Source organism: Papio anubis, chromosome 9 (assembly GCF_008728515.1).
Source record: "Papio anubis isolate 15944 chromosome 9, Panubis1.0, whole genome shotgun sequence".
NCBI classification, from domain to species: domain Eukaryota; kingdom Metazoa; phylum Chordata; class Mammalia; order Primates; family Cercopithecidae; genus Papio; species Papio anubis.
Window position 1 is genome coordinate 125,227,368 of NC_044984.1, and position 71,768 is coordinate 125,299,135.

The following is a 71,768-nucleotide window of genomic DNA, read 5'->3' on the forward strand; positions in this document are numbered from 1 at the left end:
ACTCAAAAACAGGCTCCTCTCTGAAGACACTCCCCACCCTCACACAGGTGCGTCAGCAGAGGCTTGAGGGCATGCAGCTCAACCTCTATCAGCTGATCGCTGACTTATGTAGACAAGGGGACAACCCCTGGGAAGCAGACGTAAAACAGAAACAGGAAATTTAAAAACTGATGAGGGACATCAACACCTACATACCACAGAGACAGGTTTCACAGATTTAGCCTGGGCAAGTTACTAACAAAGAAATGAATTAAAAATGAACAAGCAGAAACGCAGCAACAACAATCATCTGCGGCGGGCATCCAGTTCCAGAATTACTGCATTACTTAAAACGTCCAGTTTTAAACAAATGATATATGCAAAGAAACATGAAAGTGGATCTCATCCATGAAAGCATAAAAAAGCAGTGAATATAAACTCTCTCTCCGTGTCTCCAGGCTAAATCTTTTCTGATTTAGCAAAGACTTCAAAGCAGCTGTTATAAATAGAATCAAAGAACTAAAGAAGACCAGGTGTGGTGGCTCACACTTGTACTCACAATATTTCGGGAGACCGAGGTGGGAAAGTCACTTGAGACCAGGAGTTGGAGACCAGCCTAGGTAACATAACAAGACCCCGTCTCTAGAAAAAAATTTTAAATGGTGGCTCATGGCTGTAATCCCACCACTTTGGGAGGCTGAAGCGGGAGGATCACCTGAGCCCAGGGGTTCGAGACTAGCCTGGGCAACATAGCAAAACTCCGTCTCTACAAAAAGTATTTTAAAAATAGCCATGCATGGTGGCATGCACCTGTGGTCCCAGCTACTTGGGAGGCTAAGGTTGGGGGGTGGGGATCATCTGAGCCAGGGAGGTTGAAGCTGCAGTGAGCAGTGATTGTGCCACTGTACTCCAGCCTGGGTGACAGAGTGAGACCTTGTCTTGAAACCGAAAAGAAAATTTTAAAAAGAACTATTAATGCATAATAGTTTAAGGTAGCAGGTAAAAAAATTAAAATAAAATACGAAGAACTAAAGAAAACTGTATTTAAATAATTAATAATAAATCAGCAGGGATTCTCAACAATGCAGAAATTACTTTTTAAAAGGAGCCAAACTAAAATTCTAGAGTTGAAAAGTAATCACCAAAATGAAAATATTCACTAGAAGAGCTCAACAGTAGACCCAAGATGGTACAGGCGTGAATCTGTCAACTCGAAGTTAGATCAGCACAGGTTATCCATTATTAAGAACAGAAAGAAAAAAAGCTGAAGAAAAACAAACAGAACCTCAGAGACATATAGGCCAGCATCGAGCATCCCAAAATACACACAGTGGGAGTCGCAGGAGGAGAGAAGACAAAGACGCAGAAAAAGCATTTCAGCAAATAGTGGCCCAGAGCTTCCAAAAGGTGATGAAAAACAGAACATGCAGATATCTACACCTAAACTTCTAAACAACAGGACAAAATCTTGAAAGCAGCAAGAGAAAAATGACTGATCACATATAAGAGAGCATCAATATGATTAACAGCCAAATTCATGCTTGAGACACAGGAGGCTGGAGAGTGGTAGTATAAGATCCTCAAGAGCTGAAAGAAGAAGAAAAAAAAAGAACTGTAAACCAAGAATTCAATATCCAGCAAAACGATCCTTCCAAACTGAAAGTGAAATTGAGAGATGCTCCGATGAAAAAAAGACAGAGAATGCATTGCGAACAGACTAGCTTTACAAGAGATGCCAGAGGAAGTCCTTGAGGCTAGAAGAAAACTACTCTAGAGAGTGGTCCCAGCCTGCAGGGAGACATGCAGAGCACCAGAAATGGTCACGAGGTATGTTAACATAAAATGCTCTGCAAATACACTTCTCCTTCATTTCCTTAACTTCGTTAAAAGATGTAAGATTGCATAAGACAGTAACTTTATCCAGAATATATAAAGAACTCTTAAAATTCAAAAATAAGCCAGGTACAGTGGCTTACACCTATAATCCCAACACTTTAGGAGGCTGGGGTAGGAGGATCACTTGAGCCCAGGAGTTCAAGACAGCCTAGGCAACATAGTGAGACCTTATCTCTACAAAAAAATTTAAAAATAGCCAGGCATGGTGCCGTGCACCTGTAGTCCCGGCTACCCAGGAGGCTGAGGCAGGAGGATAGCTTGAGCCCAGAAGGTCGAGGTTGCAGTGAGCCATGATTGTGCCACTACACTCTAGTCTGGGTAACAGAGCAGGACCCTGTCTCAAAAAATATATAAAATTAAAATTAAATAAAACTCAAAAATAAGACAGCCAAATTTAAAATGTGCAAAAGATTTGAGTTAATATCTTACTTTAAAAGATCTGTGAATGGCTAATAAACACAAGAAAAGATATCAACATTGTTCATCAGTAAGAAAATGCAAATGAAAACCAAAGTGAGACGCCACTCGGTGCCCACTAGCACAGACAGGTTCAAAAACAACACAATACCAAGAGCTGGTGAGAACGTGGAGAAACTGGAATCCTTATCCTTTCCTTTTTACTTGGAAGTAAAATGACACAGCATTTGGAAAGTTCAGTTGTTCCTTAAAATGTTAAATATAAATTTACATATGACCCAGTATTTCTATTCCCAGAAAGCTACTAAGGAAAATGAAAACATAGATCCATATAAATATATGTACACAGATGTTCATAGTAGCATTATTCATCATAGTAAAACTGGCGGCTGGGCGCGGTGGCTCACGCCTGTAATGCCAGCACTTTAGGAGGCCGAGGCAGTCGGATCACGAGGTCAGGAGATAGAGACCATCCTGGCCAACACGGTGAAACCCTGTTTCTACCAAAAATACAAAAAATTAGCCGGGCGTGGTGGCGGCGCCTGTAGTCCCAGCTACTCACGAGGCTGAGGCAGGAGAATGGTGTGAACCCTGGAGGTGGAGCTTGCAGTGAGCCGAGATTGCGCCACTGCACTCCAGCCTGGGGAACAGAGCGAGACTTTGTCTCAAAAAAAAAACAAAAACTGGCAACAGTTCAACGCCCATGAGGTGGCGAAGGGACAAAGTGTCCCCTACAATAAAGGAAGCTCAGCAGCAAAAGGGGACCGACTACCCACGCGTGCTTCACAGGGACCGCCTCGGTGACGCTGTTGAGTGAAAGAGGCCAGATGCAGAAGGCTCTCATGCCTGACTCTACTTCCAGGAAACATCCAGAAAGACAAACTGATGGAGAGAAAGCATTGCCAGGGGTGGCCTACCGCGGGGATGGGAGCTGGGACTAACAGCAAATGGGCATAACAGTAGTTTTGGGGTGATGGAAATGTTCCCAAAAGAGAGGGTTGTGATGGTGGCACAACTCTATTAATTACTAAAATCACAGAATTACACAGTTATGATGGATGAATGTATGGTGGATTATACCTCAATAAAGCACTTTCTCAAACACAACGAAGGAATGGCAGACAATACTTCCCTCCAGGCCTGCGGCGGCCTGCCAGCGACAGAGGCCCCCCTCCCCGCACCCGGCCCGCCCCTGCGCCCGGAGCAGCGCTCTACACTTGAGTGTTTCAGCGTCTGGGTCCTAATTCCTAGTGGGAGCACAGAGGACACAGGGAATGCTGGGAGCTACATGGACCATGTCGTGGTCCCATGGGACCTGGCGCTACTTGACCCAAGGCCACACCAGCTTGTAGACACGAACTTTTGGGGAGACTCTGAGTCCTAAGAGATCCAGCTCTCCATGCCACACAGGCGGAAAGGAAGTAGCTGGAGAGTCCACAGCCCACACCACCCCGTGCTCCACAGCCTCACCCCCAGGCCGTCACAGAGCCCCAGTCTCCCGCCACTTCAGTGCAACCCTTGCAGTCTGCCCACTCCTCCAGACATGACGCTTAGGACCTTACCTCGCTCTCCAGCTCAGAGCCCGGCTCCCATGGCGGGGTCAGACCTGCCCTGTCCTCTCCCCTCCGCCTGAGCCACGCCTGGCTTCCTGCTCACCAGGCCTGCGTTAGTATCTGCAGCTGTGCTGCTCTGGCCGCCGCAACACCGGCCTTCCCGCACTGCTCCAAGACACCGAGCCTGGTGCATGCTCAGGAAATTCAACAGTTTCAGAACACTGTCACTTTCCCCGCCTGACGACCAGCGTTATACTCTACTCACAGGGCAACCTGCTTTAGCAAACTCAGCGACGCATTAAAAAGCACAATTTGCAAAGAAAGGCAAAGGAGAGCTATCACCTGGCTGGGTGTCACCTAGAGACTGGGCCCCGGAAGAGCGCTCCTCGGTGAACTTGCGAAGGATGGAATTTACATGAAAAAGGCACAGTCTTTAGTCCTGGAAAGTCACCCTGGGATTCTCCAACTCCATCCGTCTTTTTCACAGGCAGGGAACTGAGGCCCCAGGAGGCCCAGGTCACCCCACCCCAGGAGGCAAGGCCTCCCCTGCGCTCTCTGGAACCTGTCCCTGGCAAGAAGCCAGAGGCCCTGTTTTCTCAGGCTTAGGAATCTGCAGTCTCTTGTTCAAAGGCTGCGGGTCAGAAGAGGAGGGCCACATGCTGCCTGCAATTTCTCTTATTGCTCAAATGGAAAACAATGAAACAGGGCTGGCCACATCACAGCCTGCGGCCTGCCAGTCATTTAAGGCCTGGCGCGCATTTCCATAGCTCCTCTGACGCCAGGAAAATCAGAGCCATCTCCGGAGGGCTCCTGCCTCTGGATGTCTAAATGTTCTTACCTTAAACACAGTGTGACGCTCCACCCCTCCCACACCGCGCACAAACGAATTTTAACAAAATCTTAAAACCAGAACTTAACAAAAGGTTGCGTGCTACCAGGTCCATTCGGTTCCGTGTGAAACCAACTAGGAAAATCTGCATGAGGCTTTTCCTCAGCTGCGCCGAGGGCCTGGTTTCCAGTCATCTGAGAAGCTGTGTGCGCCCCGTATGGTCTGTTCTTTCCTTTAGGGCTCGCCTTTGTCAACAGTGAGTGTTGTGGTGGCAACTAAAATAAGGAGCCGTCCAGCGCGCCTAGGGAGGGAAACCTGGGCAACTCCGCAGGCGCCGGCGCCGGCACCGGCCACAGACCCACGCCTGGGGCACTCGCGTTTATATTCAGCAGAGCACAGGAGTCAGGCAGCGCGGGCGGGGGCGGGAACAGGCGTCTGCGCACTGGCCACGGTGTGGGGGACCCAGCCCTCCCCTTCCCGGGGGCTGAGTGGGACTCTCCACGGGGCCAGCAGGTTTTCCTGGTTTTTCTGCCCCTCTCCGGTGGATATGCAACCTTTCCAGTTTGTTTTCCACCTCGGTTTAATCCACTTTTTAAACTCATGAAAGGATGTGATTGTATTGAAGACATTCATAAAAAGTCATTTAGGCAATAAATACTATAGGAGTACACTGTCTTTAAAAAGTATAAATAAATTATTGACTGTGCACGGCTGATTTGAAAGGAAATTCATTCTGGGAGAAATAGAGAAATAGGAGATTAAAATGAACATCTAGGGCTCTGTCTCCATGAACTAGTTTTCTACACTTCTATCTTCTCTTGTTTTTAAATTGTGGTTTGCAAGTGTCACTTTCCAATATGATCAGAATTTGGTAAGCATTGAGAAAGTAAAGAAATTCTACTTAATAAGAAAAACTCTGAAAGAGGATTAAGTATAGAGGATAAATAACTCAGAACATAGTGAGGGACAGGGAGATCCCCCCCATTAACAAATGGAATGTGTCAAGTTGACAGAAGAATTCCAACAGAGTGACTCTGAGATAGAGCCCAAATTCACTGAATTGGTATTTGTTAGAAACAGCAAGAATTCCGGCAAGTCCCTTACCACATGGTACTGACATCTGAGCCATGAACAACAGAAGCTTGTAATATAACACTAATAATCAAAAAATTACCAAATACTTCCAAAATTACTCACATCATTCCACGTAATAGCCACAAGAGCAATTTTCCTAGTAGAACAATTTATTAATGAATATGCAATAAAATAGCTCCCCAAAATCTTTCCAGAAATGACAAAGCAGGAAGTGAATACTTTTATGCTTCTCTGGAAATTTTTAATGTAAACATGACATATTTGAAGAACTGACTAAAAAGTCACAAGTGAATCTGTAAATACATTTTTAAGTCTGACTTCAAATCGGTACATGAGGCTTAGACATACACGTCATTGGACAAGTGACTTAAATATCTAAATACAAATCAAATAGCATTTTCATAACTTCAACTATAAAAACACAAATGTCAGCAGGTACTGCAAATCTAAGATGAATAACTTGAAAAATACCATAATAAGTGTTGTAAAAGGGGAGGACTCATATGACAGAGCTTGAAGGAAAAGTGGGACATCACGGGAGGCAGGTCCCCCCGTGGACGTGATTCCATGCAGGCGTGGAGCCCTGCTGCCACCAGCGTGATCCTGAAATATTGAAAACCCGCAAGACAAGTGATACCTTCAACGAAGCCACAAATCAGTGAGCACATCCCATGACAGGGTGTTTAAAGACCAAAAGAAAAAAAACAGAGGCAGAATTCCCCTAATAACTCTGCCACACAGTGACCACCATCGAGTGATCCAACGGACGCGTCATGGATGAGGAAGATTCGGAATTGTGTGGGGGACGCGGCTTCTAAGCTATTCGATATTCTCCACACCCACTGTTTGGAATCAGACATCTCTATATTAGTTTCAAACCAAACAGTGTTAAAAGTCACATGCTTATACCATCACATACAGGAGTCACAAGAGTTAATGGTATCTGGGGCATCCTTCATGCACTCCTTTAAAATTCTGACCAGTTACTCTCTTAACAGATGTCCGTTCACCAGTTCATACATTTTACAAGTCTAAAAGTAAGTCATATTCTTCTACTAAAAAAAATGAGCAATAAAAAGGTTTAATTATCATGAATTCCTATACATTTTGGAAATTAACTTTTAAAGTTCAGCAAAACATTAGGTACTTAACAACATGTACGTGATCTGTCCAATAGTTTAAATTGATAAGAATTACTCCATGTCTTAGGAATAATTTCCTCGAGTCCCCAGAGTACTGAACCTCGGTTTCATCACCTTCTTAAATTCAGACTTTATCCATGCAAACTGGGAAGCTCGAATCTCATATGTAGTGAAAAGAGGCCATGGTCTTTACGGTGCAGTAACCGTTCATTATCCCAGGGGAGGGAAGAGGCAGAAATGGAGCTGAGGCCAAGGCGTTTCTGGAGGGCACCAGCACATTTAAACTCACAGAAGGCACTTGAGGGGCTTTGAGGGGCTTTGAGGGGCTTTGCAACCAATGTTTTCTGTGACAAGGGGAAACTTTGTAAACAACTGTAAAAGGTGGCTCCAACACCATGAAGCTTCCTGTTTCACTCAAAAGGCCACACTCAGTATATAAAAATGGGGTAAGATGCTAATATATTAAACAATTTATCAACATTTAAAATTATAGATATCTTACAAAAACCTGTGATAAAAATTATTTCTTCCAACAGGAAATAAACACAACAGTATAAAAGGCCTCTTAATTAGCACATACTAGCTGGGAGAGGGGGAAAGGAAGCCTTAGACCTGAGGTCCAAAAGCTTCAGAACAGCCGGGCGCGGTGGCTCATGCCTGTAATCCCAGCACTTTGGGAGGCTGAGGCAGGTGGATCCGTGGTGGCTCATGCCTGTAATCCCAGCACTTTGGGAGGCTGAGGCAGGTGGATCACGAGGTCAGGAGTTTGAGACCAGCCTGGCCAGCATGGTAAAACCCCGTCTCTACTAAAAAAAATACAAAAAATTAGCTGGGCATGGTGGCACGTGCCTGTAATCCCAGCTACTCTGAGGCTGAGGCAGGAGAATTGCTTGAACCCGGGAGGTGGAGGCTGCAGTGAGCCGAGATCGCACCACTGCACTCCAGCCTAGGTGACAAAGCGAGACTCCATCTCAAAAAATTAAAAAAAGCTTTATAACATAAAGCATTCCTTCCTAATTAAACTTCATGCACATTTGTAACACTGAAATATTTTTAATATTAAAATGTTCAATATTTTCTTAGTTCAAGGCCAGTGAGAGAGAAGGCTCACACTGCTCACATTCTGTAGTGTGTCATTCAGGGTCATGCATCACACCCACTGTGCTTAGGACGCTTTCACTGAACAAGACGTTCGGTTGTGCTTCTTCCATGAATTCATAAATTAAAAGGTCAGTACTCAATGCCGGGTTACAGCGTCTGAGATTCATTCACGAAATGACAGGATGCTGATCTGGTTGCAGATGTGGTCTGAGTCTCCAAGGATAAATGGCTCTTGGGATATGGTTGCTATGACAATGTTGTTGCTAGGATAATTCCAAGGATCACAAGCAAAATAATTACACAAATAATAATGAATATCATTTTCTGCAAGATAAAGAAAAACATTAATTTGCAATGTATCAAAGAAATCAACAATGTCATCTGCTAACTAAATCCTTCTGGGATTTGGGATAGTTTAAAAAATATATCCAGGGGGCCGGGCGTGGTGGCTCAAGCCTGTAATCCCAGCACTTTGGGAGACCGAAACGGGTGGATCACAAGGTCAGGAGATCGAGACCATCCTGGCTAACACGGTGAAACCCCATCTCTACTAAAAAGTACAAAAAACTAGCTGGGCGAGGTGGCGGCGCATGTAGTCCCAGCTACTCGGGAGGCTGAGGCAAGAGAATGGCGTGAACCCAGGAGGCGGAGCTTGCAGTGAGCCGAGATCCGGCCACTGCACTCCAGCCTGGGCGACAGAGCGAGACTCCATCTCAAATAAATAAATAAATAAATAAATAATATCTCCATCATCAAGAAAGGACTCCTCCTTGTCATAGAAAAGAATGTGCTCTCAGCTCACTGTAACCTCCGCCTCCCGGGTTCAAGCGATTCTCCTGCCTCAGCCTCCCGAGTAGCTGGGATTACAGGCACCCGCCACCATACCCAGCTAATTTTTGTATTTTTAGTAGAGACAGGGTTTCAGCATGTTGGCCAGGATAGTCTCCATCTCTTGACCTCATGATCCACCCACCTCAGCCTCCCAAAGTGCTGGGATTACAGGTGTGAGCCACCACGCCCGGCCAACACTTTCTTTTAATCATAATAAAACTCCAGGATTGCTGTTAATTGGATGAATTACAGATCTTTTTAAAACTTTACAGGAATTTCTTGTTGGCTGAAAAATCCTATTTTTTCTTTCTTTCCTGAAAGGAGGTGTCACTCTGTTGCCGAGGCTGAAGGGCAGTGGTGCAGACATGGCTCCCTGCAAACACATCCTCCTGGGCTCAAGCAATCCTCCCACCTCAGTGTCCCAAGGAGCTAGGATGACAGGCATACACCACCATGCCCGGCTAATTAAAAAATACGTTTTTAAGAGATAGGGTTTTGCTATGTTGCTCAGACTAGTCTCGAACTCTTGGGTTCAAGGGATCTTCCTGCCTTGGCCTCCTGAAGTGCTGGGATTACAGGCATGAGCCACTGCACCTGGCCTTATCTATTTTTTACATTTAAATGTGACAAACATGTGTAAGAAATCAACAAGACATTCATTCATTCTTCTACTGCATTGATGGTCTCAAAGCAGGGCGCGACACAGCATTTAACTTTTTTAAAATTAACAAGTATCCTCACACAAGGGAAAGCGAGACCACCTTTGGCTTAATTAATGGAGTCTCCTCCAGGAAGCTTGTCTGAGGGAAGGGAAGGAAGACACGGCAGGAGGCACCGCGCTGTAGGACTTTGAGTTCTCTTTTTGAAAAGCAGAGATCGAGATCCATCATTTTAATGACAGTTTCAAATGTATGAGTGCTTTTACCTAAGAAATCCTGTTTACTAAGCCTGGACAGCTCTAACACTGCGGGCTCAGTCAGTTATGCAGGGTTTGTCAAGAGGCCCATGGCAGGCCCCGGTGAGCCTCCCAGTGACTCCTCACCACCAGGGAGAGCTGCCTGCAGGAGGGCCCCTCCCTGGAATTCTAGTTCCCTGTTAACATCACGCACATTTCCCGCAAAGCCCCAGCCACTCTCTCATCCTCTACATGCGCTCCTATGCCCCTCTCTCGGCACCTTCCTAGAAAAACCTCTTCTTCCTTTCTCTGTGATGCCTTCCCTCCCTCCAGAGGGAGGCACGCCCTCGCACTCAGCAGGTGAGTGTGCTGGGGCCACCTCGAGTCAGCTCCATGCAGCGCTCTCATCTCCTGCCGCTGTTGCGCTGCCTGCCACGCGTCTGGGTGCTCGACGTGTGTGCACTTTCCTGCCACATCTGGCTTTCAGGATGACTGTCAGCTACATGGAGTCTAGGGTGCAGGACCCAGGATTCATTTAATATCCTGGTGACAGCGAGAGTGGAGAGGCACACCCTGGAGAGTCCAGCTCCAGGTCTGGGCCAGGGCCCTCTCACCGACTAAGACTCCGCCTGTCTCCTTAAAGCAGCGCATCCCACCCATGCTCCCACCCATGCTCCGGGGTGACGGGCCTGCACCTGGCACACCCTGCAGGGAGGGGCCGCACCCAGCCCCAGGAAGGCCAATTGCTAAAGGATGAAAGGCTATGTTAATATTTTAAAAGTGAAATTAAGGACCTTAACCACTGCCTTCCTATGCAAAGATAACTGCTGGTATTCATTTTGGTCTGTTTTTTATGAATGAGGATCCTTCTGTGTTCATTCTTATTTACATACACTAGGGTGAAATGGCCAGCCAGGCCCAGGGCACAGGACTTGAAGCCCCACTCCCCAGGGGTCACACTGAGAGAAGCCTTCTTTTAGTCAGCCTCGATGCCAAGTAGTGCCCATGAAAAGTAGCGCATTTCACTGTGTCCAAGCTAAAAATTGTAATTTTATCTTTAGTGTAACCACATTAAACTAACCATATTATAGTATTAGGAAAAAACTCAGAAAGTACATGTTAGAATCATGAAAATATTGAAAAATACCACTATAACAATGAAGAAAAATCACATCTACAATATGTTCAGCAGAGCTCAGAAGAAAAAAAATAGAACATCTTGCCTAATAAACATCCTACACAAACATCCTGCCTAATAAAAATAGAGTGTAAGAGAGTTCTGACTGCCAAATAATGGAATGTTCACACACGCAGCATCCCAGAGCTCCGTATGCAGGAATTCCAGGTGTAATTCTGTGGCTTGTGCATAAATGTCAGAACACTAACTTGAAAACTTATCATCTGGTAACTGCGTATGGTGAACGTAACAGATGCTCACATCAAGATATCAATCTTTTGTTTTGAGACGGTCCCGCTCTGTCACCCAGGCTGGAGTGCCATGGTGCGATCTAGGCTCACTCTAGCCTCGACCTCCCCAGACTCAGGTGATCCTCCTGCCTCGGCCTCTGGAGTAGCTGGGACTATAGGTGTGTGTGCCACCATGCCCAATTAGTTTTTTGAATTTTTTTTTTTTTTTTTTCTGTAGAGACAGGGTGTTGCCATGTTGAAGGAATAAATCTTACAGATTACAAAGCAGTAGTGAGACTTAACTATGCTCGTGATTCCTTTCTGCTGTATGTTAACTTTTTAAAAAGCCTTAGGTGACTATCAAGTCTGCAGTCACTTCCATAACCCAAGAATAAATTCATCAAGGATGACTTGCCACACTCTAGACACCTGGGGACATTTCACAATTGTCTAATACAAGAATTATGCCAAACAAACACTTACAGAGAAATCCCCGCTGTGTCCAACTGTAACACACTGACAGCATTCCCACTTCAGGGCTAGTGCCAGGAGGGCTCCCAATGCGTGAGAGAACCAGGGGGAACCACAAAGCCCGCTGGAGTTTAGGAAAGGTGGCGCTCACACCGTGAGCAAAGGCAATGATTCTTTCAATCGACTGGAATTTTATATTCAGAATTCTTTAAGAATTAACAGGCATGCTAACCAAATATAATACATAAGTTTCCTTTTAATATTAAAGAAAATATTTTTAAATAAAATAGATGCTGCCAAAGAGAAAGGTCAAAGGATTTTCCTTTCGGTCAATGTTTTTCTGAGCATGAATTCATGCCCTCAATTCCACAGTAAAATGATGCGTTAATGGATTTCATAAAGTACCTTTCAGTGTTGCCAATTACTCTAAAAGTTAAAACTCAGGAGACAAAACATTACAAGTTTTGTAACTGAGAATTAATCTTCACTGATATTTCTATGACATTTAATGAAGGACCCACTACCTGTAAAGAGCTAATGGTCTCCTTAGATCAAAAACCAAAGATTCAGGCTGAGTACAATGGCTCATGTCTGTCTATGATCCCAGCACTTTGGGAGGCCAAGGGCCAGGAATTCGAGACCAGCCTGGGCAATACAGAGAGTTCTCATCTCTACTAAAAATAATTTTTTAAAAAATTAGCCAGGTGTGGTGGTGCATGTCTGTAGTCCCAGCTACTTGGGAGGCTGAGGTAGGAGGATAGTTTGAGCCCAGGGAGTCAAGGCTGCAGTGAGCCATGATCATGCCACTGCATTCCAGCCTGGGTGACAGAGCAAGACCCTGTCTCAAAAAAACTTTTAAAAACAGGATAAGAAGGTAGCCTTGGTTTAAAAATGAGTTACCACCCAGCCTATGCTTGTTCTCGGCAAACACAGTGGCTGGGCACTAGAATCAGCACACAGGCAGATGTATCACTGGACAGTTATCTGTACTGCGTGGCGGGCAAGCTTTTATTAGTTTTATGTCTATTACAATTAAGCAAACACTGTTACTGGTTAATTGCAAACGTTAATAAGTAAATTAGTTGATGAGTTACTTACTCCCACCCTGGCGGAGAGGCATGCACACTGACGTTATCCACACCATCATTTGCCAACTGACAAGCCAATAATTAGAGCGATTATGGCAACCAGAACCACTGACACAGCAATAATTATCCACTTTTTCTGTCAAAGAAAAGCAAGCTGATTACATCATGCATGGTTAATTTCATATTGCCACATTAAAAGACATCCTTCATTCAAAATAAAACGACCTGACCGGGTGCAGTGGCTCACGCCTGTAATCCCAGCACTTCAGGAGTCTAAGGCAGGTGGATCACCTGAGGTCAGGGGTTTGAGACCAGCCTGGCCAACATGGCAAAACCCTGTCTCTACTAAAAATACAAAAATCAGCTGGGCATGTGTCTGTAATCTCAGCTACTCAGGAGGCTGCGGCAGAAGAATCACTTGAACCCAGGAGGCAGAGGTTGGAGAGAACGAAGATCATGTCACTGCACTCCAGCCTGGGCGACAGAACAAGACTCCATCTCAAAAAAATAATAACAAAATAAAATAAAGCCAAACACCCATCAGAACTCACTTTAGAAGCTAGGTTACAGGACACTGCTTAATCCTGTTGGGCGATTTCCTGAGAGGGTGACTTAATAAGGTCAGACTACTTGGAGATAAGCTGCTATGTAACTGTTATTTCAGGTTTCATCCATGGGGACAGCACGACCATGTTATTTTGCCACATTTCTGATGACTGAGACATGCAGTTAGTCTTCCGCATGTAGAGTATGGGCCTGCTAGCTCAGTGGCGGAGAGCCCCACTGTCTCTTCAGGAAACCCTACACGCTCAGCACTCGGCCTTTTGCTCCTTCTTTTATGTTCTTGGTGGTTACTTCTTCACTGCTCCTGACATAGCACACAGAAAAAAAAAAAAAAAAAAAAAAAAAAACTCTTCTACAAACGGTGCCTGGCCTCCCTCCGAGGGCCACATGGCTCCCTAGGAATAAATGCAGGACACTAGGAGTGGGGACGACCCACACCTGAGCCAGGGGCAGCAGCAAAGCATCTGAGTGGCAAGGGGACAGGTAGACAAACTAGGAGGGTTCCATTAGCAGGCATCTAATCAAAAAGACAGTGTCATTTCTGAAACAGGCATCACGTCTCTGACCAGTTTACACGCCAGGTACCGTACAGACCCCAAGCACCTCACAGAGCCAGGCTTGCTCATCCACAGGGGAGAATGAAACCGTTTACACACCCCCCACCTTCCTCCTTTGTAAAACCAATGGACTTTCACTATCGTTTTCACAGGACTGATGTGTTCAGGTCATGGAGAAAGGAACGGGGCTGCCTTCTTTTAATGAAGCTGACTTAGGCCTGGAACTAAGTTAAGCACTTTATACAGGTATCTCTTCACCTCAATTTACATTAGGGGCCAATTGTTTTAAAGCAATAAATGAAATAACGTGAGAAACCATGTCTGGCATTTCAGAGATGAGGAGCATACTTAGACATACCCAGGAAAAGCGGAGGGTGTGCCCTGGCAGCTGAGCCTGCAGCCCCAGGGTGTGAGTGAGGGTATGGCCTGGCACCTGAGCCTGCAGCCCAGGGGTGTAAGCAGAGGGTGTGGCCTGGCGGCTGAGCCTGCAACCCAGGGATGTAAGTGGAGGGTGTGCCCTGGCCACTGAGCCTGCAGCCCCGGGGTGCGTCTCAGGGCCATCCACTGGAGGTGCATCCACACACACAGTCTCACTCCATGTGTTCCTAACTCGGTGAAAATCTCTCTTTACAGAACTTCTGCTGACATCGCACTGAGCCGTCAGCCTCTGAGAAAGGCACCGTGCCCCCACAGCGGTCTTCAGGAAGCGTGAGTGGATACCCAAGCCGGGCTGGGTGCTTGGGTATTCATCTTTCTCCACACTGGAGAGAAACGGCCAGGCAGGGACACACAGTGAGATGCACAGGGCCCAAGTCACTTGGTGGAAATGAGCGTTGTGGTTTCCTAAGTTTGCTCAGAAGAGCTTTCATTCACGCATGATACTCTTTAAATTCAAAGATATTAAAACTCATTTAGAAAGCTCACATCATCCTCAGCATCTCTGTGTATTAGCACAAGGAGGTGACAATGTGGAAAACCCATAACCTCTGCAGCGTCAGAGGCACTATGATAAAATGCCTAAGTTAGGAGAATACGTTTTAAATTTTTGCCCCGTAACAAAAAAATCACACAGGGTTCCCTGAACCCTTTTACATGCAAAGTCTGTGCATCTTAAGTGAAAGGGGCTCCCTTCTTTTGAGAATCCCTTTAAGTGGGTGCTACCTAAGATTGCAGGTCCACGGTCTCAAATAATTCTCTTCTTTCCTCCAAACCAAGAATTCACAAATAACCTAAATAAAAAATCAGTGTTCATTGCATCAAATGTGTAGCCAACAATCTGGGGCCAGGCGCCATGGCTCACTCCCAAAGTGCCTGTAATCCCAGCAGTTTGGAAGGCGGAGATGGGCAGATCACTTGAGGTCAGGAGTTCGAGACCAGCCTGGCCAACACGGTGAAACCCTATCTCTACTAAAAATACAAAATTAGCCTGGCATGGTGGCCGGTGCCTGTAATCCCAGCTACACAGGAGGCTGAGGCATGAGAATCACTTGAACCCGGGAGGCGGAGGTTGCAGTGAGCCGAGATCACTCCATTGTACTCTACTAGCCTGGGCAACAAGAGCGAAACTCCAATCCAAAAAAAAGAAAAAGTGCTGGGATTGCAGGCATGAGCCACCACATCCAGTCCTGGGGTTTTAATTACTTAGAACACAAAAGGGTTTATACTACAAATAATTCATCCAATAAACTTTTTAAAATTTTTAGCAAAAAGAATTATTTCCATTTTTAAACAATTATTTTAAATTGAATATTTAAAACAAAACATTTATTTAATTATTTCTTGGAATACTTTTCAGGCAGGCTTACATCAATGTATCACAACTTGAAACCAAATAAAGAGAAAAACGCAGCTTAATTCTTCCAAGCCAAACTCACCCTTCTTGCCTTGCTCTGATATTTGATAGCTTTTTTTGTTTCTTCTTTAGCGTGTTCTACATAGTCTGTGGCATTCATAACGTTTCTTTCTATGTTGTTGATCATTTCACCCTTAAAACAAAAGTTTCAAACTTAGAAGACATTTTCAAATGGCTTAATTATGTATCTTTAAGACAACCATAGAACAAAGGTTTTATGTAAACATGATGTGCATGTAATGGATACTGAGGGTTTTTTTCACATTTACAGAAAGATAAAAGATGAGGCCATTATACATGTGCCGGTGCAAAGCAATCAAAACTCAACTTATATTTTAAAAAGAATGGAAAGGAAAGGGCCGCCATGTTGATAATTAAAGGCATCTCAAGTCAATTCTGAGATACCTTTGGCACGCAGACACTGCGACAGACGGGCAGGGGGAGGAGGCAGCCCGCTTTCGGTTGAACTAGTATCTTACCATTATGCAGACAGACAATGTACAAAGAATGACATCTTTTTCACAAAGTACAAAATTGTAACTACTTCTTTAAATCAGTACACCGAGCACAGCTCACATCTGACACTCAGCTGACTACATCAATGAGCAAAATGTAAACAGAGGTGAATTCAGCAAAGTGTGAGGGAGAAAACGTATTACCTGGTTTTCTGTCCACAGACACAACCTGCAGCAGTGAATCGTAAAGCATTGAAGAATGACGGACAGTTAACTCACTCAGTCACAAACTTCAACTTACTAGTAAGCTCTGACTATGCAAACATTTGCATTAGATGAGTCAATATAATGTAATATCAACAGACTTCTAAAAGGAAACAGTGAAACAAAGCCAGGGATACAGCCATTTTTCTAACCGAGCTTAATGCAATGCATTTGGTATAGAGCAATTACAACTGAAGTCTAAGGTACTACAAAAGCTTTAGTAATTACAGAAATCATCTCTCATTCTTTCTGGCCAGCTGGTTTCCTTTGGAATGCTTCCTGGAAATAAGTAGCCAACGGTAATCAGACTCCCCACACTCCACTTCTCATATCGTGAATAGCAATGGGGCCCCCCAAATCAAAAAGGAGTAAGATCGTTCTATCCCTGCCCTCTGTGTAGCTGTTGGTTTCCTCTAGCAAATGCTTAGAAATACAAACATTAGCCGGGCATGGTGGTGCACACCTGTGGTCCCAGCTGCTCGGGAGGCTGAGGTGAGAGAATTGCTCGAGGCCAGGAGGCAGAGGTTGCAGTGAGCCAAGACTGTACCACTGCACTCCAACTTGGGTAACAGAGCAAGACCCCGTCTCAAAAAAAAAAAAAGGCATGGTGCCTGAGTTTTTCACACACATTCTCATGATAAAGTTCCTCGAAATGAACAGTGTTTCTTAACAAGGTTGGTGAGGCAGGCAGGAACAATTCTGTGTGTGGGTGGATTCCTATCCCACCTTACACAATCCAGGCAGTCCGAGAAAATAAGCCCATCAGATGTGAACCTATTTAGGGGACGACTGCAGCCAAAACAGATCCTGAAACCAGCCTCAGGAGGAGTGAGGAAACCATTTTCTTAGGATGGTTCGATACAAATGCTTCCGCTTCACCTGGTGGTCAGCTGAATCCTAACCAGCAACAGAGTCCTATCTCCATGGTGTTTGAAAAATAGGGAGAGGACCTTATTCAAAGGCAAAGAGCGAGTGTGAACATCCCCATGCACATCACGGAGCATGTGAACTGTGATCCATCCCGTACTTTACACGGAGTTAAATACATACATACATATATACAATTTTTTTTTTTTTTTTTTTGGAGACAGGGTCTCAGTCTGTCACCCAGGCTGGAGTGTAGTGGCGTGACCATAGCTCACCACAGCCTTGAACTCATGGGCATAAACAATCCTCCCACCTCAACCTCCCAAAGGAGTTTTCCATTTTTTAAGAATTGCATTAACTCTTCAGTTCACTCAGAAGGGCCTTTCCACTCCTGCTGTCACTCCCTGTCTGTGTTACTGGGCAGATGGGAAACCCCGTGTAACAGGCACGAGCTTTTACCTGTGTCATAGATTGTATCCCCACTTGGGGTTGATTCTTTCAGACATTTCTCCTAGTTATTACTGTAATATATGCTCCTTGCAGACAATCTGAAAATAAGTACTTTTAGAGAAGATTAAAATTCCCATAGTCTCACTGCCAATACGCTGTTTGATATACGCCTTTCCTTCTGTGAATACTGTTCTATGGAGCTGAGCTCATGCCACATGTTTGCATTTATGTATTCATACATATGCACGGACATACAAAGAAGATCTTTGTATCTCCCTTTTCTCCTAATTCTAGCACACATCTCTGTATATTTCAATGAGAATTCTCCATGAACAAAGTTGAGGTTGCCTGTGGTTGCCTAAAAGGCTGACCTACGAACGCTCCATAATTTAATTCACTGGACCAGTCCCTTCCTGTTAACACTTCGACTGTCAAAGCTGCTTCCAGCATTTCAGCATCACACATAACACTGCAATTAACTTGAATTTGGTGGATTCAAAATAACAGCTTTCCTAGATACATCCACTAGATAGAGTGGGATGCAGTAAGATCTTACACATGACTGGATCTCTCTTGGAGAATGCAAGAGTCTGTAACTACCTGAGTCTCCACAAACATAGCCATGTCCATGAACATCTCATGCAACTCTCTGATGCTGGTCTCCAGCTTCATGATGTCCTTGTGACGTGACTCGATTTCATTGAGAGCTTGTCTAGTAATTTGTGAATCTGATATAATCTTGGAAAAACAAAAATAAAAGAGAATATTAATAAACTGACGATGGGTTCGGGAGTTAAAGGGTTTTTAGAAAGCTCTGTCTACAGAAGAGGATATGGAGCCACAGGGCCGTGCCCCGACTCACGTCGGAAATGAAGATGGACGGCTTCCCGCTCTCCAGCATCTCTTCCAGCTCGTCATCTGTGGTGGTTCTCCCAGCTGAAAGACCCGCAACCACAGCCCCACTCAGAATGCAGCACAATTTAAAAACAAGGCCGTTTGCAACCATAAGTTAGCAACTACAGTCGTAGTTGTTAGCATTTTTCAATAATTTTTTTAAACCTTTTCTTAAGCAGATATTGACAATGAGAAATGAACCTAAGATTGAGACGCAGGAAGAACTAAAAACACTCCAAAAAACTTTATGCTACGAACAACACAATTTCATTTTAATATTAGTGAGAAACAACTGCAGAAAGGAAATCGGTGAACAATGTTCTGGCACACTGGTTCCCCTAAGAGTTTAACTCCGCCTCATGTAAAAGGGGGTTAAGCTGAATGTAGCATGTACTAAATGGGGATCAATAAAGTCTATGTAATGAGAGTCAGAAGCCCGAACACTTTCCGTGTTCTGAGAGGGAGGCTTGCTCTGTAACCCAGGCTGGAGTGCAGTGGCGTGACCTTGGCTCACTGCAACCTCTGCCTCCCAGGTCCCGGTACAAGCAATTATCCTACCTCAGTCTCCTGGGTAGCTGGGATTACAGGCACGCGCCACTATGCCCAGCTAATTTTTGTATTTTTAGTAGAGACAGGGTTTCACCATGTTGGCCAGGATGGTCTTGAACTCCTGACCTCATGATCCGCCCACCTCGGCCTCTCAAAGTGCTGGGATTACAGGCATGAGCCACCGCGCAAATGTGTAATGACTTCTAAGAAACATGTACACAGGTTTTTGGAAACCTAACTGTTAATTACTATTTTTCATAGTTTGTGCCACAGAAAACAAAAGAAAATGAATAAATGTCATAATAATTCAAATGTCATCTAAGAAGCAACATTATTCATAATTGCCAAAAAGTGGAAACAATGCAAACGTCTGTCCCCCGATGCCTGTGGGAGCAAACTGCGGTCTAGCCACACGCTGACGCACAATTCAGCCACAAAAAGAAAGGATGCTTTGGGGTTTTGTTGTTTTGTTTTTTGAGACACGGTCTCACTCTGTCGCCCAGGCTGGAGTGCAGGGGCACAATCACAGCTCACTGCAACCTCTTCCTCCTGGGTTCAAGCAATTCTCATGCCTCAGACTCCTGAGTGGCGGGGACTACATGGGTGCGCCACCATGCCCAGCTAATTTTTGTATTTTTTGGTACAGGTGGGGTTTCACCATTTTGGTCAGGCTGGTCTCGAACTCCTGACCTCAAGTGATCTGCTCACCTCAGCCTCCCAAAGTGCTGGGATTACAGGCGTAAGCCACCGTGCCCAGCCTGGGTCTTACTCTGTCATCCAGACTGGAGTGTAGTGGTGTAATCACAGCTCACTGCTGCCTTGACCTCCTAGGCTCAAGCAATCCTCCTGCCCCAGCCTCCTGAGTGACTGAGATTACAGGCACACACCCCATGCCTAGTTTATTTTTTAATTTTTTTTTTTTTTTTTTTTACAGACGGGGTCTTGCTATGTTGTCAAGCTGGTCTTGAACTCCTGGCCTCAAGTAATCCTCCCACCCTGGATTCCCAACCAACGTGTTGGGATTAGTATAGATGTGAGCCACCGCATCCCACCCACCCCATGGTGAAACCTTGCAAAACCTGTGTTACAGGAAAGAAGCCAGTCACAGAAGAACACACAGCGTATCATTCCGTTTACACGAAACACCCACAGAAGAACACACAGCGTATCATTCCATTTATACGGAACATCCAAAATGGGAAATGTGCAGGGCTAAAAGGTAGAATGCAGTTGCCTTGAGCTAGGAGAAGAGGAAATGCAGAGTGACTGGTGGTGGGTGTGAAATTTCCTTTTGGTGTGATGAAAGTGTTCTAAAATTGATTGTGTGTGGAAATATACCAAAAACCACTGAATTAATTGTATGCCCCAAATATCATTCACATATTCAGAGATTTACTTCTAAATAAAGTGGTTGAGATGTCATTTAATGAAAAAAGTTTAAAGTTAGTAAACTGCAAAATTTGTTTACTTACACTGTTTTTTGGGAGGTAATTCTCAATCATTTAAAAATCTATATAAGGGCAAACATGGTGGTTTACACGTATAATCCCAGTGCTTTGGGAGACCAAGGTGGAAGGATTGCTTGAGGCTAGGAGTTTGAGACTAGCCTGGGCAACATAGCAAGACCCCATCTCTACAAAACATAAAATAAAATAAAATTTTAAAATCTATTCAAAATAGCTCAATAAGGAGATTCTCTCAGTTTTGCTTTGCTTTTTTAAAAACATGAAAAGTGTTTTAAATAATGTAAAATATAATCATCAAAACTAGAAAGTTCAGCTTGGGCAACATAGTGAAAACCTCATCTCTACAAAAACTAAAATTAGCCAGGTATGGTGGTGTGCTTCTGTGGTCCCACTCGAGAGGCTGAGGTGGGAGGATCCCTGGGAGGCCACAATAAATGGTTATTACAACATTGCACTCCAGCCTGGGTGACAGAGTGAGACTCTCAAAAAAAAAAAAAAAAAAAAAAAACCTAAAAGTTACAGTTCATGTCTCACGTTCACAAAGCTCTTCCCACTGGCTAACTGCTAAGTCTGAGAAACAGCCTGGGGTTATGGCATGTGAAATGCAGCGTACGTTCCTAATTCCTTATCCGGAATGCTGAAATCCAAAACATTATGAAACCTGGGTTTTCTCTTAAGCTTCATGTCAATATTCAATGAGCGGCAAAATCTGACCTAAACTGAGTCATGGCTATTTATAATCTTAACTCATCCCACTTACTGTGAATACTCACCTTTCTCTGGAGAGCTCTGTGAATGTGCCTGATTACAGGCTGCCGTCCTAGACTCCACCTGGGGAGTACCTAATACACCTCTTATACATCGTACTGTCTTCCTAAAATCTGAACCGTTCTGAACTCTGAAACACACACAGCCCCAGCCATTCCAGAGAAAGCACTGTGGGCCTGTCTAACGTGCCCTGGTACAAGAAGAAACTCACTTGCCATTTGAAGAAATAAAGCATACAGCACAGGGAAAGATATCCTGTGATACAAGGTAAGAAGCCTGCCTGACGACAGGGCTAACTGAAGGAAGAAAAAAAGGGGAAAAAATGGTTCTAGGTGCAAGGATTTGGAGAAGACCACTGCAGGAGGACATCCCGCTGTGTGGGCAGAGTGACGCCATCCTGAAGGAAAACTGCCATGACGACCGATGTTTGACTCGTGCATGCCAAGCTGTTCTGCAACGAGGTCTGAAGACAATGCCTGTGGCGCAGGCAACCTCTCATCAAGATGCTCACCCAGCCTGACCAGTGGTCGCAAGTCTCGTCAAGCAAGTCTGAAGACAGGGCTGGCTGCACGCGTTCTAACCTGAAAGCCTGCTTTATAAAGAACGCTTTCTGGAGGGCAGGCGGCTGTGGGGATCCACCATCTCTGTCTCTTGGGGGCTTGTGTTTGTACGTCCCTATTCAGTGTTTCCTTCCGAGAAACTGGATTTGTTAGCCTCTTTCTTTGGCCTCTCTGCTCGCTCAGCCTTTGGGGGTGAGTTTGCATAGATCTGCTCACTTTGGAATAGCCACATGGAGGGTTTAGAATTTAACAGACTTAAAAGAATTACTTAAAAAAACTCCCAACATGTATATGATACTTCATTGCTTATAAGACACGTTCACAAACAGTACTGCATTCGACAGAGCACGATTGCAAGAGAAGAAACTCGAAATGAAATTCTGTGGGCTAAGATAGAATAATGTGGGAAAGAGAGAAGAGACAGGTGATCTGATCACGCTACGGGATTCACGGGGAGTGAAGACAGGATGGACCTGCAGGAGAGACGGCGCGGGGCCTTCAACCCCAGGCTGGGGGACACTGTGCTAGGAAGTGCTCACCACAGAGTCCCACAGCACAAATCCTCACAGTGCAACCAGCTGCCTGTAATGATGACTTTCACTTTAAAAAGGACTAACAGATCCCTGAAGTCAAAGCGGTTTGTAAAAACTTTTCACGGAAAAGCAGTCTAGTCGACATCATGATGGAGCATTTCTGCCAGGATGGAGCAACAGGGACCGTCTTTTCCCTGCCACTTGAAATAACAACAACAAACCCACCAAAATCTACAAAACAATGATTTCAAGACCCTGAGCGTCAGGCCACACACAGATTCCCCACAGATGGAAACAAGCCAGGCGAGCCTGCCGCTGCCCCCAGGTGGAATTCTCGTGTAGGCCACAGAGCAGACAGGGCCCAGGGGAGCCCAGGGGAGGTCCTCAGGCAAAGGCACAGAGCTCAGGGGAGACCAAGGCAACCGGATTTGCAAGATGGAGTACGAGAGGTGAGAGAGATGCAGACAGCGAGCTGCACAGACCCCGCATGCTCACTGGAGGGCTGACTGGCATGCCAGAGGGAACACGCTGCCAGGCAGATGAGGGTGCCATGAGGTTCGCAGCCATCAGAGCAGGTACTCAGAAGGGTCTTGCGTCAGGAGTAACGAACAACAGGCCTGCAAATAAAGCTGCTCTGCTTCCTTTAAACACAAGATCCCAAAGGATAAACCATGCTCATGTGATTTAACTACATTCTAAAACAAAGGCCAAGGAGATTTACAAAAACACTCAAAATACAGAAATACCCACCACCCAACAAAGTAACATTCACAATGTCTGGCACACACTCGAAATTTACCAGGCTTGCAAAGAAGCAGGAAAACACAAGCCACAGAAAGGAAGGAAATCAACCAACCAGAGCAGACAGGACACTGGAGTTGGCAGACAAAGAGGTGACAAGTTACTGCAAGTGCGTCCCAGGTGTACAGTGGGGAGCAACACGGGAGCCACGGAAAACACCCAGCAGAACTAGCAGCAGAAACCATGGCGTCTCAGATGAAACGTACACTGGAGGAGGTTAAAGGCACATCACACAAGGAAGAGAAACTGACCAAAACCAAACACACTGGAAAAGAGCATCTAAAACGTGAGGAGCCTCGCTGAGCTGGGGGACAAGGTCAAGCAGCCTGCAGCCTGGCGGGTATATGACAACATTCTCCGAGGGGGACGTGCAGCATTGGGAGCTGGGATGGGCCTGAGGCTTCATCTGACCTGCGAGCTGACAGGCTGGCCTGCCAGGACTCCGTGGAGGCCAGCAGAAGGTCCAAGGCCCCAGGTCAGGGACAAAGGGCTTTCCTATTCACAGCACAGCAGGCAACCTGAGGCTCATGAGCAGCTGTCCACAGCCCCCAGTCTCATGGGGAGAGGGAGAGCAGCCACAGTGGGACATCCTCACAGTGGGTCTGTGTGTCTGAAGGACCTGAGCTTGGGAACCCCAATCTTTCACAATGGGGAGTCTGCAAAACTGACCAACCTTTATCCCCGAAACAGACCCGTCTGTCCCCGAAGAAGGCGCCATGTCCACTGCCATGGCCAATGGTCCCCACAGATACCCTTGAAAAGAGTCTGGGGTAGTAGGGCTGCTGCCTCTGCTCACGGACAAGGAGAGCTGTGGGGAGCCACGAAGATGCCCCCGAACCAGGGCAGGATGGGACTGAGGACACAGAAACACTCGAAGAGGAAATGATTGAACACTCTCCCAATCTCCCTGAAACTCTAAAAGGAATGGCCACGAGCAAGGTAAACCCCACCGCTTAGGACTTCCTGAAGAACAGGTTTGCCCAGCTCACAGCACAGGAAGCTACAAGTGGTCTTTGGGTTTTACAGTATTGGTGAAAATAGACATGGAGTTCCTTTTCTGAAGTTAAAGTCATTTGAAGTGAGACCCTAAGGGAGAAAAACATGATTTTAACAAAGACGGAGTCTCCATTACTCACTTATCTCCAGCTGGCGCTGGATGCGGCCCTTGCTCCGCTCCCGAAACAGAGTCTGTGCCTCATTGTACTCCGCCATGGCTTCCACAAACTTCCGAGACAGCACCGAATGCTAACAACACAGGAAAACTACATTCGTATCTGAGGGCCATGCCTTCCACTGAAAGTGACATGCAAGACATGCATTTTGGAAACTCAAACTACATGTTCTTCTGTTCCTGCAAATGGAAAATGACAGTGGCAAAGTCCCCATGACAGTATCTGTGCTAAGAACTTTGCATCATCATCTTACCTAATTTTCACAAGAGCCCTATTATGCCAGTCACATCCCTCTTAAAGAAAACCATGACTTTGAGGTCATTAGCCCAAGGTCACAGGCTTTTCTGATAAACATGGACCACCGCTGGGATCCAGGCAGGCGGACCCCAGAGTCCACGTGCTTCATCGCCTCGTGCCCGCGAGGCCTCAGGGCTCTGTCTTCCTCTGGGCTGCACCACAAACCACTGAAACGTGGCGGCCTGACCACAAACACTCAAATCATTGGGATAATCCCTGCTCTTCGGAATAGAACTCTGTTGATAGACTGAATAGATTTTTCTTCACAATAAAGAGATGTTCTACAAATACTGTGAAAGGAAAATAAAATCGCAGGACCTCACACTCACTACCCCAAAGGGACAGTTAAGCTTGGGAACTAAGTCATACAAAACACTGCCCTCCCTCCTCTTCCCAAACAGATGGCTGCAGGGACAGAAGGCCGCACACCTCCCCAGCGGCCTCCTGCACAAAGTGTTCACAAGGAAATTCCTCGTGGGTCCCAGACTCTTTCAGAATCCATATCCCCGCAAAAACTAACTCTAAAACAGAGTTCTGCTGAATCTCACCCTGACAATGTCCGTCAGCCGCTTATCTTCACTGGTACAGGACAAAGACAAGACTACAAGTCACCCTCGGCCCACCCTGAGAAATGCATGGATAGCTCCTCCCTCAACTCAGGCTCACACTGGCCCAGGTAGGAGGCATGGGAGGAGTGCAGAATCAACCCCCACTCCTCTTTTCCCACATGTGAAATGTGAACGCAGTGAGCACTGACCAAAGCCTCACAACAGCGTGGCCACCTCGCTGCCTACCCCCGCTTTTTCTCTTTTTTTTCCCCCTTTCCTCCTTCCTCTCCTGCCTGCTCTTTCCCCTTTAAATATCAAAGTCCTCAAAACCCTCTTCGGGAAAGGCACAAACCACAGATCCTACCCTAATTTGTATTTCTTTTTTCCAAGTGTGTCCTCAGCTTTGGCAAAATAAACCTCTGTCTCAAGATACTTTTGTTTTATAATACTGTATTATTTTTGTGCAGAAATACTGTGAGGATAAGCATGACAGTAAAGATGAAATTATTCAGAGTCTGCAAGAAGAAAGTAAAAACACTTATTCTGCGGCATTACTTCAATCTAAATGAGGCTGATACCAAACCTGGGTTCTTCGTATCCGAAGATCCACTGAAGTCCGGTTCCCACTCTCATCCTGATCAAAACTTTGTTCAATAGCTAGGAACAAATAGGAAATAATTACTTTCCAAATTTAAAAATGAAAATGTTTCAAGTCTAACTTCAAATTCCTTTTATTTCTTATCTTTCAAGTACCTTTATAAAACTTAAGCTAATGAACAAGTGACCTTTTAAAGCAATCTACTAAAGAGACAATCCCTCAATAGGAAATTGTTTTTTGAGACAAGGTCTGGCTCTATCACCCGGGCTGCAGTGCAGGGGCACAATCTCGGCTCACTGCAACCTCAGCCTCCCAGGCTCAAGCAATCCTCCCACCTCAGCCTCCTGAGTAGCTAGGATTACAGGCGTGTGCCACCACATCAAGCTAATTTTTGTATTTTTTGTACAGACAGGATTTTGCCATGTTACCCAGGCTGGTCTCAAACTCATGAGCTCAAGTGATCCACCTGCCTTGGCATCCCAAAGTGTTGGCATTACAGGTGTGAGCTACGGCGCCCAACCCCATCAAGAGGAAATTATTACTGCTCTTGAGAAGCATGTATATGTAGATACACACAGCTATATATACACATATATGCACATATATATGCACAGATACACACAGATATATATATACATATATGCACACATATATACACAGATACACACAGATATATATACACATATATGCACACATATAGACACATAGATACACAGATATATATACCCATATATGCACAGATACACACAGATACACATATATGCACACATATATACACAGATACACACAGATATATATGCACGCATATATACAGATACACACAGATATATATACACATGTATGCACACATATATACACAGATACAGATATATACATATATGCACACGTATATACAGATACACACAGATATATATATGCACACATATATACAGATACACACAGATATACACATGTATGCACACATATATACACAGATACAGAAATATATACATATATGCACACATATATACACAGATATATACACATATATGCACACATATACACAGATACACACAGATATACATATATGCACACATATATACACAGATATATACACATATATGCACACATATACACAGATACACACAGATGTATATATACATATATGCACACATATATACAGATACACACATATATACACATATATGCACACATATATACACAGATACACACAGATATATATATACACACATATATACAAATGCATATTTACTCATCCAAAAAAATGGAAACATAATCAACAAATTTTAAAACTGGGTACCACTAAAGGGAAAGGAGAAACAAGGGGGGACAAAGAAAGAAGTTAGACTCTGAATATGTTTTATAAATTTGACTTCAGAATAATATAAATACTTCACAAAACTATAATGCAAAATTAAATTTTAAAAGCATTAATCCCTAAACTTCAAAGGAAAAAATAAAACAAAACTAACAGTAAGTCAAGTTAATGATATAAACACACAGAGGAGCCGGGTGCGGTGGCTCACACCTGTAATCCTAGCACTTTGGGAGGCTAAGGCAGGCAGATCACTTCAGGTCAAGAGTTTGAGACCAGCATGGCCAACATGGTGAAACCCTGTCTGCACTACAAATACAAAAATTAGCCTGGCATGGTGGCAGGTGCCTGTAATCAGAGCTACTAGGGAGGCTGAGGCAGGAGAATTGCTTGAACTCAGGAGGCGGAGGTTGCAGTGAGCCGAGATCGCGCCATTGCACTCCAGCCTAGGGGACAAGAGCGAATCTCCATCTCAAAAAAATAAATAAACACACAGAGGAAAAACCATTCAAAGTAACTTTAAAACCCAGTAATTTGTAGCTGGACACAGTGGCGTGTGCCTGTAGTCACAACTGCTGGGGGGATCACTTGAGCCTAGGAGTTCGAGGCTGTAGTGCACCATGATCACACTGGTGAACAGTCACTGCACTACAGCCTGGCCAGCACAGCAAGACCTCAGGTCAAACAACAACAACAACAACAAAAAGTAATCTGATTATATCGCCCAGTGGGATACACCTATAGACAAAAAGAATGAAAAAAAAAATAAATAAATAAACTTTTAAGTAATCATACTCTTGACAGTAGATGCTGGCATAATTATTTTGGGTCTGTTGTTGTGTGTACTATGAATAGCAAGTAAATAATTATGTAAGTGCCAGTGAGAACCAGAATTTGGGGCATAGTTGAAAGGAGATAAAGATGTAATATCGCCTGTATTAAGTAAAAATGATTTCAAAAAAATTTTTTTAGTCCTTCCTTTATTCTTAATTTGGAGTCTCAGTAACAAATCATGATTCATTTTATCTTTTTAAAAAATCTTAGCCCAATCCACTGCAAAAGCCCAGGAAACAATGGTCAGGTCATCGTCATGTATGGCAATACATTCCCCAGTATGCCGACCTCGGTGTCTAGATAACATTCTTCAGACACAGCAGCGGGGCTCCCTGGGGAAATGGCTGATCCCAGGCCCAGGAAAGGAAAGGGGTGAAATGAGCATGGGTCCTTTTGTCACAGCAAAAAGTGGAAGGGCTGTCACAGACAATGAGGGGCCTACCAAAAGGACTCAAGAGTCCACCTTACTAGCCAAAGGGACCGTCTGAGCATTGAGGAGAACGCAACAATGAAAACATCAGATGTGTTTAAATCCATTGTTCACAACGATGGACGAGAAGCAGCAACAGAGACACCCCCTGTTCATCTCTGGAGGACTCCAGGGAACCGACCTATGAAAATTACACCAGAGAGAGAGAGTCCAACGCCGATCCCCTCTGTCCTCCACGATCTGTGACCCAGAATGCGCTTTGGCTCCCTTGGTCGGAGAAGCCAGGTCATTTGTCCCACAGAACCTGCCCCGCTGCACACTTTGCTGATTTCCCCCTGCTGTTGCAGGGCAACACGTTCAACAGGCTCTGCTGTCCTCTGTATTTACTGTGGGCTGATAGATTCTCCAAACTTTATCCAATTCAGGAGTTGAAGGAGAAAGGTTTCTTTTTAAATAACTATTCCAGCAACTAAACAAAGAAGGAATAATAAAATCAGGATATTCATGCTTGTAATCCCAGCACTTTGGGAGGCTGAGACAGGCGGATCATTTGAGGTCAGGAGTTTGAGACCAGCCTGGCCAGCATGGCGAAACCCTGTCTCTACTAAAAATACAAAAATTAGCCAGGTGTGGTGGAGGGCACCTGTAGTCCCAGCTACTCAGGAGGTTGAAGCAGAAGAGTCACTTGAGCCCAGGAGGTGGAGGTTGCAGTGAGCCAAGATCATGCCATTGCACTCCAACCTGGGTGACAGAGACTCCATCTCAAAAAAAAAAAAAAAAAAAAATCAAGATATTACTGCTTGCAACTGCTAATGAATTATGGATCTTGGAAACAATCATCCATTTTTGACAATATCACAGAATAGAAAAGAATGTTATATCTTATTTAAAATGTTACTGAACTTACTTAGAGCCAAGAAAAAATGTTAATATCACCACTAACATCTTAACATAACCATGAGGACATAAAATCTGTAATCAGATGCTGCATCTTTACATTTTAAAAACCCACAAAAAACACCTGAATCACATAAAGCTTAGAGAATTTAACTACCAACCTCCAGCAAAGTCAGAGGACGGCAGAGCCTATTAAACATGCTGCAGGGGGAAAATCAGCAAAATCTGCAGCGTGGCAGATTCTGTAGGACAAATGACCTGGTTTCACCAACCAAAGGAAAAAGTGCCAGAGAGAAAAATGATGAAGAGAGACTCTCATTTTTAAAAGCCAGAGTTTGGTGCTTACTTGGGACTCAATTCAAGCGAACTGTTTTTTAAAAAAAAAAAATCATAAGACCACTGGGGAAACAGAATCTCTGCCTGGATATTTTGTCCTATCAAGTAATTATAATGAATTTGGGTTTAGATATGATGGTGGTTGTGCTCTGGGGGAAGCTTCTGTTTTTGAAATACACACTGATGAAATCTCAGATGCCTGGGGTGGGCTTCAGAATACTCTGGGAGCGGGTCGGGTGGGAGCTCATGGAGAAGTGTGGAGCTGGGGGGTTGGCTTGTGGTCACCTCCCTCTGCTTCTGCACACATCTGAAACCTGCCGTAATAAAAGTATTTTATCATCTGCGCAGAGATTGTTTTTGATCTTGATGCCATTCTGCAAAAATCAAATACAATGTGTTCTTCTACCAAATCAAGAAAAAGCAACCTCTGTTTAAGTCCCAGGTAAAAGCTATAAGCCTTCCAAAAAACTACTGCTGCTAAAGTGGAATGCCAAACATCATCAAATAAATTCCACTGAGTTTGAAAGAAATGAGCAATTAAAGGGTCCATTCAAGAAGAGCTTGGCCATTCACCCTCCCAAACATCTGCAACTTAGCCTGAAATGTCATAAAAAATGTAACAGTAACAGTTTATAAGCAAACACACAACCTTTTTCAACATGAATTAGTACTCTGAATTACATACAAATAATTTATTTTAAAGCAGTCACAATTTTAATTTTTAAAAATGTAAAATAACAAAAACCAATAAAGAATAAAATAACAAAAACCCACACTCCCAATTAAACATAAAACTTCAAACTTACCCTTTAACTTGGCTCGAATTTTATTTGCAGTTTTCTTGATTTCTTTGTTCAGATCTTCAAGCTCTTCTTTTATTTCTATAAAAATTTAAAATAAAAAAATAAAATACAGCATCTGAGCTATAACATCCAACATAAATGATATCCAATGAATTTAAGTGAAACAGTATCCTTAGTAAATATTCACTTTTTTCCTGTAAGAAAAACTACCACTTATACCAGTGGTTCTCAAGGTGGGTTCCTAGACAGCAGCTTTCATATGTATCAGGTAGGACCTTAGTAGAAACACAAATCCCCGGGCCCCACCCTGGACCTACTCAGAAACTGAGGTGGCGGCAGTGGCCCAGCAAGCTGAGTTAGCAAACCCTCCAGGTGACACAAGTTTGAGACTTGCTGGTCTACACCAATGAATGAAATGGCTGCCTAAATCCACTGCTAACACCTAGACCTGGGAAAGGAAAACGGAGACATAACAATGATCTCAACAAAGTCTCCTGCGTGTGTGCTCTTCTCTAGTGCTATCAGCTGTCTCCCCAAGACGCCCGAAGAATCACAGCCACCACTTCAGTGCTGCTGGGCCGGCTGCCCTGGGCTGGCTTCTCAGACACTCAGGGCTGCAAGCAGAGGGCGACGGAGGCAGGGGCCGGCCTCCTGACATGGAGGGAGGCTGGCAGAGCAGGGGCCAACACTCCAGGGTGGTGCTGAGACCTAAGGCCACCCCAGGGCGTCACGGCAGCCTCTGCTTTCACACCTGGCTGCCCCAGAGCCCAGGAGGGTGGCAGGATGTCTGCTCCATGCCACACACTCACGTCTGCCAGTCCGGTGGCTGAAGTGACCTGAAGGGGGTTTCCCTCTCCTCTGGCCAGAAGTTGCTGAGACAGGAAGGCCCCCACCCTGTCTCTGGAGCCCTGCTGTCGTTTCACAGAGTCCTGCACTTGCCTCTCTCACTCAATCTCACACGCATCAGCCGGGGAAATGGCAAACGTTTCCACCATAGACAACTTGGCCAAAAATGAAAGCTTTCAGAGATGCCCATTCTCCTCCTGGCACCCCCTCAGTTGAGCACACGCAGGGTGCCCTGAGTACCCACTGCACACCAGCACGTGCTAAGTCTTCTTTCCACGCTCAGCTGTGGTCATCAGATGCAGCCTGGATCCTCCAGGGTTTCAGAACCAGATCAGAGACTGAGTGATGTCCAGAGGTGAGAGGTCACGCACCAGTAATACCTACTGAGTGCTCTACGTGTGTGAAGGCTCATGTCATGCAAGGAGGCTAAGAAGATCACCAGGGATCTAATAACTTGGTAAAAAAAAAAAAAAAAAAAAAAAAGATAAGACAAACCCAGGAAGCGCCAATGCCAGGCAGAAACTAACAACAGACGAGACAGGTTTCACAAAACGCCATGGGCAGCCAGGAGAAGAGGCGTCTACTGCAGCTGTCCCGCAGGAGGGGACATCTGACCTGGGAGTGGAGAGACTGGCGGCTTCTATCCCAGGCAGGAGAAGGGTCTGCAGCACAGAGCAGCAGGACAGCGGGCTGAAGTGACTGGCGTGGGAGGAGGCCGACTGTAGGCTGCCCGGGCAGGAGTGTGCAGGCCCGCCTGACTTTGGGGCTTTTACTGAGGGCACCAGTCAGCACTGAAGGTTTCTGAGCAAAAAAAGACATCAGCCAAGATGCATTAGAGATTTTTTTTTTTTTTTTTTTGAGATGGAGTCTTGCTCTTGTCACCCAGGCTGGAGTGCAGTGGCACAATCTCGGCTCATTGTAACTTCTGTCTCCTGGGTTCAAGCAATTCTCCTGCCTCAGCCTCCCAAGTAGCTGGGATTACAGGCCCCCACCACCACACCCGGCTAATTTTTGTATTTTTAGTAGAGTTGGGGTTTCACCATATTGACCAGGCTGGTCTCAAACTCCTGACTTCGTGATCCGCCCGCCTCGGCCTCCCAAAGTGCTGGGATTACAGGTGTGAGCCACTGCGTCCAGCCTAGAAAGATAATTTTTAAGCAGGGCACAATGGTGTGCACCTATAGTCCCAGCTACTTCAAAGGCTGAAGCGGGAGGATCACTGAAGCCTAGGAGTTTAAGGCCAACCTGGGCAACTAGCAAGATGCCATCTCTATTTAAAAAAGGAAAGGAAAAAGAAAAAAACGGAGAAAAATTATTCTGATAATGGATGAAACTAGAAAAAAAGAGAAACTAGACACAAAGGGGCCATTTCGTGGTTCTCCTCTGTGAACATGTTTCTAAAGGGAGATTCTCAGGGGAATCTTTCTGCCACCCCAAGAGGTGTTCTGAAATCTGTGGGGTATTTCCAGTCACCATAAAACAGGCAGAGCCACTGGCGGCCAGAAGACGGGAGCCAGGAACGGCACCAGCCAGCGCCACACAGCGCTCCTGAGCGTGACGACGGCACCGGCCAGCGCCACACAACGTTCCTGAGCATGACGACGGCACCGGCCAGCGCCACACAGCGCTCCTGAGCGTGACGACGGCACCGGCCAGCGCCACACAGCGCTCCTGAGCATGACGACGGCACCGGCCAGCGCCGCACAGCGTTCCTGAGCGTGACGACGGGGTGTCCACGCGCGTGTGAGGTGTACCACCCTCGAACCTCGTTATGTCAGCACATCACCCGCTGACCCGCATAACTTCCAAATGGACACTGCTCACTCGGGCAGGAGAAAAGACCTGTTTTCCTGAGCCCAGAACCTAACTCCAGCTTACAAGTAAGTCCTATTTTCATCTGCATCGTTTCAATATCCAGTGGATTTTCAGGAATGCAACTGCCGTGACACCGCTCTGCATGGCGAGAAAGCTGTACTTCATTCTATTTCAGCGACACAACTGCCTTAGGAAAAGCACAGGGAAGCCTGCTGACAGCATCTGAATCACAACGCCTCATCAGCTTGCAGTCTTGGCTGTCAGTCACAGGACTTGTTTGTAGGGGGCAAGTGCCTGAATTTGTTTTCTGGTGTTGTGCCTGAGCCTGCACAATACACTTTGTACTTCAGTATGGAAGTTACTTCCATTTTATGTCTTCTTCATATTAGTTTGGATATTACATGTTTTTAAAACATTATGGAAGTAGGTAGGCTATATCATCTATGAACTTCATTTTAGGACAGTAAAGGGAACACAAAGTGCCTTACAAAATGGGGCATTTAACAGGAATTACAGAGACTTGCTATGAATAAAGAGGGGGGCAGGTCCACAGTTTGTGGCGGGAGTGCTGGCTCCCGTGGTGCATGAGGCTGATGCAAACACCCCCAACGCCTGGCCACTGTGCCTGGGGAATGAGGGCTGAGTGTAGGCGTCGAAGTTAAAATGTACACACAGCAAGGGTATTTGTGCAGCGGTCCGGCCCAGCCAGCGCCTGAGCACAGCTGAGGACAATCAGACTCGGGAGACAGTCGTGAGCCACTGCGCGGCCACAGAAACCACGAGATCTGAGCGCCGGGCCTGCCGGTGGATGAGAGTCTCCCTCTTGAGCTGGTGGGCCACAGCAGGACTCACTTCCCTGGGAAAGAAAGCCCTGAGCTCTTACACAGCAGGGGTGGGAGGCACTCAGGAAGGAAAGAGTGACCTTGCTGCCACCACAGGCACACAGGGGCTTAGGCAGCTCATCAGCAAAATGAAAGAGGCACTGCCTGTCTCATCCTGCGAGACACCGGCCATAAGGTCACATGTGACAAACGTGGCATTTCCAACCACTGATATTGGGCACCTCCTCTTCCAGCGGCCTAGGTGATTCAGCTCAATCCTCCTGCTGAGAACAATTAGAAAGGGTAGACACTACTCTTTTCAAACCTGTGGAAAGCCATTAGAAACCTAACAAGGTGCAAAAATAAAACAAAACAAAACAAAACAATAAAAAAAGAAAGGAACCTAACAAAGCAGGAAAGCAGACTCAGACGAGAAAACCCAAGGAGGTGGGTCCCACTTTTGCAGCCACTTTTACCGGGGGCAGGTGCCAACTCCATAAAAGGCAATTGGGCTGCAGAGAAGCGGAGAAAAGTGCTGACTCGGAGAGGCGATGCCCTCGGAGGACAGTCAGGTGGGAAGCTGGCCCTCGCAGGGGCCGAAGCCTCAGTCTAAATCATCTCAGTCCCTAAAATCAGGTCCAGAACTGCTGGCACTTCTAACCATCTGCCAGAAATAAAAATACATCACCTCTTTATAAAGAAAATATCATTCAGGACTCGAATTATTACTACACATCATTCCAATACCAAGCTCAAAACTCAAATCAAAAATAACCAAAAAAACACACACCAAAAAAACCAACAAAAACGGACAACATTAACCCATCCACATAGGCACCAGTTAATGAAGTTACAAGACACAGACGTTAAAACAATTACATTCAAAGAGATAAAATGTAATATCACAAATTTTCTCAGAGAATAGGACAGTATTAAAAGGAACCAAATGGAATTATAGGAGTTAAAACCAATCCAAAAATAATTCCATAGATGAAGAAAGATTCCCTGACCTGCAAGACAATCGCTGAAGAGAAATTAAAAGATAAGTCGGGAAAACATTTTCAAAATGAAATATATAGAGAAAATGATGAACAATAGAGAACAAAAGAGGACAGACAGAAAGGATATAGTGAAAAGCTCTAAAAGACAATTCCAGTCGCAAAGAGAGATGACAGAAAAAGGAGCAAGAAGTAATGGCCAAAGTTTGAAGAAGTAATGGCCAAAGTTTTTCAAAACACAGCCAGAAAATGTCAATCCAAAGATTCAAGAAGCCTTATAAGAGGGAAAAAGAAAACGAAAACCACATTTCAAAACATCAAAGTAAAACTGCTAAAACCAAAGACCAAAAACCAAATACCTTAAAAGCTCTAATTAGCTGGAAAAAAAAAAAAAAAAAGTAAAGCCAAAGACACTGGAAAAATATGTTTTAAATCTTCAGAGTGGTGAAAGAAAGTAACTTCTAAACTAGAACCTTCTACTCAGTGAAAATATCCTTTGAGAATAATACTAAACTGAGGATAACTTCAGATCATAGCGAATCTTCACTGAAGGAGGTAAGAAGGAAGCGGAGAGGAACCGCAAGGGCAGGAAGGCCTCAGGTGGGGTGGTCCCAGCCTGTGGTGGGGGCAGCTGGGCTGAAGCAGAGCAGGGGTCCTGGAGCCAAGGTTCCCTAGTAAGGCCCTGCATTGGGAGGGGGTTGCCGGAGCCTGGCCACGCAGCTCCTTACGGGGGTTCAGGGCTTTGTTTCTGAAGGCAGAAAGCCCCATGAGTGGCCCCCATGCCCTGCAGGGGAGGAGACAGGAGAGAGGCAACATAGTGAGATGTTGTTTCTACAAAAAAAAAAAAAAAAAAGTGTGTGTGTGTGTGTGTGTGTATACATATTATTTATATGTGTGTGTATATATATGTTATACATATATGATATATATAAACCTGTCATCCCAGCTACTCAGGAGGCTGAAGTGGGAGGACTGTCTGAGCCCAGGAGGCTGAGCCCACAGTGGGCTGAGATCACGCAGCTGCACTCCCGCCTGGTCGACAGAGGGAGACTCCGCTGGGGCGGCGGGGGGAAGAATCACAACAGCACTGAAAGGCAGATGCCACCACTAGCCCATTTCACACGTGTGGGAACAGCCCCGGAGATGTTAAGTGATGCGTCCAAGGCCACACAGGGATAACCGGTGGAACAGGATCGGTGCGGCTTCCTCCAGGGCCCTCAGGGGCTTCCGCACAAGGACCCGGGTCTCCATGAGTCTGATTTCCCGCAGAAAAGCACAGAACGCACGGGAGCAGGCGGCGCTGGAGACGGAGACGGCGCAGAAGCGGTCCCAGCGCAGTCCGAGGGGAGCCCCAGGGAACTGCTGAGGGAACAGGAAGCGGAGAAAACGCGAGCGCGCGCAGCCGCAGGACGACGGCCCCGAACACAGGGCGCCAGCCAGGCTGACGGCTGACTGCAGGAGCGAATCAAACCCCCGCCGTCCTGCAGGAGAATCCCAGCCTCGCCGTCACTAAAACCCAAACCAGAACCACACACACTTCATGCTCCTGCAGGGCTGGATCCGTGTCCTGGAGGGCCTGAAATATCTACGTTTTGCAAAAACGCTCTTTTAATACAAAAGAAAAAAGAAATAATACAAAAGTAGAAAGTGAAAAAAGAAAAATGCAGGTAAAAGGTCCTTCGTCCACCTCTCTGCCCTGGGATCCGTGGCTGCAGGTGGCGCGACGCGCGCGGTGCTAGGACCGGGGACCCGCCCGGGACCGGCTGCCTCTGGCGCCACCTGGCGGCCGCCGTGCCCAGCCCTGCCCCGCCCTGCCCCAGGTCCTGAGGTTGACGGGAGGGCAGCAGCCTGGGAATCGCCTGCTCACCAGGACCTAAGCAGGGCGCCTGCCCGAGGATGGGGAGACACGGGGGAGGCGGAGCACCGTAGTCCCCATTCCTCCCTCCCACCCTCCCCTCTTTCTTTAGGAACAGGGCGGGAAGGCCAAGAGCCTGTCCCTCTCTGTATTATCCCAGGCCCGTCATTGGGAGAGGGGAATCACTGCATTTTGCTTTTTAAAGACCAACCAAGGAAGCGGCTGGAGGCTGCTGCCCACATTTTGGTTCACACTCTGTCACAAAACAAAAGACAAAAAAGCAACGGTTTTCTTTAGAGCCCGAAAGGGACTATCATCAAACAGTAACAGTTCTAAATGTACTCAAAAAATATTCTATCTGCTATGACTTGGCAGCAAAAATGTTTTGGAGGTAAATTATTCCAAAAAAAATGCTGATACTTATTCAAATAGAATTTCCCTAAGCATTAAGCATGATGTTAACAGATGGGACATAAAAGGTCCTACGGGCAAATAAATGTGTGAAACACTAAACAAAGCTAAACAGGCTTCCTTCTAGGAAGACTTCTCAGAGCCTTGATTATTCTAAGGTTACTGCAACTTCCCAAGAGGGGCTGGGCGACGGCACGAAGAGGTCCCGGGAAGGATCTGGCCGCAGCACCCTGGCGGCACGGACTAGCTCATGAGAGGGCGGCTCCAGAAACATGTTGGGAAACACGCTTCTGAGCCACTGAGAAGGCACAAACAGAGGCTCAGAACCTTATTTTACAAGACACACACAATTTTAAAATGCGTTCTTTTTCAATTTAATACTACTTTATTTTTTCAGCGTACGGCTACACTAAGTAATAGTCCAACAAAAAATGTATTTGCTGGCAACTTTCCTCCAAGACCAAAAATACGTGTGCCCCCATCACCACTTCCATTCAATACTGTACTGGAGGTCAGCTAAATAAGTCAGTTAAAACTAACAAGCATAAGAGCTGCAAGGAAAAAACAGTCACTATTATTCACAATGATATGATTGGGTACAAAGACAATCCAACATTAGCTACAGAGGATATTAGAATTAATAACTGATTAGGCAAGGGGTACGAGGCCAATATGCAAAAATCACTGTATTTCTATATGCCAACAACAAACAGAGAAAATGACATTTAAAGTAGATATGGCTGGGCGCGGTGGCTCATGCCTATAATCCCAGCACTTTGGGAGGCCGAGGCGGGTGGATCACAAGGTCAAGAGTTCGAGACCAGCTTAGCCAATATGATGAAATTCTGTCTGTACTAAAAATACAAAAATTAGCCGGGCATGGTGGTGGACGCCTGTAGTCCCAGCTACTCGGGAGGCTGAGGCAGGAGAATTACATGAACCCAGGAGGCAGAGGTTGCAGTGAGCCGAGATTGCGCCATTGCACTCCAGCCTGGGCGACAGAGCGAGACTCCGTCTCAAAAAATAAATAAATAAATAAATAAAATAAAATCATGTCTTTTCTCCCAATGAGGAGATGCAAATACCGTGGGGAAGCAAATTGGGACAAAAATCCAGGTTCTCCAGCTGCTTCCACTGAGCTCCTTTCACTCTTCTGTGTGCCTCAGATTCAAAAGGAAGCAAATGTGAAGCAGATAAAGAAAAAAAAAAGCATTTCTTCTGTGCCATCCTCCACAGGCACTGAACGCAGCACAGTCCATACAAAAGCTCCTCCTTAAGACTTTCAGAGTCACCTCAGTGTGTCTTCCTATTTCACTCTGCTCTTACAAGTACTGTTTTCCAAATCAATCCCGGATTCACTGCCCTCTGAACATAAAGTGCTGTCTTGCTGACCTGTGGTCTAATCTTGGCTCCTAAGTTCTGCGAAGCCACTTTCGTGTATTCTTTAGGATCTGATCCATCCGTGGTCCTCACTTGGGCTGCCCATGAGAATCACATGGGCAGCTTTAAAACAAACCATACAGACGCCCTGGCTCGCCCCAGGCCAAACACCTCAGACTCTCTAGCTTATCAGCATTTCGTACAAACGCCCCTGAATCTAACGTACAAACGCCCCTGAATCTAACGTGAAGCCAGAGTCGAGGCCTGTGCTGCAGACAGCAAGAGAGACACACAGACAGACAAACTTTTTGTTGTTAAAACCAACAACTTACTTCCTTCTGGGTTTGGTGCAGAAAGAATGATGCTGTGGTTTTTCTTTACTTCTTCAACATATTGAGTTATTTTATCAATACTGTTTCTAATCTCCTCAACCTAGGAGAGAGAGAGAGTCATTATAGCATGGCAAACTCAAATCTGTGACCACTTTCATACCCTAAAAGGGGAAGAATAAAGGAGGGAAATAAATAATTACCACAAAAGAAATAAAAAGCCTCTCCCATTCTCACACTGATATAATTTTTTTTTTTGAGACAGAGTCTCGCTCTGTCGCCCGTGCAGTGGCGCGATCTCGGCTCACTGCAAGCTCCGCCTCCCGGGTTCAAGCCATTCTCCTGCCTCAGCCTCCCCAGTAGCTGGGACTACAGGCGCCCACCACCACGCCCGGGTAATTTTTTTTTGTATTTTTAGTAGAGACGGGGTTTCACCGTGTTAGCCAGGATGGTCTCGATCTCCTGACCTTGTGATCTGCCCACCTCGGCCTCCCAAAGTGCTAGGATTACAGACGTGAGCCACCGCACCCGGCAGTCTCATTAAATTTAAAAAATAAAGATATACCCTATGAATATTTCTGCCTTCATACCTAAAGCAGTACCAATCACCATTCACCAGGAAAACCTATCAGGCTGTAAAAATTTCTAGTCAAGTCCCAAGCATGACACAGACGGGGCCAATTAGAAGCGTACTACTACTAATACCCATTTTCAGCATAACCAGGAAGTAAGCCCATAAAACATGCGGCACAGTGGCTCACACCTGTAATCCCCGCACTGTGGGAGGCCAAGGTGGGCGGATCACTTCAGGCCAGGAGTTGGGGACCAGCCTGGCCAACATAGAGAAACCTCTTCTCTACTAAAAATACAACAATTAGCCGACTGAGGTGGCACACACCTGTGATCCCAGCTACTCAGGAAGCTGAGGCTCAAAAATCGCTTGAATCAGGAGGCGGAGGTTGCAGTGAACAGAGATCGCACCACTGCACTCCAGCCTGAGCAACAGAGCAAAACTCTGTCTAAAAAAAAAAAAAAAGAAAATAATAATAATAATACTCTTATGGGAGGAGGTATCTACAGCTCACACAGCCAAACCTTCATAATTGTTATCTTTGACCTCTAAATGTTTAAATTCAATATGTGTTTCAAAATGTAATGTATCATTAGCAAGATTTATCTAGATGGAGTCATAACATTATCTTCAAAAACCTCTATGTCACGCTGAAAAATGACCCTAAAGATGTTCAGGTCCTAATCCCTGGGCCTGTGAGTTACCTTATAGGACAAAAGATATTTTGCAGATGTGACTAAACTAAGGATCTTGAGATGGGAAATTATCCTGAATTCTCCAGGTCGGTCCTCATTAACCCATTTATGCTAGAGGCTACAATTTGTGTGTGTGAAAAATCAGACCTTGGCGATGACCCTGAGCACTAGGATATAAATAACTCACACAAGCTTAGCTTTCCAATAATGGAACACTAGGCATAAATGGGTTAAAGTCGTAAGTGTTCTTAGAAGACAGCAGTAGAGGGACATCCAGCTACAGAAGTAGCAAGGTGAGCCCTGAAGCAAGATGCTCTGCTGCCAGCTCCTACCTCCTTCCTCATTTTAAAATAGTAATTATAGGCCAGGCACAGTGGCTCATGCCTGTAATCCCAACACTTTGGGAGCCAAGGCAGAAGGATCACTTGTGGCCAAGAGTTTAAGACCAGCCTGGGCAACACAGAGAGACCCCATCTCTACAAAAACTAAAAGAAAAGAAAATTAGCTGGGCACAATAGTGCATGCCTGCAGTCCCAGCCACTCAGGAGGCTGAGGCAGGAAGACCACTTGGGCCCAGGAAGTTGAGGCTGTAGTGAGCTGTGATTATACTACTACACTCCAGCCTGGGCAACAAAGCAAGATCTTGCTCGTAAAAAAAAAAAAAAAGAAAGAATTATTAACCATTACATGTCGTGGCACAATCCACGTCCTAATCCCGGCATCTGTGAATATGTCGCCTTGCACGGCAAAGGGAACTTTGCAGATGTGATCCAGTTGAGTCTTGAGACTGCCCTGGATTATCTGGGTGGGCCCAATGGAACCACAGGAGTCCTTACGAGACAAGACAAGAGGACCAATGTTGGAAAAGGGACACGTGATCATGAAAACAGCGGCTGGAGTGATGGCTTTGAAGGTGGAGGAAAACCAAGAACACAGGCCGCCTGCGGAAGCTGGAGAGGAAGGCAGCTCCAGGAGGCTCGCAGCTCTGCCCTGCCAGCACCCGAGCTTCTCCAGGCCCTGGAACTAGGAGGGGGTGATAAACGTGTTGTTGAACCACAGTGATTTGTTACAGCAGCAGCAGGAAACTGACACACATGTCAACATAAATAACACATTTCTGTGAAAAAATAGATCTCCAAAAAATCAGTGGAAACAGGGGCAGTGATTTGCACTTTTTGTAAATCTAATGTCTAGCTTAATAGAAAGCACCCTGATCATCACAGATACTCTTGGGTTTGGTGTGTTGGCTCTGAGAAACTCCGTCACTGTGCAGTCATAAGAGAGTAAAAATGGGCCGGGCGCGGTGGCTCACGCCTGTAATCCCAGCACTTTGGGAGGCCGAGGCGGGCGGATCACAAGGTCAGGAGATCGAGACCATGGTGAAACCCCGTCTCTACTAAAAATAGAAAAAATTAGCCGGGCGCAGTGGCGGGCGCCTGTAGTCCCAGCTACTCGGGAGGCTGAGGCAGGAGAATGGCGTGAACCCGGGAGGCGGAGCTTGCAGTGAGCCGAGATTGCGCCACTGCACTCCAGCCTGGGCGACAGAGCAAGACTCCGTCTCAAAAAAAAAAAAGAGAGTAAAAATGGCAATGATCATCTTAGTATTACTTTGAAAAGAGCTTTGACCACAGAATCCTCTTGAAAGGATCTTAGGGACCCCAAGGACTCCTAGGCCAAGCCCCAGACCAGATTTGAAAAGTCTAAGTATTAAAGAATCACGCAGGCCAGGGGCAGTGGCTCACGCCTATAATCCCAGCATTGTGGGAGGCCAAGGTAGGCGTATCACTTGAGATCAAAAGTTCAAGACCAGCCTGGCCAGCATGGCAAAATGCCGTCTCTACTAAAAATACAAAATTAGCCAGGCGTGGTGGCGTGCCTGTAGTACCAGCTACTCAGGAGGCTGAGACAAGAGAATTGCTTGAACCCAGGAGGAAGAGGCTGCAGTGAGCCGAGATCACACCACTGCACTCTACCCTGGGTGACAGAGCGAGGCTCCGTCTCAAGAAAAGAAAGCAAAATTACCATTTCTAAAGTAATACACATATGTTAGAAAGTAAAAGAAAAAAAACATTATTTTAACTCTTGGAGAGTTCTGCAATATATACCGCTGCTAACTCCAAGCCCCCGTGTGGCTCCAGAGGAACAGGAAACTGCAGGGCTACACACCCGCACCCAGAGAGGCACCGAGAGAGAATGGTGCCAGTTAGCATTTTATGTCCGGGAATAACACAGCACGGGGGGCCTTTGGCTCCATTATAAATCGTCTTCGCAGAAACAAGGCTCCCTAGTGTTAACCAAACACTCGCCATGTGAAATCCATTTCTCTTGTAAACTTCTATGTGATATTGAAGATCAGAATGAGTTTATATTAACAAACATTACTTGCTTCTGTATTTGTCTAGGAAGTCATTTCACAGAAATTAAGTGCAAACTAAATTGACTATTTAACAAATGAAAGCTTGAGCTTAAGTTAGAACCCAGTGAGGACAAGCACTGGGCAAGCCTTCCTAACGCACGAGTAACCTGTTTCCCACATGCCCCGAGACGCCAGCAGCAAAGACAGACTGGCACCAGACAGACAAAGACCACAGCTTAATGGCAGTCAGTGAATTGCACAACTTAACTTTTCTGTTCTTCTTCTTTTTCTTTTTTTTTTTTTTTTTTTTTGAGACAGAGTCTCACTCTGTCACCCAAGCTGGAGTACAGTGGTGTGTTCTCAGCTCACTGCAACCTCCGCCTCCCGGGTTCCAGTGATTCTCCTGCCACAGCCTCCCAAGCAGCTGGGATTATAGGCACCGCCATCATGCCTGGCTAATTTTTGTATTTTTAGTAGAGACAGGTTTTGCCATGTTGACCAGGCTGGTCTGGAACTCCTGACCTAAGGTGATCCACCTGCCTCGGACTCCCAAAGTGCTGGGATTACAGGCATGCATGAGCCACTGCACCCGGCCTGCACTATGTAACTTTTCTATTAAATGCAACACTTAATGGCAGGAGATTCTTTAAAATAAATACATTTTTACAAAGAACTTGCATGGAGTTAAGCAACCAAGTAAAAGGAATAAAATCGGAAAAATAACAATTTGACAAAGGGGCCAGGAAGGCTAAAGACAATTTTAAAAGTCTCATTTCCAAGAAGTGAAATCAGGAAATCCGAGCATCTTAACTCCTTTGTACCTTAAAGGAACTTCCTTGTAGCTTACAATTTAATCTCATGTTTTTTCCTTTAGATAACAGTAGCAACTAACAAATACTAGAAAACCAGTGACTAGGCTTATGTGAGATATTCAAGAAATTCTGATTGAGTCTGAAAAACTAATAACTTTCCATATACTTTTATAAACCTCTTAAAATGTTCAAATCCAGGCACTGCTAGGCCAGCTGAGGCTGTCGAGTGAAACTATCCCATGAGACTCAGCATAATCAAGGCGAGTCCTGCAATAATCAAGGCGAGTCCTGCAACGAAGGTTCCGTCATTAAAAACCCACTGGACATGCGTTTTCGTTCCTTCACGTTTTACAAGGTCAATGTATTTGTTCTGTGACTCAATTTCAAAAATTTGAAATTATGCAACATTAGATCAGATAGTTCTTAGGTTTGAGAATTTCAGCAGGGCCTAAGCCCAAGAGCTGTGCTGGGGAGATAAGCAGGAGGGGGAGGCCTCACACCTCAGACAGGATCCCAGCACTGGCAGGCTGCCACCTCTTAAAATATCAGCCACTGGGTCACCAGTGACTTTCCTCTGAGTCTTCTACCTGAGCTCATATACAGCTGATCAGTCACCGATTTCAGACCCTGAGCCCTCTGCTCTATGCACCTGCCCTCAGGACTCACTCCCACCAGTGGAGGGGCGGCAGTGCTGGTGGGAGCCACGCACACCTGACCCCTGCGCCTCAGCCAGGTGCCACCTCTGCTGCCGGAACCACCACTTCCTGAAGAACCAAGGAGTCCTCGTTCTGAGACACTGCCGGTCTTGCAGGGAGGCCTTTGTAAAACTCTCTTAAGGGGCGCCGCAGGACCTCCCAAAGGCAGCCTGCAAGGAGGAGGCGCTCCTGCAGCAGCCAGCGCCGGGTGGGACAAGCGGGCACCCACCAGCAGAGGGCGCTGCAGGCCTGGCCCCAGCACACGCGGAGGCCGCGTGCACAGCTCCACCATCCACACCCAACTCTCTCCTGGACTGCACCAGAACGATGATTCGCATTTTTCTCATATTAACATTGTGATCATACTAAAAATTCCAGAGAACTTATGTAATTCAAACAACTTTTAAAAATATTAGCTGAAGTATTATTTCAAATATTATAAAATGCACAATCATATTGATATACATCTTTAAAGAAGAAAGCCACCATGCGCGGGGGCTCACACCGGTAATCCCAGCACTTTGGGAGGCCGAGGCAGGCGGATTGCCTGAGCTCAGGAGTTTGAAACCAGCCTAGGCAACATGGTGAAACCCCATCTCTACTAAAAATGAAAAAAAAAAGAATTAGCCAGGCGTGGTGGCACGGACCTGTGGTCCCAGCTACTTGGGAGGCTAAGGCAAGAGAATCACTTGAATCTGGGAGGCAGAGGTTGCAGTAAGCCGAGATTGTGTCACTGAACTCCAGCCTGGGCAACAGAGTGAGACTCTGTCTCCAAAAACAAGAAAAAGAAAAAGAAAAAAGAAAAAGAAAGAAGGGAGGGAGGAAGGAAGGAAAGGAAGGGAGGGGAGGGGGAAGGAGAAAGGGGGAGGGGGAGGGAGGGAGGGCAGGTAGGCAGGCTATGATTGGGTTTCATTAAACGCTCTTACCTGATGGAAGAAATCCTCCATGAAATGGTCTTTCTCAACCACAACAACTGTGTCTCCATCATCATTCTTCCTACACTACAATGAAAAATGGAAAATTTAGATTTTTAAAATTTTTATGTAGGCACAAATAGAGAACTGAAATACAAAAACAGTTCAATACCCACAAGATCTCAACTCACTAGAGCACCAAATTGTAACAAACTAGCAGCCACCACTATCTACCCCAGCTGAACTCCACAACATTTTCAACAGAACAGATCCTGGCTGAAGCAGCCGGGAAGGTGCAAGACCTGGACAGAAGCAAGGGGTGGCTTTCTCAGAACTAAGCTGCTTAGAATCGTTTAGTTCTCACTATGTAAGTCAACATCACACAGGCCAGTTTCACCTTCAAGAAGCGAACCTGCTTGTGTTGCATATTTTCCATAAACAGTAAAAACACTGGCCGGCCACAGTGGCTCACGCCTGTAATCCCAGCACTTTAGGAGGCTGAGAAGGGCAGCTTGCTTAAGTCCAGGAATTCAAGACCGGCCTGGGCAACAAGATGAAACCCTGTCTCCACAAAAAATTAGCCAGGCATGGTGGCACATGCCCGTGGTCCCAGCTACTTGGGAGGCTGAGGTGGGAGGACTACCTGAGCCCAGAAGGTTGAGGCTGCAGTGACCCTGTATCTAAAAACAAACAAAAACAAAACAAAACAAAACCCCAACATCATCCAGAAGAACGACCATTGATCAGGAGCTGAAGACCTGGGCTCCAGCCTCCTCCCCAGCAGCCCATTAGCTTGTCTCAGTCTCTGCCTCTTGCCCATGAAATAAGAGATAGTATTCTCCCATCTCCATCGGAAGACCCTAAGGATAAGATATTTATCAGTTTTATAAGGTAACACTACTTTCATGGGTCATATTAATATATAAACCAATAAAGGCTTTTGAAATTACTTCTAGTCCCTACTCTTTTTTTTTTTTTTTTTTTTTTGGAAACAAAGTCTAGCTCTGTCACCCAGGCTGGAGTGTGGAGTGCACAGTGGCAAGATCTTGGCTCACGGCAGCCTCCGCCTACCGGGTTCAAGTAATGCTTGTGCCTCAGCCTCCTGAGTAGCTAGGATTACATGCACCTGCCACCACACCCAGCTAATTTTTTTGTATTTTTAGTAGAGACGGGATTTCACCATGTTGGCCAGGCTGGTTTCGAACTCCTGAGCTCAGGCAATCCGCCCACCTCACCCTCCCAAATTGCTGAGATTACAGGCATGAGCCACTGCACCCAGCCCGTACACTTGTCATTCTAAGCAAAGAAGCACTTCAAGACAAAATGGCAATCAACTGACAAGCAGCAGAAACTAACATTAAGACAGACCCCACATAGTCTAACACTCTTCTCCAGGATCCCACACCACTCTAAAAACCAAAAAAGAACGGCTGAAGATACTGAGTGTCAGTGCCCAGGGTCTGCGGGAGGCAGGCCAGGTGTGTTATCTGTCCATCCTCCTGGTACCACACCCCCATCCCCGCCATGAGGCAGGTACTGGCATGGCTACTTCAGAGTAGAGCACATGCTCAATGGTTATGGTCTCGGAGCTAAGCGGTGCCGAACCAGTAGGTGAAGCCAGTCCGTCTGACTTTCCAAAACTCCCCATCTTAACAGCGGTACCATGTTGAGCCTCTTAAAAAGAATAAGAGCTGTCCTTTAGTGCCAGCGCACAAGCGGCAGGCAATTTGAAACACACTCCACACATGTTCTCATTGGTTTTACGGGCCCCACGTTGCCAGTGAGGAGGCGGAAACACAGTGCAGGGATCACTCGGCAGGGACGGCAGAGCAGAAGCGGCCTGTGGCTGTGATTCCACACACTCTGCCCTGGGGGAAGATGGGATGGGGGAGGAGCTGTGCTGCGGAGCCCCACCAGCCACGCAGGCCAGGCCCCACAGACTCCCCTTGCGGGGACTCCCTCTCTTAGACAGAGGATCTATTCCTGTGTGTGCCAGCCCCGCCTCTCGGGCCCACAGCCTGCTCCCTCCCTGTCTCCAAGCGCTCACTTGGGCAAACTAAATCCCACTAGCTGGGCCCAGGGTCTCACTGCTTCCCTGTGGCTATCTGCCTTGTCTTCTCAGCTGTGCAGTCTCAGAGGCGCAGGGCCAGGAATGATGGAATGAAGCATGACCACGTTAAGTCGTTGACTGTGCATTCACCCAAATACCCATGGAGGGGGTGGGGAGGAGGGGCGGAGAGCTGAAACTGAGCTGCAGACTGCGCTTGTGGCCCTGAGCGCGGGGCCATAAAAGTGCTTCACCCCACCCTGGAGGTGCCACGTGGCTCTCAGGGCATCTCACACCTCCCTGCTCTGTCAGTAACTTTAGGTTCTAGATTCAAGGTCACCTCATTTTTGTTTATTTGGAAAACTGTAAACATATACAAAAGTAGAAGGAATACTATGGGTGAGCCCTCACTGTCCCCATCACCCAGGCTTAACAATGGTCAAGCCACAGCCTGTCTGTTTAGGTTGACACCGCCTCTTCCCACCACTTCCTACCCCACACCATAAGACCATCTTGAGGCAAATCCCACGAGGCAGATGCTACTGTGGAGACTGCACCTGCGGCTCCAGCAAAGAGGCTGCACCCATCTCACTGCTCCCCAGCACCACGCTTCCCTGTGAAAGCAAGTCGCTTTCCATGGTGACCTTCCCATGCTGTGCGATGGCCCCCACAGTGGCGTGGTGTAAACATAGAGGCTCAGTCCTCCTCTCCCATGGTGACTGTCCCATGTTGTGCAATGCACCCCCACAGTGGTGTGGCGTCAGTCCTCCTCCACTCTGAACCCATGGCACGGGCAGATTTTTGTTCCGAGTCATTCGCTTGCTGGTAAACAATGTGGTTCTCTACCTGTAGACCAGGAAAGATCCACATGACTGGAATATGTTTCCTCTACCGTTTTATTTCTTATTCCTAAGCCTTGACTTATATGTCTTATTTCTACCTGGAACTCTTAAAACTGATCAGATAACAGGAAACAGACCCAATAATACTGTCTTTGCTTTTCCATTCAAAAACAAAAAATGACCAAAGCAATCTTTTTGGCTTTATCCCTAAGCTACATTATTCTCATCTTCAATGAATGTCCACGTTCAGTCTTTCAAGCTGAGACAGTGCAACAGCTGTACAACAGCCATGATTATGAGAGGGTATTCATTGTAAATAACCAAACCACTTGTGGCAAACGTTTACTAAAAGCCAGGGAATACTCTCCTATATGACATACTTGATTTCCCAAGTGTCAAAGTACAGGATAAACATTTAAATATCCGCATTCCATTTCTGTTACATGTTAACAGAAGTCTCCTTAAAAGAAGCATTATAGTAAAATCACAACTCCCCCGTGTGAATACTATTGTCAGGAACAGGTAGCAGGTAGCTTCCTGGTGTAGAAACTGTGTAACAGAAAAGAGAGTCATTGGAACACTCATCATTTATAATTCAACAGAAGCTGAACTATCACAAATGGCAGAATCCAAAGCTGGACAGAATCCTGGCTTTCTTCTGCATGTTGTTCACACACACATGCTAAGGAACTTCCACACAAATAGTAACTGTAGACAAATAAATTACAAACCTTGACATAGACACAGTGGTTTTAGTACTATGTTGCTAGAATACTTTGACTTATTTTTCACAATTAAATCACTTAGGTAGAAAAAGAAAAGACTTGTAACTAAACGTAGGTAAAAGCTGGCCGCGTGCGGCAGCTCATGCCTGTAATCCCAGCGCTTTGGGAGGTTTAACTGGGAGGATCACTGGAGCTCCAGAGTTTGAGACCAGCCTCGGCAACATGGTGATACCCCATTTTTGGTACAAAAAATACATAAATCAGCCAGGTGTGGTGGCTCACACTTGTGAGGATCCCCCGAGCCCAGGAGATTGAGGCTGTACTGAGCAGTGATGGTGCCACTCCAGCCTGGTGACAGAGAGAGACTTTGTCTCAAAAAACAAGTAAGTAAATGCTGACTCTGAGCCAGTGTGTAACTATGGTGCTAAACGTAACCTACTCTCTCATATTTGTGTATGGTGAATTACACTTTTATACCCACGATAAAATGTGACACTTTTAAATTTTTTTGTATTTTTACTAACACTTGTTCCCATTATTATTATATAAATAATTTTTAACAGGCACTTAGACTTTATGTAAGTAGTGTTATACTTATGCAATTTTTTTTTTTTTTTTTTTTTTTTTTTTTGAGGCAGGGTCTTGCTCTATCACCCAGGCTCGAGTGCGGTAGTGTGATCAGAGCTCACAACAGCTTCGACCTCCTGGGCTCAGGCGACCCCTTCGCCTCAGCCTCCTGAGTAGCTGGGACTACAGGTACACATATTTTTTTTAGAGATGAGGTCTAGCCATGTTGCCCAGGCTGGCCTTGAACTCCCGGGCCCAACCAATCCTCCCACCTTGGTCTCCCCGAGTGCTGGTATTACAGGCATGAGTGACTGCACCCAGCCTGCCTCTGCAACTTAATCATTTTTTTTTGTTTTTTTGGTTTTTTTCCTCTCAGCTATACATTCAGATTTCTCCACTCAGCATATATCACTCTAGTGTTAGGTGAAACCACACCATATGGGTCAACCTCATACACTCATCTTACCTGCTGCGTACACTCCTTTACATAAAAAGCCACGATGTGTTATTCATCCAGGCTCCTATTGTCCCTAACATTTTTCCGTTACCAACAATGTAACAAACCACGGTTACACGGCTGCACGTGCATGGCAGGCTGGTTTTCTGGAACACACGCACATATGCAGAGAGAGGACCATGAGCCATGGGGCTGAAGCGTCTTCAGCTTCACTAAACAATGCCAAATTGCTCTCCAAAGCAGTTGCAATAAATTGGATGCCCCCAGCACGGCACGTGGACATAAGACACTGCCAGGCTACTCTTGAGCTACCAAGGGCCCATCCCATGATCTCACCCAAGGAATAAGGATCAAAACTGACATGATGAAGCCCGGAGAGCCTGAACTAGAGAGGATTTAAACTTGGGAGCTGGGGGCAGCCCCTTTACATCAGGTCGTGAAGATCAAGAGAAACCCACATGATCTGGCTCCAGCCAACCTCTCCAGCTCATTCATGTCTCACCTCCGCCTACTACTGACCATTCACTCACTACCGACAGCATCTTTCTGTCCCTTGCATGACCTCGTTCTCAACTCTGGGCCTCTGGACTTGCTGTGTCTTCTGCCCAGAGCGCCCTCCCCCAGCCCTGTCCACAGCCACTTTCTTATCCATAGCTCAGCTCACGGGGTAGCCCCCTGACCCGCCCGGCCAAGGCAGCCACACCCACACCCTCACCCTGCTTATTCCCTCACAGCAAGGACTGCGAAAGACATGGGCTCATCTGCTTAGCTGCTGTCTATCTCCCAGCTGCAGGTTCCATGAGAGCAAGGACTTGTCTTTTCACAACGCAGGCATCCGGCCCACAGCAGTACCTGGCACATAGCCACCAGTCAGCGATGACCAGGTCAACGAATGAGTCAATGAATGAATGAAGAGCAAGAAAAGGGCAGACACAGACAAGGGGGAGGAGAGTGGGAAAGTACACACAAATGACAGAAGGCAAGAAATGGAAACAGAGACACACACAGACTGAGGCCTGGCAAGCACAAAATGGCCACGACACAAGGACAGGAAGGACCTCGGTGGCTCGCTCTGTCCTAACTCCATCCCTCATGGGGCTGAGGGTACTATGTGCCCTCAAGTCTGGGAGAAATCACTCGACCTTTTTTTTTTTTTTTTTTGAGATGAATTCTCACTCTGTCACCCAGGCTGGAGTGCAGTGACAGGATCTTGGCTCACTGCAACCTCCACTTCCCAGATTCCAGCTATTCTCTCACCTCAGCTTCCCAAGTAGCTGAGATTATAGGTGCCTACCGCCACCCCCAGTTAATTTTTGCATCTTTAGTAGAGACGGAGTTTTGCCATGTTGGCCAGGCTGATCTAGAACTCCTGACCTCAAGTGATCCTTCCACCTCAGTCTCCCAAAGTACTGAGAATACAGGCATAAGCCACCCCACCAGACCCACTCTGCTTTTTAATAAATCTCGCTTTTCTGCTTTAGGTGATGGGTTTCTGTCCCTTTTAACCAAAAGGCCTTGAAGACAACAGATGCCAGTGGCATCTATATTTTTCTTACCATGGGCATTTTCAAATGGAAACACGCTGACTCAATAAATAGCTGGCAGGTGCTATGGATCAGGCACCATGCAGAATACTGAGGCTTCAGAGCACAAATGACAACATGCATCTGCCCTGAAAAGGTTGAAGAGCCGGGGAAAGGGTGCAGGAAAAAACAGGACTGCATCTGTGTCCAGAATGCCCCAAGACAAGATGGGCCATCTCTGGGAACACGCGAGGAAGGGGACGGAGGAAGGCTTCCTGGTGATGCCTAACCTCAGACTAAAAAAGGTGCGAGGCTGCGTGTGGTGGCTCATGCCTGTAATCCCAGCACTTTGGGAGGCCAAGGCGAGTGGATCACCTAAGGTTGGGAGTTCAAGACCAGCCTGGCCAATGTGGTGAAACTCCGCTTCTACTAAAAATACAGAAATCAGCCGGGTGTCGTGAGAGGCTGAGGCGGGAGAATTGCTTGAACCCTAGAGGCGGAGAATGCAGTGAACTGAGATCACACCACTGCACTCCATTCTGGGCAAGAAAGCAAGGTTCTATCTCAAAAAAAAAAAAAAAAAAAAAAAAGGTACAAGGCAAGAGAGAAGGTGCAGAGGGAGAAGTCCAGTGGTTCAGGCAAAGGGAACAGCACCTGCCAGGGCAGGGAGGAAAAGGGAACAGCACCTGCCAGGGCAGGGAGGAGGGGGCATATCAGTCCAGAGGCAGGAGCGAATGCTGCCACCACAGGGCGACAGGTCTGGGCTCCCGGGGAGCTCTTCCAGGGATCAGTTATTTCTTAGAGTCGCTGCTCCTTACATTCAGAAGAGACCTCACGTTAAAAACAAGAAGTGATTAATCTGTGAAAATGGACAGATTTTGCTCTTCAAACCAAAGGACATGTTTAGATATATAAATGAGTAAACCTATTATAGTTAAGAATAGAGAAACTATACACTCCAACTGTAGGAACTGTTTGTATGAGAACACACAAAATACAAAAATTCGGCAGGATTGCATAAATTATGAAATTCTAAACTATAAATACATGCATATATAAAATTATGTTCGTATATGAAATTCTTAGTATTTTAAGTTCCAATGAAATCTCTTAATCTTATTTTATCAACTGGAACCTGAATCTTCACTATGCAACATTCCGCACTACATGGGCAAACATAAGCTTTCAAAAAATCACTTTTAAAAATATCTGAGCAGTGTTTTCCGCCCTTTAAGAAATTACATTTGCAGGCCGGGCATGGTAGCTCACGCCTGAAATCCCAGCACTTTGGGAGCACAAGGTGGGCAGATTGCTTGAGCTCAAGAGTTGAAGAGCAGCCTGGGCAACACAGCGAAACCCCACCTCTACAAAAGTATGAAAATGTGCTGGCTGCACACGCCTGTGGTCCTAGCTACTGAGGAAGCTGAGGTGGGAGGATGGCTTGAGCCTTGGAGATCAAGGGTGCAATGAGTCGTGATCGTGCCACTGCAGTCCAGCCTGAGCGACACAGCGAGATCCTGTCTCAAAGGAAAAAAAAAAAAAGAGATTATATTTGCAATTCACCAGCTTGAAACCAGGATGAAAAATAGTGTTCTCATTTCTTTTAGGTCAATTAAGAACAACACATAGCTACTGTATATTTACTGTTTATTATCATGCAAACAATTCCCACAGATGAAATGTGTGGTTTCTCTATTCTTCACTATAATAAATACATATATCATATATATATATCAAATATAATAAAGGTATCAATGTGCATAAACTTTTTTTTAAAAAGTAATCAAAATACCTTTGGGGTGGTTATCTTATAGAATAGCTATTCCGTTTTGCTTACGTCCTACAGTGAATTTCATTACACCTCGGTCACTGTTCCTCCCCAGGCTGCATGCAACCAACCGCACCCACCCTCAGTTCACTGCTGTGTCTCTCTGCACCCAGCACATGATCTGCTGGAGGCCTGACACTCAAGTACCTGTTGGACGGGCGAGTCTTTTACTTTCTGTAAATCAGAAATATCTTCCTGGATTGAGAGTCTAGGAGATCTGGACCAAGTCACGTAAACTTTCTATGCCCAAATGACTGGTTGCTCAAAAACAGAATCACTGGTTAGAAACTAAATCTGTCAACACAAATTATATTGAGCAAATTAATTTTTAAGCCCTTTCCATGTAATTATCAGAGGTACATTTTTCTCAGGAACAAGCTTCAATAGCTAATAAAATAAACTTTTTGGAAGCATCACAAATATTTTGTTAATGTGGACATTGTAGATGAGGCATTTTAATCAACAAAATATTAAACTTTACCTAGAAAAAAAAACACCAGCCATTTAGAAGCATGGTTGTGAATACACATTCAACTACTCTACGAACTACTTGGAAAGGACGCATTTCCTGGGGGGAGAAATTAAACTTGTATCTGGTAACCTTAAGACGGGTTTTTAAATATTAAAAGTTATTAAACTTCAAATTCAGTTTTAACTTACTATTTTATACTAGGGAGAAGGTTGCTCTTTTTTCTGTTTTTGAGACAAGGTCTCAATCTGTCTGTCCCCCAGGCTGGAGGGCAGTGGCAAAATCTTGGCTCACTGCAACCTCCGCCTCCTGGGCTCAAGCAGTCTTCCCACCTCAGCCTCCTGAGTAGCTGGAACCACAGGCATGCGCCACTACACCTGGCTAATTTTTTGTATGTTTTTTGTAAAGACAGGGTTTTGCCATGTTGCCCAGGCTGGTCTGGAACTCCTGAGCTCAAATGATCCGCCCGCCTCAGCCTCTCAAAGTGCTGGGACTACAGGTGAAAGCCACTGTGCCCAGCCAGAAGGCTGCTTTCTATAACTTCCTAAAAAAAAATCTGGTAAATATTAATCACACTTATAATTACATAGCACTTCCTCCCTCCCACCTTCTCCCAGAGCTTCACACATTAGATAATTTTATGCTTCATAACTCCCTCTATGAGGTGGACAAAAGCGATACCACCGTCCCCATTTTACATACAAGAAAAAGTTTTGAGAGGTTTAAAAATTATTTGCCCAAGATGAGAAACTCCAGAAGTGGAAACTTCCACGGATTTACTCTCTGACTGCTCAGTGGCTGTATCTAAAGCAGGATGGTATTGAAGTAGATGAGCTGACTTCTAGCTCTGCCATTCTAGAACAAAACTGATTGACATGTTCTACTGTTTCAGGAAGGGTTGGGATATATAGAAACTGAGTGACAAATAATTGCTTATTTGCTTTTTGCTATTCAAGCCAAGAAAAGGTACCTTCTCATGATTCCCCAACATATAAATTTGGCTATCTTTTGCTAAAATAGTCACAGCTCTCACATTCAGTGACATTAAGTTTTTTGTTTTTTGTTTTTTGTTTTTTGTTTTTGAGACAGTGTCTCACTCTGTCACCCAGGCTAGAGTGCAGTGGCATGGCACAATCATGGCCCATGGCAGCCTCTGTCTCCTGGACTCAAGGAATCCTCCTAGCTTAGCCTCCTGAGTACCAGGGACTACAGGTGCGAGTCACCACACCTGGATAGTTTTTTTGTGTGTGTTTTGTTTTGTTGGTTTTTTTGAAAGAGTCTCTTTCTGTCGTCCAGACTGGAGTACAGTGGCCCGATCTCTGCTTTCTGCAACCTCCGCCTCCTGGGTTCAAGCGATTCTCCTGCCGCAGCCTCCAGAGTAGCTGGGACTACAGGCGTGCACCACAACATCCGGCTAATTTTTGTCTTTTTACAAAACAGGGTTTTGCCATGTTGGCCAGGTTGGTCTCAAACTCCTGACCTCAAGTGTTCCACCCAACTCAGCCTCCCAAAGTTCTGGGATTACAGGAATGAGACACTGCGACTGGCCTGCTAATTTTTTAATTTCTTTTGAGAAACAGCCCCCCTATGTTGCCCAAGCTGATCTCCAATACCTGGGCTCAAGTGATCCTCCCACCCTAATCTCCCAGACTGCTGGGATTACAGGCATGAGCCACGGCTTTTCTTCATTAAATAAATATCTGAGCTCCTACTACACGGCACTGAAAGATAATCTACCGGGCAAGACAATGCAACTATAATTTGCTGTGTTGAAGATGGTATTGATCTGCGGACCACAGGGAGTATTTGTCCATTAATAAAAAAGGAAAAATCACTGTGAAGAAACTTCCTAGGAATGAATATAAAGCATAATTTCTATGATCCTAAGGATGAAATCATTGCCTTTCTCAACCAGAGCTCCTCATCTGAACCACAGAACACAGATAATTATTTAAGTGGCTCTTTTCTCTATTCTCCCACTCGGGGGTACATAACAGCTCCATTCTAGCAGAAGAGGAGAGAGAATAATTCATTACATGCAATGGGTGCCGTAGGGCTGTGGCCTTAGCAACCCTGTTCTGAGGCCGCCAACAATTTAGAGACCAGGGGCTGTATCTGTGCACACACGCAGCATGAGTTAGTACCTGTACTGTAAAGGGAAAAAGTCATAATTACTTCTGTTGGCCTAAGCTGTCCTGGGTTAGATAAGCTTGGAAAGTGCACGACCATCGCTATCATTTCGCTGTCATTGCACCACGCACAGTTCTGTTACCTTTACATGTGTAGAATGCATCAAAATCCTTCCAAAATTTTTAGTGACCTGCTTTTCCCTTGCTAAAGTAAATAATTTGCTGTGTGCTCGGCTGTTGGCGCGTTACGTGTGTTCAGAGTCAACACACACAGTCCCAGTTCCCAAAGCAAACTATTGCGGAGATCAGACACGAGCTGTTGTTCTGTTGTTCCTGCTCACCCCACCGCAAGCACCCAGCACTCTAAGGCGCCTACATTTCACACCCATCTGTTGCCTCCCGCTTGGTGCAGGGTCCTGTGTGAAGCCCCAGGAATAAAGCAGCGACCAAAGGGACCCGGCCTGCTCCCCGGGGCTGAAGCCCGCTGCGGGGACACCGCGGGGTCGACCACGGTTAAGCCGGTGGGCTCCGGCTGGGTAAGCAAAGCGCCAAAGAGAATCCGCCAGGCGGAGTGACGGACAGGGAGTCCCGCTTGGAGAGAGGGTCGAGGCCGGGACCTTCTCGGCTCCCTCCTCCTGCCCCAACCCGCCCTGAGGACTCCGCCCAGGAAGCCCCAAGACCCCGCCCTGGGGACCCGGCCCAGAGCTGCCACCCTAGGACTCCCCAAGACCCCAGCCCTCGGGACCCCACCCGGGGCGCCTGCCCAGGACTCCCCGAGGCCCCCGCCCCCTCCGAGCCCCCAGCCCGCCCGCCCCAAGACCCCGCCCTGGGGACCCCGCCCGGAGCCCCCACCCTAAGACTCCCCGAGACCCCCGCCCTGGGGACCCCGCCCGGAGCCCCCACCCTAAGACTCCCCGAGACCCCCGCCCTGGGGACCCCGCCCGGAGCCCCCACCCTAGGACTACCGGGACCCCCGCCCTGGGGGCCCCACTAGGAACCCCGGCTCAGGACTCCCTGAGACTCTGCCCGCAGCCCCCGCCCCAGAACGCCCGAGATCCTCGCCCTGGCGACCCACCCGGAGCCCCGCCCAAGACGCCCCGAGCCCCCGCCCGCCCTCCAGACCCCGCTCCGGCCGGGCCTGAACCGCTATCCGCGGCTGCCGCTCACCGCGGTCAGGTCTGGCAGCCGGTCCCGCATCCCCGCCGGCCGGGCAGCGCGCCCCGCCGCTCAAGCCTGTCCCGAGCTGCCTCCAGCCGGGCTGCGGGCTCTCCGGTCGCCACCTCAGGCTCCGCGATCCCGGCCCCGCGCCCGCCCTCCCTGGAGCCGGCGCTGCCACGGCAACCGCGCCCCGCGCGCTCTGCGCATGCCCGGCCCGCGCCGCGCCCCGCACCCACCCACACGGTGGCGGCGCTTTCCTGCGGGAGCCCGGAGGGGCGGGGCCTGGAGGGCGGGGCCTAGGCGGGGAGGGGAGGGGACTGGGCGGGGAGGGGAGGGGCCTCGGGGGGAGGGGAGGGGCCTGGCGGAGCCCCAGGCTGGCCGGTCCGCTTATAAGTGCTGTTTGTCTCTTCTTGATCTGCTTTTATGCTTTCACACTCGTTATTTTATTTATTACAATGTAGAGCATTCAACGAATAGTGACGAAGAGCAAAGCTCCCGGAATGTGCGGGGTGCAGCTTTGGGTAATACATATGCCGAACCTTCTCTTTAAGTGTCCACGCCCAGCCTCGGGTGTGAATGAAGGAGAGGAGATCGGGTACCACACGTGATGCTCAAGGAGCATAACATGGTAGGGGGCGGCAACGGGAAGAGCGCCCGCAGGCCCAGCCCTGGAATGCAGTTCTCGCAGGAGAAACAGGCAATACAGACATAGACAAATACATGATAAATGAGAAAAGAAAATAAGGGCATGGACACAGAGAAGAACCGGCAGAGAGGTCGTCACGAAGGTGCAGGAGCTTAGGTGAACTACACAGGTTGGCGGAACAGTCCCCAAGACCACCATCACCTCCGACACCAACGGCAAGTTCTAGCGGTTTCCAAAACCACCTTCAAGTTCCATAATTTGCTAGAAGGAATCACAGAATTCACTAAAAACTATTGTACTCACAACTATGGTTTCTTAGCAGGGAAATTGTACAGATTAACATCAGCCAAGGAAGAAGGGCAGATGGGGAAGTCTGGGAATTACAGCGTGGAGCTTCGAGGTCCTCCCGTGGTCCTCTCCCTGTGTAGTCAGGCCTCATTACTCGCCCTACACTGATGTGTGATCATACACACAAAGTGCTGCCAGTCATTTGCAGAACTTTTACTGGGCTCTATTGCACGTGCGTGATTGATGGATGGTTTGATTGCTCTCATGGTTGATCTCAGCTTCTTGGTTAAGTGATATCCATGTAACCCTAAGCCCCCACCATAAATCACACTGTTACTCTCTGGCTAGGCGAAGACTCTCAGGCAAACAAAGATTGCCTTCCAAGAGGAGAAGGCGAGGCCAGACTTCTTTTTAAACAAGGTTAAAGTCTTTACTGCCTCCTGGAGGAGATGGCTCTGATCTGACCAGAAGGCATCGCTAAGAAATCTGTTGAGAGCAACAGGCTACACAGTAAAAAACAGGACGTTTTGGACTTGGTTCTAGGTGTGATGTGGTTCTGTTACCCGATGGAAGGTCTTGACGGCCAGTTGTCCAGGTGGGTGTGGTGGCATGCACCTGTAATCCCAGCTACTCAGGAGGCTGATGCATGATAATTGCTTGAACCCGGGAGGTGGGGCTTGCAGTGAGCCAAGATTGCACCACTGCACTCCAGCCAGGGCAGTAGAGTGAGACTCCCTCTCCAAAAAAAAAAGATACAGTTTTTCTCTCCATACCCTGAACTTCCCCACCAGAATGCCTCCTGGACCCTGCAACGGGCAAGCACTTTTCTTTCAGCCTCTTTGCCTCAGCCACCACCGTTTTCATTCTCCCTCTCTGGTACATACTGGCCCCTCCCTCGTTTCTCCCTCTCCCCCAGTGGATTTTTCTAAAACATATAATAATATTGGCAGCAGCTGGATGATGTTGAATTGGCAACCAAAACTGTTTGTTTGTTTGTTTGTTTGTTTGAGACAGGATCTTATTCTGTCTCCCAGACTGGAGTGCAGTGGCACAGTCATAGCTCATTGCAGCCTTGAACTCCTAGGCTCAAGCAATCCTCCCACTTCAGCCTCCAAAAGCTCAGGGACCACAGGCATGAGCCCACCATGCCCAACTTCAAAACTTTCCTTATCCTGCCAGAGAAAAAAATGAAATTGTGAATAATATGTAATTTATCATTTTTGTTCATATTACGTACATACATACATATGCAGTCAAGGTGTCTTGGAGGTCAAAACATCAGTCAGGTCACAACAGTGGGTTCAAAACACCATTATAACAGCCAAACACTAACGCTGAATGAAATCTACATGGAGGCTGAGGTGGGAGGATTGCTTGAGCCCAGGCGTTGGAGGCTGCAGTAAGCTGTAATCTTGCCACTGCTCTCTAGCCGAGTCCACAGAGCAAGACCCTGTTTCTAATAAATATATAAATAAATGTTTAAAAAACTTAAAGAAAGAAGAAAAAGTGAAAGAGGAAGAGGAAGAAGGAAAAAGGAAAGGAAGAAAGAAAAAGGAAAGGAAGGAAGGAAGGAGAAAAAGAAAGAAAAGAAAAAAGAAAGAAAGAGAGAGAGAGGAAGGAAGGAAAAGAAAGAAAGAAGAAAGGAAATAAGGAAGAAAGAAAGAAGAAGGAAGAAAGAAAGAGAAGAAAAGAGAAACACAGGGCTAAGTTACATTCCTGAGAAAATCTGACTGGAGCCTGGGCAACATAGCAAAACCCTGTCTCTGCAAAAAGTTTTTAAAAATTAGCTGGGCATAGTGGCATGTGCCTGTAGGCGACTCAGGAGGCTGAGGGAGGAGGATTGCTTGAGCCCAAGAGGTCAAGGCTGAAGTGCGCTGTGATTGTGCACTCCAGCCCAGGCAACAGAGTGAGACCCTGTCTAAAAAAATGCATATATATATACACACACACACACACACACTATAAATATATAGTATATACAAACTATATACACACATATAGTATATACAAACTATATACAAACATATATAGTATATACATGCTATATATACACACACAATACATGCTATATATACACACATATAGCATATGCAATATACTATGTATATACTACATAGTATAGAGTATATATAGTATATATACACATATGTATATAGTATGTATGTATGTACATATGCACATATGTCTATAGTATATATGTATATGTGTATATATATGCATTTTTACTATGTGTATACATACATATATGTATATATGTATAGATACATGCATATATGTTTATATGTATATATAGTAATGTATACTTATATATGTATATGGATATATACTATATATAGTATTTACATAGTATATACTATACATAGTATGTATATATACCATGTATAATATATATATTTACATAGTATATACTATACATAGTATGTATATATACCATGTAAATATGTATATTTACATAGTATATACTATACATAGTGTATATATATACCATGTATATACTATGCATGATATATACTATATATAGTATGTATATATTATATATGTGTGTAGTATGTATATACTATATGTGTGTGAAGTATGTGTATACTATATATGTATAGTGCACGTGTGTGTGTGTATATATGTATGTGTTTTTTAGATAGGGTCTCTGTTGCCCAGGCAGGAGTTCAGTGGCACAATCACAGCTCACTTCAGCCTTGACCTCCTGAGATCAAGCAATCCTCCTGCCTCAGCCTCCTGAGTAGCCTATAGGCACATGCCACCATGCTCAGCATATACATAGAGTATGTATACTGTATGTATAATATGTATATACTATATATGTGTGTATAACGGGTCAAGTGCCCTATTTAACTGTGATTCTAGGACTTTCTATGCTGGCCCACCTCTGGCGTCTTGCACCCCTTCCCCATGATTCTTCCCTTAGGGTGGGCAGCCCACGTGTGTAGTGCTTTCTTCACACTGAGGAAGTGAGCGTGTGCAGTATGTTTAGGAAGCTGTATGCACGCCCATCTGAGGCCTTCTTCCCTTTCCTGGCGGAGAGCCGCCGGGAGGTCATACTCCACCATTCTGTCTCTTAATGCACATGCTCAGGCTCACTTGCCCAATACCTGATATTTTATTGGAAGCCCTGGCTGCTTCTCCCTGGCACCTGCATTCAATTAACACTCTAATGTAACAGCTGCGGACCATCAGGAGATTGTCTGTCCCTGGCGCCAGCTGCTGAGTTATCATTTTGAGACAGGCAGTGTGATCATTGTTGAACCAGGACCTGATGATCTCCTGACATTCCTGGTGGGTCAGGAGAGAGCCCTCTCCTGCCCTTCTCATGCCTGTCTAACTATCTGTAACAGGTTGAAGAACGGGCCCCAACAGAAATACACCCTAATCCCTGGAATGTGTAACTATGTTACCTTACATGGCAAAGTCCATAGTCACAGGTCATAGACTTTCCTGGAGTATTGGGAGTTAGCGCGATCTAATTACACAAGCCCTCAAAAGCAGAGCACTTTCCCCAGCTAGAATAAAAGATGTAGCAGAGGGGGAAGTCAGACCCCAAGTGTAAGGATTTGATGCACTCTTGCTAGCTCTGAAATGTAGGCGCCCCATGCAAGGGCCCAAGAGAGACCTCTAGGAGCGATGGGTGGACCTCAGTACACAGCCAGCAAAGAAATGGGAACCTCAGTTCTTGAGCTGCAAAGAACTGCATTCTGTCAGCGGTAGGATGAGCTTGGAAGTGAATTCTCCCTTGTGCCTCCCAGCAAGAGCCCAGGGGCTACACCTTGTTTTCAACCTTGTGAAACCCAGAGGAGAGAGCCAGTGGAGCCCACTCAGGCTTCTGACCTACTGAATTGGGAGCTGACAAATGTGCGTTATTTAAAGTCGCTACATCATTTTTGTTTTGTTTCCTTTTGTTTAAGACAGAGTCTGGCTTTGTTACCCAGGCTGGAGTGCAGTGGCATGATCTCTCTGCTCACTGCAACCTCTGCCTCCCAGGTTCAAGCGATTCTCTGATTCTCCTGCCTCAGCCTCCTGAGTGGCTGGGATTACAGGCGCCCACCACCATGCCCAGCTAGTTTTTGTATTTTAAGTAAAGACGGGGTTTCACCATGTTGGCCACGCTGACCTCGAGCTCCTGACCTCAAGGGATCCGCCTGCCTGACCTCCCAAAGTCCTGAGATTACAGACATGAGCCACTGTGCCTGGCCCTAAAGTTGCTACATCTTTATCATTGTTACAGCAGCAACAGAAAACTAACAATCATTTAGTAAAATTAGGCATTTAGCTCCTGAACAATAGGGAATATAGCCCGGAAGACAGATAATATATTATGTCCCCCTTGTCAAGAAATGTTACAAGTGAATGAATGAACAGGGCAAGGAAGGTGATTTATTGATCTTGGTAGCCTTGCCTACCCCACACAGCTATGTTTCTGGTGGACATGAACTGAATAAATCAAATATTCAGTTAGTCCCCAGGGAATGAGAAGGGGCTATATAGCGTTAGAACGGAGCTGAATGCATTCTGAAATCACAACGGGAAACAGATGTGAGAGTTCACCGGCTGCAGACTCACGGGCAGGATACACATCTTCTATTCAGTCTAACATACCCCAGCTTTCCTCTGCACAGTCTAGGATTTTCCTCCGCACCACTGGTTTTATTTCTCCTACTTGACTCACCCATCAGAAATGGTTGTTGGCCAGTGTTCATGCCTTTGGGAGGCCAAGGCCAGCAGATAACTTGAGGTCATGAGTTCAAGATCAGCCTGGGCAACATGATGAAACCCCGTCTCTACTAAAAATACAAAAATTAGCTGGGCATGGTGGCGGGTGCCTGTAATCCCAGTTACTTGGAAGGCTGAGGCAGGAGAGTAGCTTGAACCCAGGAGGCGGAGGTTGCGGTTAGCTGGGATCACACCACTGCACTCCAGCCTGGATGAAGCAAGACTCTGTCTCAAAGAAAAAAAGACAAGAAATGATTGTTTGCAGCAGCCTTGATTTTTTTTTTTTTTTTACTTTTAAGTTCAGGGATGCACGTGCCAGTTTGTTATTTAGGTAAACTTGTGTCATGGGTGTTTGTTGTACAGATTAGTTCATTACCCAGGTACTAAGCCTAGTAGCCATTAGTTATTTTTCCTGATCCTCTCTCTCCTCCTACCCTCCACCCTCCAAAAGGCCAGAGTGTGTGTTGTTTCCCTCTATGTGTCCATGTGTTCTCGCCATTTAGCTCCCACTTCTAAGAGAGAACATGTGGTTATTTGGTGTCTGTTCCTGCGTTCCTTTGCTAAGGACAGAGGCCTCCAGTTCCATCCATGTTGCTGCAAAGGACATGATCTCGTTCTTTTTTTATAGCCTTGATTCGTAAGCACACTGAAGTTTGAGCCCACAGTGTAAAGATTAGAGCACATTGGTAACACGGCATGCGCATTTATGGGATTCTTAGATTCATATTCATAGCATTTGTGTTCCTCGGCGTACAAGCCTGGCTGAACACCCCGACTATTCAGAATAAGGCTTCCAACAAGTAGGCAGAGAAGCCGGCAGAAAGGGAAATGGGGGAGCGGGGACTTAGTATTGTGTTTTTGTTTTTGTTTTGAGGCAGGGTCTCACTCTGTGGCCCAGGCTGGATGCAGTGGCACCATCTCACCTCACTGCAGCCTCTACCTCCCTGACTCAAGCAATCCTCCCATCTCAGCCTCCCAGGTAGCTGGGACTACGGCTGTGTGTCACCACGACCCACTAATTTTGTTTATCTTTTCTACAGACAGGGTCTCCCTATGTTGTCTAGGCTGGTCCTGAATTCCTGGGCTCAAGTGATCCACCCTGCTCAGCCTCCCAAAGTGTTTTAAAAGCACTGAAACCTTAAGAACATAAGCCCTTCATTATAAGGAATGATATTGCCTTACAAAAGATGATGACAAATTTGCTTCATAAAATGAAGAAAAGATTTGCAAATACTCTTTACGGCTTCCTACAGTAAAATCTGAGAAAGTTAATAAACACGGAGCAAGTGAAGCCAGCATAGTGGCTTACACCTGTAATCCTAGCACTTTGGGAGGCAGAGGTGGGAGGATCGCTTAAGTCCAGGAGCTCAAGACCAGCCTGAGCAACATAGCAAGACCCTGTCTCTACAAAAAATAAACAATTAGCAAGGCGTGGTGATGCATACCTGTGGGCCCAGGTACTTGGGAGGCTGAAATGGGAGGATTGCTGGAGCCCAAGAGGTCAAGGCTGCAGTGAGCTGTGATTGTGACACTGCATTCCAGCCTGGGCGACAGAGTGAGACCCTGTCTCTATTAAAAACAAAAAACATGGCCAGGCACGGAGGCTTGTGCCTATAATCCCAGCACTTTGGGAGGCCGAGGCAGGTGGATCATGAGGTCAGGAGCTTGAGACCATCCTGGCTAACACAGTGAAACCCCATCTCTACTAAAAATACAAAAAAACGAGCCTGTAGTCCCAGCTACTCAGGAGGCTGAGGCAGGAGAATTGTTTGAACCTGGGAGGCAGAGGTTGCAGTGAGCTGAGACTGTGCTACTGCACTCCAGCCTGGGCAACAGAGTGAGACTCCATCTCAAAAAAAAAAAAAAAAAAAAAAAAAGGCAAAAAAATACAGGCTGGGCATGGTGGCTCATGCCTGTAATCCCAGCACTTTGGGAGGCCAAGGCAGGCAAATCACTTGAGGTCAGGAGTTCACGACCAGTCTTGCCAACATGATGAAACCCCATCTCTACTAAATAAAATAGAAAAATCAGCCAGGTACGGTGGTGGGTACCTGTGCTTCACCCAGCTACTCAGGAGGCTGAGGCAGGACAATTGCTTGAACTGGTGAAGCAGAGGTTGCAGTGAGCTGAGATCATGCTACTGCACTCCAGCCTGGGTGACAGAGCAATACTCCATCTCAAAAAATTAATTAATTAATTAATTAATTAATTAAATAAAAAACAAAAAACAAAAGCACTGGTGAGTGAAGCCATTTTGGGCATTTCAGCACAACCCAGCTGCCAGCTAAATGTAGCAAGTGAGTGGACCCCAACCAACACCACCAGGAGCAGAAGAACCAACAAGCTGAGCCCTGCCCATATTCCTGACCCTCAGAATTGTAAACCAAAAAGTATCTGAGACAGGTCTCAATCAATGTAAGTTAAGGACATGCCTAGAAAAAATAAACACAGACTCACAGAAGCAATCATCTGTGGCCTGTACCTTTCTCCAAAAATGATTTTGAGGGCTTTAGTATTTAAAGGGGAAAAGCAGGCTTAAGGGGAAAAGGGAGGATGTAGTCATCCACACACTGCAAGAGAAAAGGAGCAGGTAGGGGAATCATCAATTATGTATTCATCTAGTGCTCAGTAAATCAACACTTTATTTATTTTTGTATATATATTTTAGGCAGGGTCTCACTCCATCACCCAGGCTAGAGTGCAGTGGAGTGAATTCGGCTCACTGCAGCCTCCGCCCTCTGGGTTCAAGTGGTTCTCCTGCCTCAGCCTCCCAAGTAGCTGGGATCATAGGCACCTGCCACCACACCCAGCTAATATTTGTATTTTTAGTAGAGGCGGGGTTTTTGCCATGTTGCCCAGGCTGGTCTTGAGCTCCTGAGCTCGAGGGATCTGCCCACCTTGGCCTTCCAAGGTGTTAGGATTACAGGTGTGAGCCGCTGCACTTGAATGCAGAGTAGCAACTTGAGGAGGTGTTTAACCTTTGATCTGTAGCTGTCTGCTTCAGAACAAAAGGAAAGGCAGTTTCATTCATGACTCAGCTTTCGGCTTAATTGTTTTCTTTTGGCAGAGTGAATTGGGGTCCCGAGGATTTATTTTTCCTTCACAGAATCGGGAGAAATTATAAATCATTATTGTATTATGCCATTAAGTTTTTGGGTAGTCGATTATGCAGTAGATAACTGGAGTAAATAATTAAAGAGAATCTTGTTCATTTAAGTAGAAATGTGTATTTAGTACCCACTGTAAACCAAAAATAAAATTCTAAGCCCCCCAACCATCTAAATGGACCCCTCCTCTCAGACAAGGGCATTCCAAAATTAACCTGAAAAACCAGTTCAGGCCATGATGGGAAGTGGGGTTGGACAGGCCTCATGACACCCTCCTCCTTTTGGAATTCAGGAAAAGCTGAACAACATTAACATCAACACAGACCTTAAGTTTGTTAAGAAACATTTACAATCTATTCTCTCTGAAGTCCGCTATTTGGAGGCTTCATCTGCATGATAAAACCTTGGTCTCCACAACCCCTTTTTGTAACCCAGACATTTCTTTCTATTGACAGTAACTCTTTCAACCAATTGCCAATCAAAAAAGTCTTAAATCTACATAGGACCTGGAAGCCTCCCCCTCCACCACTTTAAGTTGTCACACCCTTCCAGATGGAACCAACGTAACTCTTACGTGTACTGATTGAGGTCTTATGTCTCCCAAAAATGCATAAAAGCAAGGTGTGTCCCAACCACCTTGGGCATAAGTCATCAGGACCTCCTGAGACTGTCATGGGTGCATTCTTAAGCTCAGCAAAATAAACTTTCTAAACTGATCGAGACCTGTGTCTCAGAGACTTTTGGGTTCACATCAGTATGTGCCAAATACTGTTCTATGCTCTAGGAATATAGAATTGTATAGCATATGGAATATAAAATTACTGCCTTCACAGAGCTTATATTCAAGAGTGGAAGTGTGTGTGTGTATACGTGTGTGTGAGCACGTGTGTGCATTTGCGTGTATGCATGTGTGTGTGTGCACGTATGTGTGTGTGTGTGTAAGAAACAAACAAGATAGAAGAGAAAGGCCAGGCACTGTGTCTACACCTGTAACTGCTGTGCTTTGGGAGGCCAAGGTAGGAGGATCACTTGAGGCCAGGTGTTCGAGGCCAGCCTGGGCAACATAGCCGGGCTTTACAAAAAAATATTTTTAAATTAGCCAGATGCAGTGGCATGTGCCTGTAGTCCCAGCTACTCAGGAGGCTGAGGCGGGAGGATTGCTTGAGCCCAGGAGCCCAGGAGGCTGTACTGAGCTCTGATCACACCACTGCACTCCAGCCTGGAAAACAGAGCAAGGACCCATCTCCCAAAAAAAAATAAAATAAAATAAAATAAAAAGCCAAACCTATAAGTTCTGGGTGTCAAGTGCTCCAGAGAAAAATGTTGCAGGAAAAGGGGACAGAGGGTGTCGGGGCAGGTGGTTTCAGACAGGTTGACTGGGAAAAGCGTCACTGAGATGATGCCCTGGAGATGTCACTGTGGGCCTCCCAGATCCTTCTGGGGCCTCAAGGACTCCCTGCTCACTGCTCCGCATGTTGCCGGAGCCACGGCGTTCCCCTGAGTCCCCGCTAAGCGCTGCTTCCTGGGAGTGGCTGCATACCACGATGCCCGCTGCTGTGAGGTGGGACAACTCCAGTGGCCACACAAATGTCAGAGCTTAGGGCAGGAGCGCCTCAGTGAGACCTTGGTGGTCAACCCCACTTCCCAATCCCACTTTCTTCTCTCCTCCCCCAGTGTCAACACTCCCAATAACTTCCTGCTTCCCAGGAACTGGACCCAAGACAGATGGGAATGGGGGAAGGAAACTGGCCATGCTTTCCAGGCAGGGAGAACAGAGAAGGGCAAGCGCGGAGCAGAGGGCTCCGGGAGCCCGCAGAGGGTCAGCTGGCTCCTCTGCCCCAGCCTCCAAGCAAAACCCGGACAGCAGCAGCGGGGTGTGCGCACTCCACGCTCAGCCAGCACCTCTCAGGCCTCATCCCTGCTACCCTGGCATCCTCTGCAGGAACTGCTCCGTCCCCACGGGGACCAGCTCTGTCCCACGCCTTCTTCGGGGTTTTGGTTCCATGACCTCTCTGTGAGGCCTGTTTGGACCCATCCGGTTAAAAATTGCCACCCGCTTTGAACTGTTCTATGCACAGCACTTCAGACAAGAGACACGCAGGTTCTTCCACCCCAGCAACCCAGTCTCCAGCTCTCCAGACCCCAACAGAGTGTCCAACTGTTCCATTCCATTCTGCCCCGAACTACGTGGAATTGGTCCAGACCCCACAGGTCAGGGACTCAGCTCACAAGACGGCCCCGCACTTCAGATGCCAATTGCAGGTCGGCGTCTCCAGTGCGTCCGACTGACTGGCCATGAATAGAAGGCTCCTACAGCCCCTCCCTCCTCAAGTTTGATAATTTGCTAGAATGGATCAGAGAACACAGGGAAGTGCTTTACTTACTATTATAAAGACTTCAACTCAGAAACAGCCACAAGGAAGAGGTGCACAGGACCAGGTAAGGATGCGAGGGGCATGCAGGGGGTCTCAGGACCGGACTAGGCAGCGCCTCTTGGCCTACAGAAATGCCAAATCTGAAAATGATCTTGATCCTTTTGTGTCTGTGTGTGTGTGACAAGGTCTCATTCTGTCACCCAGGCTGGAATGCAGTGGTGCAATCGTGGTTCACTGCAGCCTCAACCTCCTGGACTCAAGCGATCCTCCCACCTCAGCCTCCCAAGTCGCTGGGACTACAGGCCCAACTAATTTTGTTTTTCCGTAGAGATGGGGTCTCGCTGTGTTGCCCAGGCAACAACGCATTGTCCAGACCCTCTCCCTGCCAGCTGCTCCTCTCAGCGCCTCCTGGCGTTCACCAACCCAGAAGCTCGCAGAGCTGCATAGTTCAGGGTTTTACGGAGAGCCCACTTGGTAGGCATGATTGCTATTATTGGCCAATGGTGATGAATGCAATCTCCAGCACCCTCCAACCACCAGAGATCGAGGGCGGAGCTGAAAGTCTCAACCCTCTACTCCCAAGGTTGGTTCCCCTGGCAACTAGTCCCCATCTAGGGGCAACCTAGGACCCTCCAGGAGTCACCTCATTAGCATAAACGCTGGAATGGGTGAAAGAGCCTGTTATGAATAACAAAAGCCGCTATTGCCCTATCACTTGGAATTCCAAGGATTTCAGAAGCCCTGTTTGGGAACCGAGAGGAAGACCAAATGCATGTTATTGCCCACCTGGGACACCCTCGCCATCCCCTACCCTGTGTGCTTTTCCTGCAGCAGCCTCCTCAGGCTCTGCTCAACTCACGGATGTCTGCGGTTTCTCACCTGCCTTCCTCCTCAGGAAACTACGGGCAGGGATTTTTGTCTGCTTTGTTTACAAATTGTCTTCCATACCTAGAATGTCTCCCAGCACACTTAAGGTTTCTTTTTTTTTTTTTTTTTTTTTTTTGAGACAGAGTCTCACTCTGTCGCCCAGGCTGGAGTACAGCGGCTGGATCTCAGCTCACTGCAAGCTCCGCCTCTCGGGTTCACGCCATTCTCCTGCCTCAGCCTCCCGAGTAGCTGGGACTACAGGCGCCCGTCACCTCGCCTGGCTAGTCTTTTGTATTTTTCAGTAGAGATGGGATTTCACCATGTTAGCCAGGATGGTCGCGATCTCCTGACCTCGTGATCCACCCGCCTCGGCCTCCCAAAGTGCTGGGATTACAGGCGTGAGCCACCGCGCCCGGCCACTTAAGGTTTCTTGTTTGTTTTCTGTTTTTTGTTTTCTGGTTTTGGTTTGTTTTGTTTTGTTACAAAGTCTCGCTCTGTCGCCCAGGCTGGAGTGTGGTGCCACGATCTCGGCTCACTGCAACCTCCGCCTCCCAGGTTCAGGTGTTTCTCCTGCTTCAGCCTCCTGGGTAGCTGGAATGACAGGCGCCGCCACCACACAGGCTGATTTTTGTATTTTTAGTAGAGACACGGTTTTGCCATGTTGCCCAGGCTGGTCTTGAACTCCTGACCTCAGGTGATCCACTTAAGGGAGGAGACCACCCCTCATATTGTCTTATGCCCAATTTCTGCCTCCAAAGAAAGAAGAAGTAAAAACTAAAAGGCAGAAATGAAATCCACAGGCAGACAGCCCGGCACCACACCCTGGGCCTGGTAGTTAAGGATCAACCCCTGACCTAATCGGTTATGTTATCTATAGATTACAGACCACGTACCCCCTGCTTGCTCAGGAAATATGATCTCCTTCACTTGAATGCCTTGTCTGTCTGTCTGTCTTTCTGTCTGTCTTTCTTTCTTTCTTTCTTTCTTTCTTTCTTTCTTTCTTTCTTTCTTTCTTTTTCTTTCTTTCTTTCTTTCTTTCTCTCTCTCTCTCTCTCCTTCCTTCCTTCCTTCCTTCCTTCCTTCCTTCCTTCCTTCCTTCCTCCCTCCCTCCCTCTCTCTCTCTTTCTTTCTTTTTCTTTCTTTCATTCTTTCTTTCTTGACAAGGTCTCACTCTGTTACCCAGGCTGGAGTGCAGTGGTGCAATCATGGCTCACTGCAGTCTCAACCTCCTGAGCTCAAGTGATTCTCCCACCTCAGTCTCCCAAGTAGCTGGGACTAAAGGCGCATGCCACAATGCCTGGCTAATTTTGGTTTTTGTAGAGATGGGTGTCTCACTCTGTTGCCCAGGCTGGTCTCAAACTCCTGAACTCAAGAGATCCTCCTGCCTCAGCCTCCCAAAGTGCTGGAATTACAGGCATGAGCCACCGCATCCGACCTCAAAGACCAGTTCTTTAGGATTCACAATAGTGATGTTATCTATAGGAGTAGTTGTGGAAGTTACAAATTTTGTGACACCCCCCCACCCCAAGTTATGTGACTCTGGGGCAGTCAGCAACTTCTAGGAAAAGACGCCAAGCAGTGGGAAGTCATCCTTTAACTGTGCCTATTCTTTAGCAAAGTCCAAGCCACTACCATAATTTTTAACTTTGCCTCATGAATGAGGCTTCAATTTCCGGACAAGAGGGGTGTCAGTTTCCCTTGCCTCCAAGTTTCATAAACTAAATCCCTCTCATAGTTATCATGGCCTCTGTGCTAGAATAAGAAAAAAAAAATATTTAGCCTGTGAGGTTAGAAGCAAGATGGAGTCAGTCACGTTAAGCTTCTCTCATTGTTTATAATTCTGCAAAGGCGGTTTTGCTATACAGCGTTCTAACCCATTTAATCTCCTGTCACCCCTAGGAGGAGGCTTCTGTTCGGCAGCAATTTGGATACAAACCCAGCGAGGTTCCTACCTATTTTAAAATCCTGGATGAGAGCAGTGGCTCATGCCTGCAATCCCAGCACTTTGGAGTCTGAGGTGGAAGGATCGCTTGAGGACAGGAGTTCAAGGCCAGCCTGGGCAACATGGAGAAACCCCTGTGTCTACAAAAATGTCTTTAGTTAAAAATAAATAAATAAAATTCTGTGATTTCAAAGTATTATATTTTTCTGGACTTACGAAATAATAGGGAAAATTTAAAATTCATCCCCATTGACGGTCCTAAAGAATTGAGAATATCAGTCAACCATAGCACTGTTTCTTCTGCTTGGAAGTTCAAGGCTGGCTTAGAATTCATTGTGTCTTCTCCTTATCCTGGATACAGAATGTAAATTTAAGTGGGTATGAAGCAGGCCGGGCGCGGTGGCTCAAGCCTGTAATCCCAGCACTTTGGGAGGCCGAGGCGGGCGGATCACGAGGTCAGGTGATCGAGACCATCCTGGCTAACATGGTGAAACCCCGTCTCTACTAAAAATACAAAAAACTAGCCGGGCGTGGTGGCGGGCGCCTGTAGTCCCAGCTACTCGGAGGCTGAGGCAGGAGAATGGCGTGAACCTGGGAGGCGGAGCTTGCAGTGAGCCGAGATCGCGCCACTGCACTCCAGCCTGGGTGACACAGCGCGAGACTCCGTCTCAAAAAAAAAAAAAAAAAAAAAAAAAAGTGGGTATGAAGCTTTAATGATATCTGAAAATGCAATCGCCTTGTTTATCATTATTGTGGAATATAATAAATTCCTCTTCAAAGGTTTTAGCCTGTAAATTATTTAGTACAATGAGTTCTGAGATCCTCTCCAAAGAACCAATGTATCCGTATGTTCAGCTCCCCCGTTCTTTGTTCTTTATTTTATGTTTAACTTCCTTGTTCTCTTTGTCTGCTTGCCCCTAGTTTTAATAAACAACCCCCTCCTAGCCTCTATCACCGGCTCTGACCTTAGTCACCCTTGTCCCCTGCTCTGACCTTAGTCACCCTTGTCCCCTGCTCTGACCTTAGTCATCCTTGGTGAACTGTTCTGTTCTTAGTCATCTTGA

The 71,768-nt window shown here is 46.4% G+C and overlaps 1 protein-coding gene and 1 pseudogene across 10 annotated transcripts; one reads left to right on the plus strand and one right to left on the minus strand.

Moving 5' to 3' along the window:
* Positions 1 to 7,948: 7,948 nt before the first annotated feature.
* Positions 7,949 to 56,968, minus strand: STX2 (syntaxin 2). 10 transcript variants are annotated; one of them, XM_009182058.4, is made up of 12 exons: positions 56,767 to 56,857; positions 47,617 to 47,905; positions 45,025 to 45,099; positions 38,973 to 39,072; positions 30,518 to 30,592; positions 25,885 to 25,958; positions 24,421 to 24,529; positions 18,576 to 18,649; positions 18,314 to 18,451; positions 15,700 to 15,810; positions 12,715 to 12,840; positions 7,949 to 8,336 (listed from the first exon to the last, which is right to left on the minus strand). In XM_009182058.4, the coding sequence occupies exons 2-11, from the start codon at positions 47,872 to 47,874 to the stop codon at positions 12,760 to 12,762; spliced, it is 1,095 nt and encodes a 364-aa protein (XP_009180322.1). In that variant the 5' UTR covers positions 47,875 to 47,905; positions 56,767 to 56,857; the 3' UTR covers positions 7,949 to 8,336; positions 12,715 to 12,759. The 10 variants fall into 10 exon arrangements, 8 of the variants coding, with proteins under 8 accessions (XP_009180322.1, XP_009180328.1, XP_009180329.1 ...); XM_009182064.1 differs by lacking the exon at positions 47,617 to 47,905 and having other exon boundaries at positions 56,767 to 56,968; XM_009182065.4 differs by lacking the exons at positions 47,617 to 47,905; positions 56,767 to 56,857 and adding an exon at positions 55,743 to 56,098.
* LOC116269089 lies at positions 33,066 to 33,155 on the plus strand (annotated as a pseudogene).
* Positions 56,969 to 71,768: the final 14,800 nt, after the last annotated feature.

Coding starts and splice junctions, on each gene's coding strand:
- STX2 (XM_009182058.4), bottom strand. CDS start 47,874: ATGACTCGGAACAAAAATCTGCCCGTGCCATGGGTTCAGAGTGGAGGA. Junction 18,650..24,420: donor CCAGCGCCAGCTGGAGATAA/GTGAGTAATGGA, acceptor CGGGTCTTTCAG/CTGGGAGAACCACCACAGAT. Junction 18,452..18,575: donor CGTCCATCTTCATTTCCGAC/GTGAGTCGGGGC, acceptor TGTTTTTCCAAG/ATTATATCAGATTCACAAAT.